The 72089-nt window shown below is 40.3% G+C and overlaps 6 protein-coding genes across 10 annotated transcripts in view; 2 read left to right on the forward strand and 4 right to left on the reverse strand.

Moving 5' to 3' along the window:
* Positions 1–1661: 1661 nt before the first annotated feature.
* On the reverse strand, positions 1662–6636 carry otop1 (otopetrin 1). Its single transcript, XM_060892832.1, has 6 exons — positions 6234–6636; positions 5100–5236; positions 3344–3402; positions 3018–3151; positions 1942–2855; positions 1662–1832 (listed from the first exon to the last, which is right to left on the reverse strand). The coding sequence occupies exons 1-6, from the start codon at positions 6634–6636 to the stop codon at positions 1662–1664; spliced, it is 1818 nt and encodes a 605-aa protein (XP_060748815.1).
* A 2440-nt stretch (positions 6637–9076) lies between these two features.
* On the reverse strand, positions 9077–12315 carry tmem128 (transmembrane protein 128). The gene is made up of 4 exons (XM_060892486.1): positions 12184–12315; positions 10420–10552; positions 9776–9937; positions 9077–9482 (listed from the first exon to the last, which is right to left on the reverse strand). Exons 1-4 carry the CDS (start codon positions 12284–12286, stop codon positions 9383–9385), a joined length of 498 nt encoding a protein of 165 aa, XP_060748469.1. The 5' UTR covers positions 12287–12315; the 3' UTR covers positions 9077–9382.
* Positions 12316–16318: 4003 nt separating this feature from the next.
* Positions 16319–20276, reverse strand: lyar (Ly1 antibody reactive homolog (mouse)). Of its 2 annotated transcripts, none has more exons than XM_060892291.1 (8): positions 19836–20276; positions 19569–19683; positions 19260–19367; positions 19079–19162; positions 18717–18993; positions 18520–18591; positions 16779–16864; positions 16319–16576 (listed from the first exon to the last, which is right to left on the reverse strand). In XM_060892291.1, exons 1-8 carry the CDS (start codon positions 19955–19957, stop codon positions 16442–16444), a joined length of 999 nt encoding a protein of 332 aa, XP_060748274.1. In that variant the 5' UTR covers positions 19958–20276; the 3' UTR covers positions 16319–16441. The 2 variants fall into 2 exon arrangements, with proteins under 2 accessions (XP_060748274.1, XP_060748273.1); XM_060892290.1 differs by having other exon boundaries at positions 18717–18996; positions 19836–20275.
* Positions 20277–20570: 294 nt separating this feature from the next.
* On the forward strand, positions 20571–31171 carry zbtb49 (zinc finger and BTB domain containing 49). 2 transcript variants are annotated; one of them, XM_060892774.1, is made up of 9 exons: positions 20571–20718; positions 21872–22047; positions 22290–22452; positions 22771–23728; positions 23865–23911; positions 24015–24088; positions 24189–24271; positions 29997–30158; positions 30551–31171. In XM_060892774.1, exons 2-9 carry the CDS (start codon positions 21896–21898, stop codon positions 31081–31083), a joined length of 2172 nt encoding a protein of 723 aa, XP_060748757.1. In that variant the 5' UTR covers positions 20571–20718; positions 21872–21895; the 3' UTR covers positions 31084–31171. The 2 variants fall into 2 exon arrangements, with proteins under 2 accessions (XP_060748757.1, XP_060748758.1); XM_060892775.1 differs by lacking the exon at positions 20571–20718 and having other exon boundaries at positions 21907–22047; positions 22348–22452.
* Positions 31172–35019: 3848 nt separating this feature from the next.
* On the forward strand, positions 35020–36531 carry drd5a (dopamine receptor D5a). Its single transcript, XM_060892543.1, has one exon. It carries the CDS (start codon positions 35020–35022, stop codon positions 36379–36381), a length of 1362 nt encoding a protein of 453 aa, XP_060748526.1. The 3' UTR covers positions 36382–36531.
* A 31633-nt stretch (positions 36532–68164) lies between these two features.
* The window catches only part of slc2a9l2 (solute carrier family 2 member 9, like 2), a 91172-nt gene continuing 87247 nt past the window's right edge, over positions 68165–72089 (reverse strand). For 2 of the 3 annotated variants that reach the window (XM_060893044.1, XM_060893043.1), the window contains exon 13: positions 68165–69084. In XM_060893044.1, the coding sequence (XP_060749027.1) occupies positions 68791–69084 (294 nt within the window). In that variant the 3' untranslated portion in view covers positions 68165–68790. The remainder of the gene's footprint in view (positions 69085–72089) is intronic. The other variant, XM_060893045.1, reaches the window with a different exon arrangement.

Below are 72089 nucleotides of genomic sequence, written 5' to 3' on the forward strand. Positions count from 1 at the left end.
TGTGTGAAACATCAGCTCACGGAGAGTGTGAACGCTCCTGTATCCAGCTCGCTGTCGGAAGAAATCAGAATCCTTCTGTTCACAACGTGGAGTAAAAAACCCACACGTTCTACATTCTGTCTAAACACATTGGAATTAAAGCAGGAAGCCTTTCTGTCCATTCGGTCTCTTTGGGAAAGCGATAAAAAAAAAGAAGGAAAAAAAAAAAGGTTCCTCTTCCATCTGATTACATTAAGGAGAAGGTCAAAGGCTTGTCTTCTGTCCAAGAGAAGGAGAGAAAAGGTCACCTTTCAGTTCAATCCCAATAGGGAGATGATGGAACAAATAGCTTCAATGGCCAATCACAATGCAGTAAAGAGACGTCACAGTAAAAAAAAAAAACCAAAACCTTCTATTGGTGTAATGACTTCGACAGAGAGAAAGCAAAGATCTGATTACAGTAATGTGAAAGCTACGACAATCCACTCGTGGATTGAATATGAAACAATTTCATCCAATCAGAGGAGCGACAGAAACCATGAGCTGTGCTTCAAATCCCAGTAGAGAGTCGGGGTTGCATAGTTAGTTGACTAATACAAGTCTTATTAATTGGACGTTTTCACTTTCAAATCAATGTTAAGGTTAAACGAAGAGCAGTGTGTTTGTTCAGGGATTGTTTTTTAAATCCCGCCCACTCCTGATGGAATTCCGTACCACTTCCTCCCCATCCTACATTTTTTATCATTATTTTTGAGTGCGCATGTAATCATTTCGAATGGAGTTAATATTTCCAACAATTCTAACGTTAAAGGTCGATTTCAAGAAAACATGCTGAACGATGCTACCCACTTCTGCAGTTATACTATTATCAAACGTTGAAACAACGTTATAAAAACCTTGACATAAACGTTGCAAGATTTTATTCCATCCATCCATTTTCTGTAGTGCTTATCCTGCACAGGGTCGCAGGGAACCTGGAGTCTATGGCAAGTGGGCACCCTGGACAGTGTGCCAACTCATCGCAGGGCACAATCATACACACATACACACACACGCACACACACTATGGACAATTTCAGAGATGCCAATTAGCCTACAAAGCACATTTCACGAGTACCAAACCGTGACCAAACACCTTACTCAGCGTGCCTTTTCTTTATATAGCTAACTTTTTATCTGCTCTATGTTCTAGATTTAAGGATCTAATGATTGTAAAATATCATAATTTGATAGACAGATTTATTATTTGGCACATTTATTGCACTGATTTGCGTAGCCTAAGTAAACACCGAGGCTATGAGTGTCATTTTCAGGCTGTTAAATGAAGTGCACTTTGATGCGTCCTTTACTATTTTCTTAGTTCACTAATAAAGAAGCAAGGTTCTGAATCAGTTGTTGCATTAACTACAGAAAACTAGTTAAAAATGAAGACGTGCGACCCCTAGAGAGAAAGCTCTTGCTTTTATTCCTGCACTTATTCCTGTATAAGCTCTAAGCTCCAATTGCTCTTTCTTCTGTGCAATCAAAATTGTGGAGAAAAGGGTTTTCATTATTTCTCTTCCTTTTTTTTTTGAGAAGAATTGAATGTTAAAAAAATGAGAAGGTAACCCCGGTTTCCGAGAACTCAATAAAGGGAATCATCATTACTGTGCGCAAATGAAACACCACACGGGTACAGGGGCCTAAATTTTCCGGAAAACCTCAAAGAGAACGGCAACAGAGTGCATGCGGTAGAAGAGGCTCATAGGAAGGGCGAAATTCAGCACCGTGCTCCAGATGGGGAATCCAAACGATGCTTCCTCTAAACCGTTATCGAACTGTGGCCGGCACCCAAATGCAGGTAGGATCCAAAGCTATATACCAAACACACACACACATAGAGAGAAATCCAGCACAGAAAATTAAGCTCTTATTTCAAATTCTAATGCAATTTTGAACACAGGCATTAATGAAGATCCTTACTGAGATGTTGCACATAAACAGGAAGATGGCGATGTTCTTCAGGACCTGCCTCTGTCTGTTAGGAGTCTCTGGCATCCCGGGTCTGTGAGAATGTGTCATGTTCTCTTTGTTCCTGCCGTAGGTATGTTTTTCGTTCTCACAGTTTTTATCTGGTGACTCGTATGCATGGTTAATGATGCCGTCATACACAGCAAAGATTTTCTCATTTCCTTGGCTGGGGCTGAGGATGGAGTTATGTGTGGCACGAAGGCCAGGCCCATGTCCTTCAGGCTCACGCCGTCTCCTGTACAGCGACTCGATGACAAACAGATTTTGCACGCACTTCTCCAGCACTAAGAGTATGGCGTATCCTAAATTGGCCCATCGGTAGATGGGGGAATTTGTTGCCCCGCCAACGGCGATGACACTGCACCAGCAGACAAGCCAGGAGCCTATGGAAGAACCAAGTAGCAGCTTTGAATCGAGTGTCCTGGCCGGATTTGGCGCCGTGTCCATGGGCCAATCCTCGAGGCGATAGATGACCAACCCAACAGCACCAGCAATGCTCATGCATGCCAAAATTATGATTCCGAACCAGTAGAACATTGAGATGGCTGCATGGCGTGCCTCCAATGACTCTTCCACATGGATAATGTAGATGACGAGCACCGTGATGGCACTGGCAAGCGCCAAGAGCCCGAAGGCCGGGCCGAGCAGCAGGAAAGGTCTGTCCCCTGAACCTGTGAGCAACGGCAGCGATGACGCAGGTTTTTGATTGGAGCGTTGGTCAAGGGTGCGGCCAACGTTTTTCCACATGACGAAGAGCAGCACCGAGACGAAGATGTGGTACTCAATGTTGAAAGGACAGAGATAATACAGACTGCTGCTGAACATCGAACACGCACTGGTTGTACAGTTACAGGAAGGCTGATCCTCTGGGGAGAGAGATTGAAAGAAAGTCAGACAGAGGCTTAAAATAAAGACAGGAGGAAAAGATAGATCTACATGTAGGTATGTGTAAGTATTGTAGATACTGTAACAACATGATTAGAAAAAAAAAGAAAGGTTAGCATTCTCTAAGTGTGTCTTAAATTTACCCCAGAAAGTAAAGTTGAAGTTTCCGATTGCTGATAATCGTCTCTTATGGTCATTGAGAGCGTGTTCGGCTTCAGTCATCACTCCGTTACTCCAAATCAGCAGGTTAGTGAACACAGCATGAATCACACCAAACCTAACACACATTTACATTTACCTCCAGGAGTTAGGATACATCTGAGCAGATGACGGTAAAGAGTCTCAACAGTGGTCGCTTGGCCATGCTGAGATCTGAACTGACAATTATTGTACTTGAAAATGTACTAGTGAATATACCAGGGATCGCATCGATTACGCTGCGAAATGATAAGTGGGCGCAGAAATTTACCTCTCAAACGTCTCGTAACGCTTGACGACATCTTTAACGTGAAACCAGAGAAAATGAACCTGCAAAATAAGAAAGAAAAACATCAACAATTTTCAGAAAACACACACACACATTCACACAAAGCCATCTACTGTATTCATCATCATTTGGAGAAACCATAAAACATATAAAACATAACATTGTTGGTTGCTTGGGTGTTAATGAACATTTTATATATATATATATATATATATATATATATATATATATATATATATATATATATATATCACTCACTCACTCTCACTCATTTTCCACCGCTTATCCGAACTACCTCGGGTCACGGGGAGCCTGTGCCTATCTCAGGCGTCATCAGGCATCAAGGCAGGATACACCCTGGACGGAGTGCCAACCCATCACAGGGCACACACACACACACTCTCATTCACTCACACAATCACACACTACGGACAATTTTCCAGAGATGCCAATCAACCTACCATGCATGTCTTTGGACCGGGGGAGGAAACCGGAGTACCCGGAGGAAACCCCCGAGGCACGGGGAGAACATGCAAACTCCACACACACAAGACGGAGGCAGGAATCGAACCCCCAACCCTGGAGGTGTGAGGCGAACGTGCTAACCACTAAGCCACCGTGCCCCCCTTATATATGCTCAGTATATGTGAAATAAATTGAGATGAGAGTGCTGAGAGAAGACTGGACTATATAAAAGTCACTCTGGATCAGGGTGTCTGCTAAATGCTGTAAATGTAAATGTAAAAAACAATGTCTATATGAGTAGAATAACTTAATCTATCTTACTATCTCTATTAAAATAACATTAGATAGTGGCATTTCATTACACTACACATGAAAACACTTATTCGCTACCAAAGCCTTATTTTGTTGGAGGTTGGAAGAAACTAGAGAACCAGGAGAACCCACACAAACTCGGGTCTGAACCCAGCGACTCTAGCACTGTTAGGTGGCAGTGCCACGCCAGACAAAAAGTCCATTCTTATCATTTTATCTTCTTATCACTTATCAACCTACATGCATTACTTGACAACTCAAAATTTTTTTTTTTTTTTTTTTTTTTTTGAAACACAAATTTCAACCTCAAATTCAAGTTCAAATTAAAAGCTCCATCATGGTTCGATTCTCCCAACCGGTGGCTTTGCAAGAACCAATTTTGTTCGAATGAGTCATAATGAAGTTTAACAGGATCAGCAGTGACAGAGAGCCTTTTCTTTAAGCACAAAGCACTCATTTATTCCCCGCAGACCCCTCACGATATAAGACCCTCTGATTCAGAGCTCAATTACAGCACTGAGCACCGAGTGAATTACAACTCCATATTTCAGTTCAAACTTTCGACATGTGATCCTGCAGAAAGCTTTCAGGCTAAATGAACACAGAGATGAGAAAAGATACACGCTCACTGTCAAATCGATTTACACAGCCTACATGTAGCTTACAATCATGAATGCACTGTATTCAGAGTCTTAAGTTCACCTGACTCACTAGGTTTGTTTATTTTAAGACCTGTCTTTTGTCTGTGATGCAGATATTTTCAATATTTGTACCATTAACTCATCACACCAACATCTGCAGAGTGATAAAACTTGAAAGAAAGAAAGAAAGAAAGCTAATAACTTTATACATTAAAGCTGATTGCTTCAAACGTACCTCAGGTTTTCCCTTAATATCACTACAACTTTCTTTACTAGTCACATATGAACACACTATGAGGCCCGGCCCTCTGTTCCCTCACCTGTGACACCGTGTGAAGTGCATGTACGACCGGATAGACACCAAGCACAGGAGACACACACTCCTGGTAACCGACAAAGTTCCCAACACGAAAAGCATCTGTGATGAGTGATAGAAGAGCGAGCAGAGTCAGACCACCTGTAGTAAAGAAACAAACAAAACCCATAAATATCATAAATAGTGATGAATTAACACTAACATTGAATTAGCTAATTCATTTTTACATTCTTATTTCCTCAAATATTGTAGATTCCGTAAATGTCCTCAGATTGCAATTGTGTCCTAAAGCCACACTTTAATGCCATCATTTTCTTTTTCATCAAACTCTGAAGATGGGGGCGAAGTCATCCTAGAAAAAAAACGCTCGTATTCGGAAAGAAATGTTTCCTCGCAGGATAAAGCTGATCTTTAGTAAAATTTTAAATTGATTTGCTTTGGACATTCCCTTGAACGCTTTTCTCATCAAGTGCTTGATCGGGCAAATTACCTAAAATCCTCCATGTTGTCACTAATTCCTGCCAAGCCAAGCAAACCATGACTAAAGTACATGGACTGACAACCTTAGTGTTAATAATGTTTCAGAATTGTTTTCATTTAACCACAGTGAGAGTAGAGTTGTGCAGAATGTATGTTCTCTCTCTCTCTCTCTCTCTCTCTCTCTCTCTCTCTCTCTACACACATATATATATATATATATATATATATATATATATATATATATATATATATATATATAATATTGTTACTATTAATGGTATGAAATGAATATAAAGAATGTAATATTTTTCACGTGGAACTACAAATTTACAGCCTTATAAAATATAAAGATTTAAGGTATGTAATTGGCTTTTAAGGACCAGTAATAAACCCTAATATTTAGCAGGTACAACGCATGCACATGTACAAACAGCAGGTAGACCTACAAAATATGTACCCTTGAGACTAACCACCATGGAGATCAGTTAAATACTGAGTTTGCTATGTTTCTTTTTAATAGCGCACAGTCCTGGTTATGGGTTTGACGTCAGATATCTGTCTGACTTTTTGGTCTGTCTGTCTCTCTTTGGCTTTATTTATGTATTTTTGGTATTCATTATCTTTCCTTTAGGAATGCGCGTAATGCGCAGCTGGGTACCTCGAATCCAGCTGGTGGCCGCGTCCGCGTCTCTCTCAGGAGGCACATTGCGCTTGCGCTCCAGGCGCGCCACGTAGCAGATCATCCACAGCAGCTGCATGAGCATGAGCGTGGAGAGGAAAGCCAGCACCGTCTCCTCGGTCACGGTGGGTCCTTGGTACGCGAGCGCAAGCATGAGCGCGAGTCCCACGAGCAGCAGGTTGATGCCGTATTGCGCGCTCAGCACCTCGCCGTTCTTTTGCGGGTATTTCCGGCTGAGGCTGCCGCGCAGTGTGGCCAAAATCTTCATCTCACGCGCCGAGGAAGCGGAGGATGAGGAGGAAGACGAGGCTGAAGAAGAAGAGGACGAGCTGGGACAGTACTTGTTAACAAACTTCACATCGGTTCCGCTGTGCTCCACCATTTTGCTCAGCAATCCAACAGGACAACGGTTTTAAATGATATGGGATGTCTGCTCAGGTGTTAGTGAGAGCGCGGTTCCAGCATCCGGTTCGTGTTCGCTGTAATCTACCTATATACCCCTCTGTAAATCTGCAGATTAGGAGCTGGAGGTCGAGTTTCAGTCCTCTTTAGCGGCTCTGGGGTACCGGTGATGCCAGATATTCATCCAACACCATCCCTTCATCCCTCCATCCTTCTTTGGCTTGGAAAAGTTGAGAAGGGACAAGCTGCTTAAAATGCACTGGAATCCGATTTAAAGCGCGTTATGCAGAAGATGGACCGCGTGCCAAAATAAAAACAGATCATACAACGAAGATTATCGGCCGTGCGTAAAATGCGCGTATTTTAACTATCCACCTGGCGCAGAGCGTGAGATTCTCTTGCAAAATGTAAGAATATAGGTGCTTTTTTACCAGTGCTCGCTTGCACTCTTCACCTCTGTGTGCAGCTCTGTGTGGGTCCAGTGGAAATGAACTGAGGCTTATTTAGCTTTTCTTTCTTCCAAGGGTTTGATGGGAAAGAAAGGGGGAAGCTGGGTTTCGCGTTTCACTGGTCAATGGTCAGTCCGACAATGGCCCTTTATGGAATCGCCTTTGTGTGACACGCAACGCCGACATGGCTCAGGTAACCTTCCAAAAAAAACGCAAAAATAAAAAAAAAATCCTTTTCTTCATATCCGTTAGCTTGTTTATTTAATTAAACAAACACAGACAGGAACAAAAGTCGAGAAAGAAGAAGAACCAAATCCCCACACTACCATAAAACACCATAAACCCTGTTTGACTGTTATATCTGATGCCTAAGAAAAATTATATATAACTGTGTGAGACATTACAGGGCTAATTAATGTGAAACGGATACAGGAGAACACTTTAACAAAAGGCTCCATTATGACAACCATGATCGAGAACTTTCTGACCCTAGAGAGTCTCTTTCTTTCTTTTTTCTCTCACACATACGCACACAAACACAAAGGATGGATCAAACGTGGGCACGTAAATCCTACATAAATCAGCAGTGCACGGAACAGAGGTATAATCGCCATAGACACACCTATACTTTAATAAAGTCCCTGCTCAATCATGCAGTTATATCCGATCAACATGTCATGCGGGAGCAGAACAATATATACTGTAAAGGCATACAGACACAGATCAAGATAATTTTACAATGTAAAACATGTCGAACACATGTTTCAGGCAGATGGGCTACATGAGGAGAAGAGTGTGTGCGTCACGACAGATTGGAAACACATTGCCGCTTTAACATTAACACGTTTAGAGCATGTCCAAAAAGGTGTCCAGCACCCTATTAACATTTAATGCAATTGATTTGGAACCCGGGTATGAGAGGACATTCTCCTCTATAACAATAGGATGATCTGCCCATTTCTAACCACAAGGGCCACACAGGCGCTTGTACAGTCCCTCATCCTTTCATAACAACTGCCTACCCTTAGGCACATACAACCCCTGGAACTAATCTGGATATTATTAAACTAATATGGCCTCCTTTCTACCTTCTCCCACACCACCCCGATGCTAGCACAGCACCACCAGACTGGGAACTCAGACTCCAGACGTCATCATGGAGCTGCTTGCTTTTTGATCCTGGTTATGGCCATGTACTGTATAGCGATCTAGGTTCGTAGTAGAAAAAAATTGAAGTGAAACCAACCTGTCGGTTGCACAATTCCACTCGACTATCAACTGTTGTATAAAGGACTTATTTACATTGACATTATTTCCTGTCCAGTGTCACCACCATGATGATGAGGTTGCCTTCTGAGTCTGGTTCCTCTCTAGGTTTCCTCCTCATATCGTCTCAGGGAGTTTTTTTCTCACCAACGTCGCCTCAGGCTTGGTCATTACAGATAAATAGTCACATAATTTAATCTATATATGTTTCTGTAAAGCTGCTTTGAGACAATGTCTATTGCTATACAAATAAACTGAATTGAATCAAATTGTTAGCAAACATCCAGGATTAATCTGGTGGTGCTGGCTGAGATTATAGTCTGAGGAATTCTACGATATTTCCGCATTTCACATCCGGATCGTAATATTTTTTGCCCATTCTTCTTGGTACAATCTCTCATGCGCTGCCAGACCTGAGGGTTGTGATGTGAGATGTAATCTGTCACTTAATTAGGTGTTTCACAGCAAGCTGGTTGTAAACCATCAAATAATGATGAGACATCTAACATGCTAGTTTATTGTTTGGTTGCCAGGTATTTTCCTTTGATCTCTATATAAAAAAATACATATTTAATTGAATTTTATTCTGCCTAAAAAAAAATGGACATAATTAAAATAATTCAAAAACTTTTTTTGGACAATCTATTTGTAGCAACATGTCAATAAAGAGAATTAAAATGCAAATAATTTAACAGAACCCAAATATGACTGAAATGGATTTTTAATTCAGGAAATTCATTTGCGGAATTTTGTTACACTGAGATATTTATGAGAACATGTACGTATAAAATTAAGTTACATACTGAAACATAAAAAAGGGAGAAAAACATTGTACACTGTAGTAATATCAGCGTCACGATCTCTCTGAAAATGGAAAGCCCGTTTGTTTCATAGGACAACAGTGACAGTATCATCTGATATGCACACACACAAAGATGTCGTAACAGAAGCCAAATGGTCTGCAAAAACACAAGATTAGAAATGTGATCGTCTGTGTGCGTGTTCTCGCTTTTATCCAAGGAGTGAGATTATCATCACGACTCCCATAAACTGGGTGAAGAGGATCACAGGAGTGAAGAAAGACCACACGGGCCACAGTGCAATGTTAAAACTGTAAAACACACACACACACACACACACACACACACGAAAGGTTAGGTAAGTCTGGATTATTGTAGAATAAGTTCCAAGTATCTTTTTTTGTCTGTACTTTCTCAGAACTGCTGCTGTAATAATAAAGGCTCATGTGCTCATCCCAGCTCTCTAACACAGGTTTTACTTTAACGTACAGCTTGAAAGGACAAAGTATTTGTTACTATAGCAACATAGTCAAGCTTTATACTAAACATCACAAACGTAGAGTTTAAATGACAAAGTGAATGAAGTGTAAGTGCACACACTGACCTGAAGGAGGCAGCGATGAACGCGGCGGTGGTGATTGGTGGAACGGCAGGGTATTCCTGATCATAATGTTGAATGCCTTTGAACCACTCCAGATACACAATGCAGAATGAGGCAAGGCTCAGACACACACCCAGCAGCACCAGGCCTACGTTAAACCACCATCTGTAACACACACACACACACACACTTTATATTAGTTTTAGTAATAAAGGTATTAGTAAGCTACACAGGTGGACTATTAGTATTCATAATAGTAGCATTCATAGTAATAATCATTTTAAGGTTTAATACTCATTTTCCTTCTATTTTAAGATTTTAATTAAAAAAAAAAAAAAGGAAACACACACACACACACAAAATGGTGAAACTTAATCTCTGAAACTGTACTGCAGTGGGCAACACTGATCACACTGGGTAATAAAGATACTCAGTAGACTGAAACCATGTTGGATATCAGCCAGCTACAAAGCAGTAAGAAACACACACACACATACACACACACACACACACACACAGACACACACAATAAACTATAAATAGCAGAAAATACATTATTCTTAGCATATAAATGTGGTATAAAACAATAAAAGTCTTTGGTACTTTTATTATATTCCTTATTCACGTTAGTTGTCATGAAAAAATACCTTATAATATCTTCGCTTTCCAGGATGACTGTAAAAAATTCAAGGTAGTAGGTCAAACCGATGGAAGCCAAAATCCAGAAGACAGAGTGTCGATTAAAACGTGAGAGTTGTTTTGAGTCTGCTTTCTCTTTACCTGCATTACAGCCGAGAAACAAATGAGACAAAGATGAGAAACAAATGAAACACAGCCGAGAACTAAATGAGACACAGCAGAGAAAGAAATGAGACAGACGAGAAACAAATGAGACACCGCTGAGAAAGAAATGAGGCAGACAAGAAAGAAATGAGACACAGCAGAGAAAGAAATGAGACACAGCAGAGAAAGAAATGAGACAGACGAGAAGTAAATGAGACACAGCAGAGAACGAAATGAGACACAGCAGAAAACCAAGAGAAAGAAATGAAACACAGCAGAAAAACAAGAGAAAGAAATGAGAGACAGCAGAGAAACAAGAGAAAGAAATGAAACACAGCAGAGAAAGAAATGAGACACAGCAGAGAAAGAAATGAGACAGACGAGAAGTAAATGAGACACAGCAGAGAACGAAATGAGACACAGCAGAAAAACAAGAGAAAGAAATGAGACACAGCAGAAAAACAAGAGAAAGAAATGAGAGACAGCAGAGAAACAAGAGAAAGAAATGAAACACAGCAGAGAAAGAAATGAGACAGACGAGAAAGAAATGAGGCAGACAAGAAAGAAATGAGACACAGCAGAGAAAGAAATGAGACACAGCAGAGAAAGAAATGAGACACAGCAGAGAAAGAAATGAGACACAGCAGAGAAAGAAATGTGACAGACGAGAAGTAAATGAGACACAGCAGAAAAACAAGAGAAAGAAATGAGACACAGCAGAGAAACAAGAGAAAGAAATGAAACACAGCAGAGAAAGTAATGAGACAGACGAGAAGAAAATGAGACACAGCAGAGAACGAAATGAGACACAGCAGAAAAACAAGAGAAAGAAATGAGACACAGCAGAAAAACAAGAGAAAGAAATGAGAGACAGCAGAGAAACAAGAGAAAGAAATGAAACACAGCAGAGAAAGAAATGAGACAGACGAGAAAGAAATGAGGCAGACAAGAAAGAAATGAGACACAGCAGAGAAAGAAATGAGACACAGCAGAGAAAGAAATGAGACACAGCAGAGAAAGAAATGAGACACAGCAGAGAAAGAAATGTGACAGACGAGAAGTAAATGAGACACAGCAGAAAAACAAGAGAAAGAAATGAGACACAGCAGAGAAACAAGAGAAAGAAATGAAACACAGCAGAGAAAGTAATGAGACAGACGAGAAGAAAATGAGACACAGCAGAGAAATAAATGAGACACAACCGAGCCACCATCCTAAAGGTGTGATGCAGAATTAAACACACTTTTGTGTTATTACGGACACCTTTACATATCATTATGATATCGACATCCTGGGGAAAAGATGTCTATGTTTATTATGAGCTGAAATCTGAAATCTGTTAAAAGCATTTTGTTTTTTATTTGTATTTTTAGCCCTTACTAAAGTTAAGGATTTCTGCACCGTTTATCACTCAGGGTTTATTTATTATTATTCAGTAGTTTTTACTGTTGTGTGTGTTTTTAAATGAAAGCAAAATAAAACCGATTACTTCAGATTTGTTTAATAGAAAGTCTCAACTCCTTCATGGTCAAGTTCATGTTTAAAGAAAAAAATGTTGTTGTTTTTTTTTTACGTCATTTTAAGAATCAGGATCTTTTAAAGGCTTTTAGAGATTTCTAAACACTTACTCTTTTCTTCCTCGTCCGACGCTGGCTGTAAAAGAAGCTCTGCATCTCTTTTAAACCTATTACGAAGTTGAGCTAATTCACTCTCTGATAATCCGCCTGCCATTGTTTTTACTTGTTTTGTCGTCGGGGAAATATGACGTAACGTAAACGCGACGGATGATTGTGGGAAGTGTAGTGAATAGAAGATGATCGCTATTAGTTACAATAAGCACATTGTTTTATTTATTATCCCATTAGTTATGATCAAAAGAAAGATCAATAGTTATTGTACGGACAAATCAGAATCAGAATAATTAAAATTAAATAAATAATACATGTAATAAATTGTAATTATTACTGCAACAACTATAAGTACAAATGTTATTAATAATAAGCTAGTTGTCTGATGAGATTTGTGTGATTTTGTGAATACATGGTCTACAAAAGTAGAAAAAAGGCGCCCTTATAAAGCTTGTATAAATGAAAATGCTGTTTCTAAAGGACCACGCTGCAGTTGAGGTAGTAGGTGTTGCAAAAAGAAGTCCAGAAAAGTCCAAGCTCTACATGATGTCCTGGACGAGGGCCTGAATGACCGGTGGTAAGAAGCTCAGCCGAGTCATCGCTGTTACGGAGTGATGCATCCAGAGTCAAAGACAACAATGCAGCAATGACAAAAAGTACACTGACGACACAAAAAAGGAACTTAAATCTGTGGAATCATCATCAACACACCTTAATTTAGTTGCGCAGCATTTTACCTGGTAGCCTAGTGGGTAAGGTGTTAGGCTACCAATCAGAAGGTTGTAAGTTCGATTGATATGTCCACCAAGCTGCCACTGCTGAGCCCCTGAGCAAGGCCCTTAACCATCAGTTGCTCATAAAAATGAGATAAAATGTAAGTCACTCTGGATAAGGGCGTCTGCTAAATGCTGTAAATGTAACCGGAAGAAGTTGGGATACAAGCCGTAAAAGCATCAGAAAAAAACACTACAAGTGTTTGTAGATGTCAGTGGTTCTCTGGATTGATTGTTATTGCAACCAAAAATAGTAAATATCAGGGAATGAAAGCTAAATGTTTGATTTACTATCTTACATTTTAATATCAAACCTAAATGTTTACAGGTTGTAGCAAAAACAACAGATTTGGCCTTGTTCTTCCAGAACCTTGTGAGAGAAATGACATAGAAAATGTACAGTAAATACAGTGGGCATTAAGTACTCAGGAAAAACAATGTTTTAATGTGTAGACATGCAGTGATGGTTATATAGCAGAGTAACCTGACTGCTTTAGGGAAGAAGAGGTTGCAGAATCTGGTGGTACTGGTAGCATGGATGCTCCGGTACTTTCTGTGAGATGGCACAAAGAAAGAGGAGAGGTCATCTACAATGTTTCTGCCACTTGGTAGGGGGCACCAACGAAGGCAGAGAGAGACCGGTGTTCACACAATCCGCTCTAGGGTCATGAGCTTTCCTCTGAGACCAGGTTGCCAGAGTACAGTAGCAACAGACCAGCAGCCAGGCAGCAGAAACGAAACACTTCCTATCTCTGTTTGCCAGAGGAAACTGATGGGTTGTTGCCAGTGCACCTGTTACACCAACACACACAGCTGTCAGAGGAACAGACACACCTGCGTGGGTTCATAAGGTCAGGTGTTGGACCAGAAGCCAGGTGAGTGGTGGATTTCTGTAGCTCACCTGAACACAAGACGTATTAGTGTCGAATAGTCCAGGCTGCCAAGAGGGAGAACTCAATCTCCTCTGAGAGAGAGGATGGAGAGAGAGAGAGAGAGAGAGACAGAGAGAGAGAGAGAGAGAGAGACTGGGAACAAGCTAATGTTAGAAAGAATTTGTAATACATGAAAATGAATGTCTCTCTCTCTCTCTCTGTCTCTCTCTCTCCCCCCCTTTTCAAATACTCAGTTGAACCCAAGCCCAAAACTGAGCGGATCAGCATGTGTCGGGGGGAGTAAAATGACCTGTCTCTGACAAAGATCTCTCACAGGCGCAGTACTGTTGGAGATGTTGCCCGCCCAGCTCTTTCTTTCTCCAGGGAGAGAGAGAGTATGGTGTCAGGTTCGGCTGAGTATTGCATTCACTCAGCTTCTTCAGGGGCAACAATGGCTCGCTCGCTTGTTAACGTCACACTAAAGGCATTTTTTGTCGGTGTCACAAAAGGTATAAAAACAACATTGGACATCTTGTTTACTGTCACGGATGTAAACTCTGGAAGAATAAGCTTTGCTAAAGAAAACACACACATGCTCGGTAAATTTGGATCCCAAACGCCAAACGATAAGGTCATAAAGGATAGTTCCAGCAGCTGACGAAGCAGGCCTCTCTCAGTGAAAGTGCACAGTCATTGGACCAGGTATACCTTCCCGTAAATCCAGGCTACTTATAATTAGCTGCTGTGGGTCAGGCATGTCACGTTCATTTATACAGTATTCTTAATCCACATTTAACATTATAGTAAACAAGCTAACAAGTATTACAGTAAGTCGGTTAACAGAAGGAACTAGCGTTGTAGTAAACAGCCTACCTACAAATTAGCATTCTAATAAACATTGAATTAGTATCACTAAAACAGCTAACAACAAACTAGCATTATGCAAGCTAATAATGAACTAAAATTAAAACAAAAAGGCTAACAACAAACTAGCATTATACTGTAGATATTAATAAGCATTGTAACTAGCATTGTATTAGCCAGAATAACAATCTTCAGCTTTAAGCTAAACAGGCCTTTATGTTGTGAGGTGCCGCCTCCACGGATCAGATTTGTTTGTCATCCTACAGATGCTTGATCAGATTGAGATCTGGGAAATTTCTGAGGCAAGTCAACACTATGAAAATCTTTATGTTCCTCAAAACATTTTTGCAGTGTAAATGAGGCCATCCTGTAAAGCAGCCTTCTGGTGGTCCAGCGTCAGGATACTGTGCTCTCATTGCCATGAAGCCATAAAGGAGTGTGCATGGTCTGCAACAATGTTTACGTACTGTAGGTGATACGTTTCCAACTGACATCCACATGAATGCAAGGACCCAAGGACCCAGGATCACAGCAGAACATTGCCCAGAACATCACCATGCCGGACATTATGCTTCCACACACTCCGTGTAACATATGATGTAAAAGGAAATTCATCAGAGCAGGTCACCTTCATCCATTGCTTCCTGGTCTGTGTCTGATGCTCAGCATGAGCAATCTTACCTCAAAGCCCTCATCACTCCGTGCACTGCACCCTGCATCCTACGATCTACCAGCACTGCTCGACTGGTTCCACCATCTCTCAGGGTAAGAGGCAAGTATACTACAAGACTCTTCTCTGTTCTGGCACCAAGGTGGTGGAATGAACTTCTCCTAGAGGACCGGACAGCTGAGTCACTGGCTATTTTCAAACTGCGGTTGAAGACCTACTTATTCAGGAAACACTTCAACTAGCACTTCTGTCCTTATCTTTTGCATTTAAAAAACAAACAAACAAAAAACCACACAAACTTTGACACTTTTTCATTGGAACTTTGAACAATGTTTTAAACTCAGGGTATCTTAAGTATGTAACCTAGTGAGCCAGCATTAATGTATTCAATGTTAGAGATTTAAGCACTTATGTACGTCGCTCTGGATAAGGGTGTCTGCCAAATGCTGTAAATGTAAATGTAAATGTAACCTGTCTATACAGATACACAACCCTATAAAGAATTAGACAAGTAGGATTGGACCAGATAAGATTGCCTTTACTCCCCATGCACATGAATAAGCCTTGGGCACAATGACCCTGTTGCTGGTACACTGGTTATCATTCCCTGGACCTTTTTTGATAGGTACCAACTACTACATACCAGTAACAGGACACAAGACCTACTGGTTTGGAGTTTCTATGACCCACTCATCTAAGATTTAGATCCTAAGCCTTGCTGATTTTTTCTGCTTCTGATTGTAAACTGATTGTTTACATGCTACCTAATATGTTCTATCCCTTGACCAATGTAACGTGATAATGTTAATCACCTCTCAGTGGTTTTAAGATTATGGCTGATTGGTGTATAAAATAAAGCATCAGGTGAACGGATGTTAATGTGATTAAAGGGAACGACATGAGCTAATTTAGTCACTTGTTAAAATAAGTATCACATTCACTGCAGCCAGACAACATATCTGTTCAGGAAGAACGTTTATTTTAAGAAAAATAGACACGGATGAGACATAAAACTGGATGAGGAGATGTTTCTTCTGGTGACTGTCTGCGGCTTCATTTACAAACCGAAGCTGTTTGTGTTATTTAACAAGTCTGACTTTTTCTTTCAGGATCTTAAACTTGGGGTTTTTCAGCTTCTTGTTGAACAGAGAATACAGCTCCTCCTCCGATTTGTGATTGTCCTCTGCACTGAAGGAATAATACGCCGATAAAACCTGCAACACACACACACACACACACGAGATTATTCCAACTGCTTGCATGTAAAAAGTTTATCGAAAAACAACTTCAGCAACCAATAATTTCAATTTCATTCTGATTCTCAGTCCAACACAGGATGTGCGGGTGGATGTGTGTGTATTTGAATCCGGTGGAAGATGCTCTGTGCGGCAGTACAGGAGGCGCAGTGTGTGTCACCTTTTTTCGGAGTTTCTTGAGTGCGATGCCTTCTTCTGGAGCCTGACGAACAATCGCCTTTATCGTTCCTTTCCAGTTGAACTTCCCTACACACACACACACACACACACACACAGAGACACAAACACAACCTATTGATGCACCACAGTTAAAAATAAACTAGTAGTAAAACAGTATAATAAAACAGAAAATGAGACGGATGATCTACCGCTTCTGCACTACGGAGCCAGTGCCCACTTACAGTAGTTATCCCATAGTGCAATGGGACTGGAACGGAAAAAGTTGAATTGAAGTGCTATAGGTATTAAAACTTAGTACCTTGTGGTTAAACCGTACTTGTTTAACAGCCCCAGAGTACAGAGAAGGTCTACACTGTTGTTTCTTATTTAGCTCCCAAACTCTGGAATAGTCTTCCTGATAGTGTTCGGGGCTCAGACACACTTTCCCAGTTCAAAAGCAGATTAAAAACTCATCTCTTTAGTCAGGCGTACACATAATACACCCCATAATCTTGTGCACTATTACATCAGACTTGCACATTTTTATGAACAGCAGATATGTTAATCCCTCTCTACTGCTTCTCTCTTTCTACCCATCCCGAGGCATCCAGACATTGTAACCAGCTCCGATCGTCTTCCGCGCGATGAAGATCTTGGACCTCCGCTGAGATGAGGCCGACTCTGTGAGAATCCTGAGACATCTACAGACTCCAGTTAGACTCTGTGATACTAAGAGGAGATCTGAACTCCAGGGGTTCCCTACACCAATACAACATTTGTTTGACTGTATATTTGTAATCACACCCTCCAGTGTCACCCATATGAGGATGAGGTTCCCCTTTGAGTCTGGTTCCTCTCAAGGTTTCTTCCTTTACTGTCTAAGGGAGTTTTTCCTTGCCACTGCTGCCTGAGTCACCTCAGACTTGCTCATTGGGGATAAATACATACACATACATACATACAAACTGTGAACTATATACATCTTGAATTTTAATTATAATAATTCTTTATATTACTCCTTATGTTTACCTTCTGTTCTATGTTTATGTTCTGTAAAGCTGCTTTGAGACAATGTCCATTGTAAAAAGCGCTATACAAATAAACTTGAATTGAATTGAATTGTATGACATCACAGGTCACATGACAATGCCAGCAGTATCTCTGTGCGTGACAAGGGAGAGAGACGGTGTAATACCATCTCTCCGACCCTGAGGAACGCACGGCCGGGTTACCTCTCTCAGACTCTAATCCAAATCACAACGTAGTCACTAAACAGTGCACTAGTTTGTGGTCATTTCTGAAAGCAGATTGAATAAAACGAGGCGCGCAAAAGGACTAGAATACGAAGTACATGCAGTGAAAATGAGAAAGTAGCTGTGTGGTTTGGACCCCAACAATGTATGAACACGTTACTCACACTATAAATACTACAAAACTGTAGAATAGTGCACAAGTATGTTATTTGGGACGCATCTAGAGTGTTCCGTATATTAGTCTACAATGTAGCGCACATGCCGGGTTCTTTAATAGTCGAACAAAACAGAATGTTCCGATTATTACAAATGAACCTAAGAGCTCTGGAATTCTGGGAATCAGGACGTCTGCTCAACACATCGCCAACCAGGAACATTTACGACATTTAGAACCATCTTTATAAAGATATAATTCTATACAGTGCATGCAATTCACTACTGGAGAGAAGAGAGCTCTTTGAAGAGACACAGCCATCCTACAGTGTCTACCTTTAGTGTTAGACTTGTCTTGTGCTTCCTGCTCATCCTCTGCTTCCTCCAGTTCCTCCACATTTTGGCTCTCTGATGAGTGGAGAAAAAAAAAAAGTTAACAAATCGGTCACATTTGAAAGAGCAACACGTTCAACGAAGGCGAGTAAAATGAAAACTTTGGTCAGTTACAGACATCGTATCTAAATAATCCTCACCTTCACACTCGTCCGCTTTCCTTTTCTTCATTTTCTTTGAGCTTTTTCCCTCCACATTCTCTTCTTCCTCTGCATGCTTCCTCTTTTTCTTCTTCTGAGGCTCTTCTACACCGTTCTCTCCGTTCTGCTCGTCCTGCGTTCGCTTCTTTTTACTGTTCTTCTGACGCTCTTCTTTTCTCTCTCTCTTGTTCTTTTTCTTCTTCTCGGGTTTCACTTGTTCTTCCTGCGTGTCCTGCTCTGGCGGCGACGTGTGTACGGGATGTTCGGCTCCGTTACCCTGCTGAAGGACAGATATAATCAGCATCTCTGTCATGTATAAGTGTGTGTCATACTTACTATGATTGCGTGTGTGTGATACTTACTGGACTTTCAGAAGAGGAGAAGATCTCCCAAACTTGATCTTGCAGACTGGAGTCGTAAATCTTCAGACTGTTCTTTATCCAGTTCTGTAATAGCGTGTCTGTTCATCAACGTCTTTATTTACTAATACTTGTCCATTGACTTGATTTGCATATACAAATAGTAAGAGATGAAGATTCTTACCTGAAACTTGGCTTTCTTACGAGGGACGTTGTCGTAAGTGGCGACCTGCTGCAGCACGGAGCGCAGTCTTGCACTCACACCCGGCTTATCCAGCACCGCCTGGACTCTCTACACACACACACACAAAATACAGTTACACTCACACACAATTAGAGTAGTACATCATATCAACTGGGGCTCGATCCCAGATTCACTGTTTATCATCAGGACACTGAGGTTTGTCTTTTGTGCAGCACTCTGCTACAATCAACAGATATACAGGTATATACAGGTCTCTATGAGATGTAAATATGATTACGGCTGACGTACCTGAATCCACTGTTGCTGTTTTACGTCGCCTTTATTTGCTTTGGCCTCGTAGTTCTTCCCTCCATATTTCTGATCCTCACTGATACACTTAACATGGCTTTTATAGTCTTCTCCCCTGCAGGTAGAACATTAATGAGGACGATCCTAAGCATCTGTGGTGCACTGATTATGGTGTTTCTAATGAATAAGGTGTATTTGGGACACCAGCATGATGCTAGTTTGCATGTGACCTAGATAGTGAATAGGGTTTAGGGTGAATGAAGTTACCAGAAATCTTTTCCGCAGTCAATGCAGGACAGAACTTGGCATCCCCGGCACATAGAGGTGTGTTTTTGGATCTGGGCTTTTTTCAGCGACTCTCCACACGCGTTACAAGTGAAAAACACCATCGTGGATCAACAAACAAACACACAACAAACACACAACAAACACACAACAAACACACAACAAACACACTCTCTCACACTCTCCCTCTCCCTCTCACACACACACACACACACTTCCTATCGCTACTGTCTCATTGATTGTTGTCAAACTGGCCAGACTTAAACACAGATCACACAAATTCCTAACGCTTCGTTTAAAGTCTTAGTACTTAAGTACTAATACATTAAAACGGACTAATATTTAAATTAATCACTTAAAAATAACTTTCACTCATGAATTCAAACCCACGCCGACAGAGCAACGCATCACTATTTACCTTCCGTGAAGAAACACCAACCTACTTAAGGTTCCACAGGGCAAAATATTAATTCTATAATTCTTTGTAAAATAACAAGAGTTCAAATTTTTCAAAAGGACGCCGAACACATGTTTATTACATAAACCAAATTTATCGGACGCATTTGACAGCCGTGTGTTGGATTATTCCCAACAATACATACATTTGAAGAAAGTGCCGTCTGTGCAATGCATCTTCATTTACCTTCCGTGTAGAAACAAGCGCCTACTTATGTTTTCATGTGAGAAAATATTACACTCTGAAACAACAACCACGATCAGACACTTAACACACGTTTGTTTTATTTACAAGTACATATAAAAGCCGTGTATTAAGTTATTGCTAATAATACGTTAAAAAACGGCGCCATCAGAAGTAGGAAGTGACGTTTCACATCAACCCAGTGACTGTTCAGCCGAAGAAAAGGTAAAGAATCGAAACAAACCGAAAATAAATTATTCTGCGTTAATTATTTCATATCGCAGATTTGTTTGTTTATGGCTTATTAACATTTAAATGGCTTATATCCTATGTTTAACAGGAAGCTTTGGAGTCTGAATTAGCGTTTGTTGCTAAAGCCAAACATCCAACTTTGTCTTGGCTGGTCACTGCAATCCTGTTAAGTGTAGTGTTAGACTTGGGCTTAACATTTATTACATAATACTAAAATAAGAATAACATTTGTAAAAATAATATTTAAAATGTATTAACTTGCTTTAAACAATTATTTTGGAGGACTGGCACAAATCAGATTGACATAAATCTAGGCCATAATGGAGGAAATCAGAAGACTATTATTATTATTATTATTATTATTATTATTATTATTATTGCTATTATTATTAAGAATTTATTGTTAATATTAATATAATAACAATAATAATATTAGTAGTAGTAATAATAATCATTATTAGTATGATTATTAGGATTCTTAATTTTATTGTTATTATTGTTGTTGTTATTATTATTTTTATTATTGTTGTTATCATTGTTATTGTTATTATTGTTATCACTATTATTATTGTTATTATTATTAATATAAATATAATAATAATGATAGTAATAATTGTGTGTGTGGAGTTTGCATGTTCTCCCCGTGCCTCGGGGGTTTCCTCCGGGTACTCCGGTTTCCTCCCCCGGTCCAAAGACATGCATGGTAGGTTGATTGGCATCTCTGGAAAATTGTCCCTAGTGTGTGATTGCGTGAGTGAATGAGAGTGTGTGTGTGCCCTGCGATGGGTTGGCACTCCGTCCAGGGTGTATCCTGCCTTGATGCCCGATGACGCCTGAGATAGGCACAGGCTCCCCGTGACCCGAGGTAGTTCGGATAAGCGGTAGAAGATGAATGAATGAATGAATGATAGTAATAATAATAATGATAATAATAACAATAATAATAATTATTGTTATTATTATGATTCTTAATTTTATTATTATTTTTTATTATTATTATTATTATTATTATTATTATGAAGCACTGACTGTGCAGTTAGGAGTGAAGAATAATATAAAGATTATATTTGAGTAGAATGTAATGAATGGTCATTAATTGTGTATGTATGTGGTGTGTCTCCTGCAGGGTGTGTGTGTGTGTGTGAGAGAGATGGAAGGACTATACACACACAGTGTGTATCTGCTGCAGGAACTGCAGGAACAGAGGATTCAGGGGCTGCTGTGTGACTGCACCGTGGTGGTGAAGGGTGTGTGCTTCAAAGCACACAAGAACGTCCTGGCCGCCTTCAGCCCCTACTTCAGGTGTGTATGTGTGTGTGAATTCTATACGTTTGTTACTACATTTTTAGTCTTAATCACTGTAAGCCTATGGTTTAAATTAACCAGCCTTTAATAAAGCACTCATTAGAGAAAGAGGTTCACAATAGGATGTAACTGGATGTATCAATCAGAATTGACAATGTAACAATGCTGTAGGATAATAAAACGTGTGCATTAGAATGTGTACCTATGCGACACACACTGTTTAATGTGTGTGTTTTCAGAGCTCTGTTCCAGAACCCTCCAGCAGCGAAAAACGATGTGTTTCACCTGTCTATTCAGGACGTAGGGGGCATCGGACAGATTCTGGACTACATGTACACTTCCCACCTGGAGCTTAACCCAGACAACGTGCACACACTGCTGCACATTGCACAGAACCTACAGGTACAACAGGTCATTGTTGTTAAATGTGTCCCGAAATGTATGGATTTAAACACACTGTCTTTTAATAATATCAGACACAAAATTAAAGGATTAAACATTGGAAGCTACTCATGTGTACTTTGTAGCACAGTGTATGAAAGAAGTAATGTGCATTATTTAGCACTAAAATATTTATTGAACATTTACTATAAAATTAACACCAGTACTAGCATTACTGGTGCTATTTTGAAACACTTCTTTATAGCATGCAACCATTAAATGTATGTCGTCTTGTTGCATGCCGTTATTTACCTGAATCAAAGTTGTTGTTTTTTTCAGGTGTCTAACATCATTAACATGTGCACTGTGTACTTGAAGCCTGTGACTCCGCCCCTTTCACTGGCTGATTGTGTTCTGGGGAGCCCTTTACCTGCAGAGCCTGACTTCCAAAGCCCCGCCTCCAATGACATCACTAATCCCAATGATCAATACAGACGACCCCAACAGACAAGTGGGATGTCAGTTGCCCCGCCAACTGGTAACCTGGAAGCAGCCAGTAGTCTTCCGGCTCATGGTTACAAACTAAGGAACTTTTACAGCAGACAGTATTTTAAAAAAGTGGCAGAGGAGCAGAGTAATAATAACAATAATAATAATATTAGTAGTAATAATAATATTAAACAAGGTGCCAATCCGAGCCTTCCAAAACCACCCACGAATACAGACAACCAATCACTGCATTCAGCACCGTCTACAACAACCAGTCAGATACAAGCAGACACAGGAAATCCTGCTCTGTCCCAGTCCACCGTTCCTGTGGTGTCACAGACTTTAACATGCTATGCAAATGCTACCATTCCCCCTTCTTCCTTGTCATCATGTTCTAATACTCCTGTATTTCCTGTGAGTGAGGTAAAAACCACCACTGTGTCTCGCACTGTGTGCCCTAAAAAGGCTGTTTACCTGAAGAAGTTTAATTACCATGTTTTAGATGAGGGGGTGGGACCTGAGGGTTTAATTGACAGCTGCAGTTCAGAAAGAGACCAGCAGGTGGGAACAGAACACAGGCCAGAACATGTCAGTGTAGACACGCCCACTGAGGAACCAGTAGAAGAGCCAGAACCCAGGATGATACCTATTCCTGACACACCACAAGAGCCAGAGCAGACATGTCCTCAAAATCAGAGCACAGAAGGGTCAAAAGTTGCCGAAAGGAGTAACAAGTGCTGCTGTGAAGTGTGTGGGAAAACATTCAAACACCCCAGTAATCTAGAGCTACACAAACGCTCACACACTGGTGAGACACAAACACAGCTCTGATACACTCATGCTCTTTAATAAAACCAAGGAACCCACACCACCTGATATTTTGAAATATATGAGGTGTGATGATAGACTGTCATACTGCATGTGCGTGTGTGTGTGTGTTTCAGGTGAGAAGCCATTCCAGTGTAATATGTGTGGAAAGAAGTTTTCCCAGGTGTGTAGCGGTTTATACCTGCAGTTTCCATATCCCACAAGCTGTGACAAAAATGTATACTTAATCTGAGTGTGTGTGTGTGTGTGTGTGTGTGTGTGTGTAGGCGGGAAACCTGCAGACTCATCTCCGTCGCCATTCAGGAGAGAAACCCTATATCTGTGAGCTCTGTGGGAAAAGGTAACAGAGTGTGTTTGTGTGTGTAATGTATTCAAATTCAACCTCAATGCAGTGCCACTAATGTATGTATGTGTGTGTGTGTGTGTGTGTGTGTGTGTAGTTTTGCTGCATCAGGTGATGTTCAGAGGCACATCGTCATCCACTCAGGAGCACGACCTCACCAGTGTGAAATCTGTGGACGAGGTACCTACACACACGTATTTACCCACACGCACACACACACATACATACACACACACACACAATTGACGTCAAACACAATCATAGTATCAAGGCTTTATCAGTAAAATGACTGCTTTTAAAATCAGCTAAGAGTCCTAAGGTGTTTCGTTCACTTTTATCACAAAAATCTTGCAACAATTACAATTTTCATTTAACAAGGAATGACACACTACTAAATTCATGTTATCACGTTCATTATAGAATCTATACCTAATCCGTTTCTCTCCATTAAGTTAGAAAATAGTATCCATTTTTACAGCTTGGCAATTTAAGTGATTGGCGACGATCTTTAGTTGTAATCTGAAGACCGCCAGACACGCAATTGTTTGGACAGCCAGTTAGTTTTGTTTCACCTCTTGGTGCCAGAGACAGAGAAGAGTCTTTATTCATGTTATCTTTGTACCCTATAAGTAGTTCTTTGCGAGGTTCATCGTGAAGAATATCAAGCCCGTTCAACCCTGAAAGCCCATGTACATTTACATTTATAGCATTTGGCAGACGTCCTTATCCAGAGTGATGTACAAAAGTGCTTTCAAGTCTCTATCATTGAATAAATTAACTCTGGTTCACTGTGGGGGCACGGTGGCTTAGTGGTTAGCACGTTCGCCTCACACCTCCAGGGTTGGGGGTTCAATTCCCGCCTTGTGTGTGTGGAGTTTGCATGTTCTCCCTGTACCTCGGGGGTTTCCTCCGGGTACTCCGGTTTCCTCCCCCGGTCCAAAGACATGCATGGTAGGTTGATTGGCATCTCTGGAAAATTGTCCGTAGTGTGTGATTGCGTGAGTGAATGAGAGTGTGTGTGTGTGCCCTGTGATGGGTTGGCACTCCGTCCAGGGTGTATCCTGCCTTGATGCCCGATGACGCCTGAGATAGGCACAGGCTCCCCGTGACCTGAGGAAGTTCGGATAAGCGGTAGAAGATGAATGAATGAATGAATGAATGAATGGTTCACTGGGTTACAGACTTAAGACTTTTTTTTTTTAAATTTTTTTTAAATACACACAAACAACAAGAAGGGGATAAAGTGCTAGTTCAATTAATGCACAAATTTACTTTCAAAACAAATAAATAAATGGTTTATTATTATTATTATTATTATTATTATCATTATTATTAATATTATTATTATTATTAGTAGTAGTAGTATTAACAACAACAACAACAACAATAATAATAATAATAATAATAATAATAATAATAATAATAAATATTGTTATCAAAATAATTCTCCTCGATGAGCCAGGCATTTTAAAATGTCACATGTCTATATTGTCAATATTGTGGTAATTTAGTGATTCCACATATTCTGGGGGTTCATGTATGTGACCTCATTAAAGTACTCAAACGCAAATCTCCTCAGTCAGCTAAAGTTTTAGATGCCACATTTCTATGTTAGTGGAATGTGATTTCACTTATTTTGGGGTTAATAAAGTGCTGCTAGTAAGCGGCTATGTGGAACAACAAAGGATGTCTGGGACATTAAAAACTCACCTACTACAGCCTTGTTGTGTTTATACTCAATAAGTGTAATTCATTAAGAGCCTAACTTTTTTTACTTCTGTTTTACTTCCTGAGATTGTATTTAGGCTTCAAAATAAATATTGTGTTTATTTGTGAAGATTATTTTAATGAATAAATTGCATAAGAATCATTTGCTTTTTTTGGGTCATAAAGCATATTTTCTGCTATAATCCAAAAGCCAATAGAAAAATCCAACTGGCTTTTTTTGTCAAGGGAATCAAGGTCATGCTAACTTCTGGGTTGGCCTCCAAAAATACTGAAATACCTTTTCTGAAATACTGAAATACTCAAAATAAAGTTCTCCCCAGTCAGATAGGCTTTTTGGTATATGTCTGTGTACCAGTGGTTTTGTGGTATCATTTTGTGGGGAGGTGTATGTGATGCCTTGCAACCCTTAACATGGTAATACAGAATGTGGAGTGGCAAGAACACACACCTCCCAAGAATTCTGAGTAATTTGAGGTATGAGCTATGTCTTTGAGTCAAACAGTGCAAAACTAGTTAGAAGCCGACTATACCCTATGGAGAGAGTGAATATAAAAAAAATGCTTCTATTTGCTCCTTTAGACTCATTTTACATTAGTGTGTATTCTGAAACCAGACACAAAATTCCATCCACATATGGGATCAATTCCTGACTCTCTGGACTATGCTGACCACATGGACATGTCAATCATGTCTGTACTGTAAAAACCTTACCTAGAGAGCAGGTATAAAGAGATAACAGAACAGGACCCAGCATTGAGCCTTGCAGGACACCAGTTTAAAATAGGCATGGAGCAGATGATGGAGACACAATGTGACTGTATCTCCTGGTAAACCGCATTGCTATATTTTACCATGTTTTCGAAGACTTATGGGGACGTGTCAAGATAGTCTTGTGATTGGCTTTTTCAAAAGCCAATGATATTTTGGCTGATCTAGCGGGATGCAGTTTCTTATGGCTATGAGGGCAGTTTCTATGATTTCTGCTGCTTTGAAGCCAGACTGGTTAAGATCTTGGAGTTTATTTGGGGCAAGATAGAGGGTCCTCTTTATCTAACACTGACATGAGAACAAAGGAAAACCTTGACTGTACATCTCTAAAAATGACTATTTTCCGGATTTGTCATAATAAAGATAATTAAATGAACCTTCCGTGCCAGGTTTGTAAAATTAAGGTCAGCTTGTTCTACCTCTCCTACTTTACCTCAATAAGCTTTGACATTTCTAATAATGCCATTGTGTCATGATGTACCTCTTGAAAGTTATGAGGGTGGAAGACAGGCTTTCAAAACTGGTTTTTTGAATTAGTAATGGTGGTGTTTATTAAAGATATGGCCCTAAGGACCTGACGTTTAGGTCAGATTTTTGCTAATTGTGCATTCAATAATAAAAATGACAACAATATCAACCAGGAAGAAAAATGCACAAAGTATTGTTCGGCACACCTTTTTTTTGGAATAATATTTGTAATTAGCAGAAGAGATGATGTCAGACATCAGAAGAGGGACCTCCAGAGGGTGAATAGATCAAAAACCTACATTAAGGATGTCAGTTTTTCTCTGTGGGATAAAATGTGCCACAGGTCTGTTTGGGGATAAGTTTTGTTTTTCACTACAAAAATTATATCTTCCATCCATCCATTTTTTGTACCACTTATCTTACACAAGGTCATGGGGAGCCTGACACTTACCCCAGGGGACTTTGGGGATAGGGTTAGGGGGACACTGAACAGTGTTCCAACCATCACAGGGCACAGTCTCAGACACACACTCACACACCCATTCACATGCTACTGACAATTCAGACATGTCAATAAGCCTACAGATCATATAAAGTTCACTGCATTCAACCCTTTTTTTGTGTGTGCATATTTTGTAGTCTTCCCTGCTGGAATTGAACTGGACTTCATAAATATCGGCTAAAAAGAATTAAAAAAAAGCATCCATTTGTTGGATGCACAAGTATTTAGACCTCTGGGCCAATACTGCATAGATCTGTCTAACTATTATTGATTCTTTCTGGTAAAATTACTCAATTTAGATTGCCTGGAGACCATTTTCAAGTCTTAACTAAATCCATTGAGATTAGGGCTTTCTAAAAAAAATCCACATCGTTTATTTTGAACCACTAAAATATAGTGTTGGTAGTATACTTTGGTTTCTTTGTGAATGCCCCGAACTGTTTCAAGTCTCTTGCAGAATGAATCAGGTTTACTTCTAGCATTGTAATTTACTCTGGTCTATCCCTTAAACTCTCACGCTCAATGCTGACCAGTTTCCTTGTTGTTGCTGATCACAAAAATCTCCACAACATGATGCTACCACCACCATGTTTCACTCTATAGCGCATGGGGATCTTCTGGTAGTAAGCAGTGGTGAGATTTCACCAAACGCTAGTCCAGAAATATACATTTTGATCTCATCAGCCCTGAGGAACAAGTGTGTTTATATTGAGATCAGGTGACGCCAAGTTCACTCAGGTGGACCACATGGGAGATTCAACAGAGATTGGGCAAATACAAATGTTATCACTGCTGTATGTTAAATGGTTTAAACAGCACTGCAAACTCTTTGGATGCACTGGATGATTTAGACAGGTATAAAGTGTTGGAGTAGCTTATCTCAGCCATGATTACAAGTTTATTAGACAGGAGAGCTAATATTCATGCCATATTCATGCACTCGGTTCCAAGAAAAATAACGTTTTATTAATTTATAGGAAATAATCTAATGTGGGTGCAACAAACGAGTCCTTATTATATATTGATTTCTTCTTACTAGCCCATAAAAAAAAAGACGCCTCCGCATATTAAACAAATTTTATTTAGCTCCCAACACTGTTTCGTAACACTCTTTTCCAGCAGCAAATTCATACAATAAGCACCAGCTATTAATATTAATAATCATAATCAGCCTTTCTGTTCGTTTAATAATTAATTAGAGTCCATTTAATAATAATCTTCTCAATAAAAGGAGGAACCTTTAACACAGAATATTGAAATATCGAGTCTTTACCATTTGACTCATTTGGCTTGTAAAACGCTCAAAACAGACCAAGACTGTGATATTTGGTACAGAGGTCGTTCTTCTTTTGTCTAATTTTGCCTGAAATCATTTCCTGAAATCTTGCTGGGCCTTCCAAACAACCTAAAATATGGAAACGTTTGGTTCTGCAGCAAAGACTATAGAACAGAATTTTTAATTTGTCAAATATACATTACAGTGAATTATCCCAGCTTTAGAGGTTAGGGTTAGAGCGCAGGATCAGCCATAATACAGCACCACTGGAACAGTGAGGGTTAAGGGCATTGCTCATGGGCCCAACAGTGACAGCACTGGGGCTTGAACCCTGATCTTCCAATCAACAACACAGAGCCTTAACCACTTGAGGATCAGTTGTTCAAATCAAATCAAATTTTATTTGTCACATACACATACATACAAGGTACGAGATGCAGTGAAATGCTTCTTGCATCTGTCCGGTATTTAAGCATAAAAGGAATGCAATTAGGGATAAAAAAATAAAACCAAAACCAAAAATATAAACTATATAAAAACTATATAAAATATGTGAAAAAATAATGTATATACATAAATATACATAAGTGCGTATGGTTTTTAATGATTGTCCTTAAAGTGTCTATGTGCAGTATGGTGTGTATAGAGTGTATAAAGTCGCACTTTGCTGTGTAAGTCCAGAGTTAAAGTGACAGTCCAGAGTTAAAGTGTCATAGTGCAAAAAAAGTGTGCAGAAAAACAGTGAAGATGGAGGATTTAAATAAGGATTTAAAGCTCAGGAGGTTTTGGATTTTAAAATAAGAACATACTGGGTAAATTCAAGGCAATAGGAACAGAACCAGTAGATTTCATTGACTAAAATAGTATAATACATGTCGGATACAAAGAGCTTACACTAATCTATATAAAAGGAGAGAAGAGCCTCGCGTGCCTCTGGCCGAAACCACATAGAAGGTTCCAGGAAGATGATTCACTTTCCAAATCCTCTAATCCATCCTCTCTGGTGCATCTGATATAAGAGCTGCATCAGAACTCCACTTTTAATATTGATGCTCCATTACTTATTTGTGTTGTGTTTCCATCAGCCACTTTTTGGAATAGGGGGTGCTAACAGGAAAACTGAAATTGTGTGTGTGTGTGTGTGTGTGTGTGTGTGTGTGTAGGTTTTGGCAACCTCAGTAATCTGAAGGAGCATAAGAAGACTCACAGTTCAGAAAAAGAGTTTATCTGCGATCAGTGTGGCAAGTCATTCAACATGCAGAGAAAACTAATCAAACACACAATGAGACACACTGGAGAGAAACCGTATTGCTGCCAGACCTGCGGTAAGACACACACACATACACATACACACAGACACACACAGCTTTATATAAAAGTTGTTTGGCTTTAAAAATAAAAACAGCTTCACACTCTCGGGTATTCTCAAATTTGTGGGATCCATCCTTTTTTATCCAACAGAGTATAATTCAGTGCTTAAATACTAAAGTGTGATACAGAAAAACATCACAGGAATGTGTAAATAATAATTTGGTTGGTTTTTAAGCACCACACTGATCCTGCTTCTGGTCATTAACCCAAACCATCTGCATCACCATGCATTGTGCAATTAGCAATTATTTATTGTTTTTCATTTAATCCTGTATTGAAAGAGTGACAGTTTAGTTCTTTAATACACCACCACTGAGTGTTATAACATGCACCATAATGTTTTTAGGTAAGTGCTTTGCCGGGTCTGGTGACCTCCAGCGGCACGTGCGCTCACACACAGGTGAACGTCCGTACATGTGTGAAACCTGCGGGAAAGGTTTCACACGCACCGCAGTGCTTCGCCGGCACCGAAACTCTCACTGCAATGCACAAACACACACCACGTCCTCACCACACCACGCACGCACCTCGCCCACTCACACCGAGGCTGACCCTACACACACACGCGCTCAGCTACATGCCGTAAACACCACTCAGTCTCCACACACTCCTCATTCCAACAATCAGAGTGAACTCTGTGCTCTTCCTCATCCAACCTCTGCCCCGTCACCTCCGGAAAGTTCCAGACAAGCCCCGAGCTCCCATGACGCTACCTCCACTACGTTCTTTTCTTCTTCGTCTGCTACTCTTCCGGATCTGCGCTCAGGTGTTCTGCATCATTTTATATCCAAGCCTCTCCCTTTGCAATCGAAGGCCCCGCCCCATCCTCTAAAGCCCGCCCTCCACTCTGACTCTTCCTTCGGCTGGGACTCGCAATGAAAATGTCTCAGAAAATGCAAGAATTTGATCCACGATGTGTGTTTATTTATTAAATGTGTTACCATTTATTAAAGATGCATAAAATGTTCATCAGTTTTATTTTTTATTACAATCGTTTCTATTAAAGAGATAGAAGAGATGTAAAGAATTCTGCTTTCACCAAATGGTTTATGTCTAGGTTTTCTCTATAGTGTCTGCCTGATTGAAGCTATGACACTAAATTAAATGGAGAAAAAAAAAGCCAAGCTTTTGACATTGAAATTTCTTGCCCGGTTATTGTTTACGATTCATTTACCATGACCACTAGAGTGCGCTATATTCTAATATCCTGAGTGTCCATTACATGCTAATGCAGGGGTGGCCAACCAGTCACATTTTTTACCGTGTTACCGCAAAGAGCCACATCATACACATGGGCACACATGAACACCTTTTTTTCCTGACATTTTGAGAGCGAACTTGACACAAATTGTTTACTCAAATGATCTTGTTCCTGGGAAACTTTGAGGTATTTTCATCGCGCTCACATGCGAAAGACGAAAATACCGTATTGAACTCAAGGGAAGGGAACACGCACAATAAAAAGACACAAATACAAACTTCGGTATGAACGTAAGGGCCGCATGCGGCTCGGGAGCCGCGGGTTGGTCAGGCCTGTGCTAATGTATGACAAATGTTTTTTTTCTTCTTCCTAAATTACTCTTCTGTTCCACGTTGGTGTTAAACCTGTAACTGTTGAAATTAATTAATTTAATAATCTACATCTGGGCCTAGAAGCATAGCCGAGGATGACTTTATGCTGATGCGATGCTTGTTCTAGCATTTAACGGTTTATTTAAGCAATTATCTTTGTGCTGTAGAGATGCTAATTTCTCTCATTTCCATTCTCTCAGGGAGAATAATATAGCCTTTCATCTTGTTAATTTCGGTGTTGTTAAGGACCAGATACCCCAGCTTTTGTCTGCTTTCGTTCTGTTGTGTGACCTTGCCTGTTTGCTCAATGAACCTGCACATGATTGCGTGTGTGTGTATTGACTCACTGCAGTATGCTTTCTTTGCCACACTGATTAATATGAGTCTGAGATCTGATGTTGTCTTTATGCTTCACTGAACAGTGGAATGAAATGAACCTACTCAAGACCCTGTTGCTATGTGGCTTAGAAAGTTTTCCACAGGGTGGTGAATGGGTGGCAAAGAGTATCCTCAGAGTGGCATGTAAATCATAGAGGAAGGCAGAACGAGCTCCAGAATCATCTGTACCGTTTAGTAAAGAGAGTTACATAAACATGGTGATGAACCGAGGATCATGGTTGGATGATTTGGAGAAGATGAGCATTTGTATGGCATGTATCTGTATTTCCTCCTTCCTTGGGAAACCTGGGCTTCATATATCATGCTGTATATGAATGGATTAGTTTGCATCCCAGCAAGATAAAAATCAGTGTCTGTACATTTACATGTAAGAAGACTAATGCAGGAGAGTCGCTAGATCCTTTATCCCGGGACATGAGCCCTATCATTTAAATCATTTGAACGATGTAAACAAGAAAGCTGATTGTAATGCCATCAGAAGCAGAAATATCCTGCATCTCTCCAGTTATAAGCCCCGCCCCCTCGCTCTGCTCCTCCTCCTGAGGAGACGTGACTACCAGGTTAACACTCATCACTGTGTTAATGAGTATTGTGTTCAGTTGGATGAGAACATTATGTTTTCAAGATCTAATGTACTTAGCACAACATTAGCTTGTTTACCTTCAAAATCCATCAAATGCCCCTGAATCTAACTAATGGAAACGTCATCTGATTGGCTTCAAATCACACCATCTGTGTGAAACCCGGTCGCTTTATACTCATCACCTTAATTAAAGATGTATTCGATGTAAACAAATTAAAGAAAGATTGTCTTGTCAATCACTTAAGAAGAAATGCTGCTGTTAGAAATGGTGATAGGCTGTAAGTTGGTTATATTTGCCACAGCATCTTCTTTTCATGCTGTGCAACACTTTATTAGAGTGAATGAGTGACCTGAGTGAGATAGATACAGTTTTTCCTCCATTTTTATTTCAAACCATTTGCTTTTCTTAACGTACTTCTCATCTATTTCTCACATCTACTGTAAGTCTTCTATAAATGGCCTTTTCAGGTGCTGTTAAACATTATACGTTATATATATATTTTCTTGGCATAAATGTATTAGAAATAACATTCAATTTTTCTTAACAGAAAGGTTTTCTTTGGCGTTCAGCACTGTGAGCTTCTTTTATGGAGTTTTGCAAATTAGATGTGTTTTGCATGCTGGGTAACTTGCTGGTTGATTGGGATTCGCCAATGTACGTGTACATCCATCCATCCATCCATCCATCCATCCATCCATCCATCCATCCATCCATCCATCCATCCATCCATCCATCCATTAATTTTCCTTACTGCTTATGCTTATGCAGGGTTGTGGGAACCTCAACTGTTTAGGGTGCAGGGAGCCTTGTGTACATGGGGGATACGTCCTGGACAGGGTGTCAGTCCATGAAAAGGCGCAATCACACATCCATTCACAGAATACAGAGTTAGCAATAAGCCTGCAATGCATGTCTTTGGACTGGGGGAAGAAACCCATGAAGAATGTGCAAACTCACCAGACACAAGACAGGAATTAAAACCCAAACCCTCACTTAGAGAAACGCAAACACTTTGAAACTTTTTGTAAATCTGGTTGTTTATTTATTTATTTATTTATATTTATTTCAGTATGGCTTAGACAAAGATTTCCACATAACTTGGCTAACAGAGACCACTTAATTAAACACAGCAAATCAGTCCCTATTAACTTAATAACCGTATTTTAAATGCGTCACAATAAGCACACAAAAAGCTGTAGACATGGCCATCCCGTTCTAAACCCTGTCCAAAAGCCTGCGTTCTGATGTGAAGAGCAGAGATCGAGACCCTGCAGGGAACGAAGAGATTCTGCATGAAGTCGTGCTCGCAGATTCCTCGCTCTGTATTGTACAGTCTCATGTCTCATCAAGCATTTTACTGTGGGAGAAGAGGGAGCTTTCACAGAATACTAACAGCAGGGGGGCAAATATCTGTGACAGATGGTTTTTGCTAAAAATAGGTTTTAGATGATTTTTTGCAATAGTATAAATTCACTTTATTTATTTATTTTTTTTAGAATCTTGTTAGCACTGTTGCAAAGAATATGCTTGTCTTTTGTTTGTGTTATGTTCTATCCAGTCGCCATTTGTCCCAAACTACTTTCTATACATAAAAAAGGACCTTTATGTAATAAAAACTAGTTTTCAAACTCTGTAAGGTAAATGAATATCAAATCAGACATTTCTATCTGTCTTTCTTTACTTCTGTCTCTCTTGCTCTCTCACACTCCTTCCTTCTTTCTGTCTCCCCCTTTTCTCTATTTTATTGTCTTTTTTTCTGTCTCCCTCCCTGTCTTTTTTCTCACACTCTCTTCCCTACCTCGCTCTCTATTTTAAGCGTTTTTCTCTCTATTCTACCCCCGCCACCTCTCTCTCCATCTCTCTCTTTCTCCCTCCCCCCCCTCTCGCTCTCTTTTTCTCCATCTCTCTCTCCCTCTCTCTCTGTCTCTTTCTCCCTCTCTCTATCTCTCTTTCTCTATCTCTCCCTTTCCCTCTCTCTCTCTCCCTCCCTCCCCCCTCTCCCCCTCTCTCTGAAGCGGATCTGGTTCTCAGTTCGCGCGCTCAGTGCTCTGAGGTGTCACGGTAACTCTCTCTATCCCCTTTTTAGTGGAATTAAACTATGTTGTGACTTGAGTCATTTAAAGAACTTTTTTTTAACTCCACAATGACACGTTTAGCTGCCACGCAGCCCGCGTGCGAGCTCCTCTCCAGTAGCGGAACGGATGCCGTACCGTCACTGCTCGCGCTGCTCGCGCTCACCTGACACCGTCCGCCCGTGACTATGCGGAACCGGAGCGAGCCGGATGAGGAGGACGGAGACGACGGCAGCCGCGATCTGGCGCTGCGCGTGCTTACCGGATGCGCTCTCTCGGCTCTCGTGCTGTGCACGCTGTTCGGCAACGTGCTGGTGTGCGCGGCCGTGCTACGCTTCCGCCACCTGCGCTCCAAGGTCACCAACACGTTCATCGTGTCTCTCGCGGTGTCTGACCTTCTCGTGGCCCTGCTCGTGATGCCATGGAAAGCTGTGGCGGAAGTTGCGGGGTTTTGGCCGTTTGGCGCATTCTGTGACATCTGGGTCACGTTTGACATCATGTGCTCTACAGCATCCATCCTCAATCTGTGCGTGATCAGCGTGGACAGGTACTGGGCCATCTCCAGCCCCTTCCGATACGAGCGCAAGATGACCCAGCGCGCAGCATTTGTCATGATCGGCGTGACGTGGACTTTATCCGTGCTCATCTCGTTCATACCGATACAGCTAAACTGGCACAAGGCAAGCAGCGGAGCAGAGATCGTGCGAGGGTTTAACGGCACCGGGGCCACAGCGCGCGCTCTTACGGACTCGGAACAGAACAACTGCGACTCGAGTTTAAACCGGGAGTACGCTATCTCCTCGTCTCTTGTGAGCTTCTACATCCCCGTAGCGATCATGATCGTTACCTACACTCGGATCTACCGCATCGCACAGATGCAGATAGGCCGAATCGCGTCTCTGGAGCGCGCGGCGGAACACGCACAGAGCTGCAGGACCGGCAGCCGTGCGCTCGTGTGTCAGCACCAACAACAGCAACACAGTACTCTTAAAACTTCCATCAACCGTGAGACCAAAGTGCTCAAGACCCTGTCCGTGATCATGGGCGTGTTTGTGTGTTGCTGGCTTCCGTTCTTCATTCTCAACTGCATGGTCCCGTTCTGCGCGAGACGAAGAGAAAACAGTGGCGACAGGCGCGCGGGCCTTCCGTGCGTTAGCGAGACGACCTTCGACGTGTTCGTGTGGTTCGGCTGGACTAACTCATCGCTCAACCCGGTGATCTACGCGTTCAACGCCGAGTTCCGGAGAGCCTTCGCGAGCCTGTTGGGCTGCCGGCGCCTGTGCGCGAACACGCCGGTGGAGACTGTGAACATCAGCAACGAGTTCGTTTCCTACAACCACGACACGCTGGTGCACAAAGAGATCGCCGATGCGTATGTAAACATCATCCCCAACGTAGTGGAGTGCACGGACCATGAGGACACGTTCGACCGAATATCGCAGCTCTCGCGCCAGGAGGAAGAGGAGGAAGATGAGGATGTTGTGGTCACTGACTCGGCGGAAATCAACTTGGGGAGATTGACGCCTTTCAGCCGGAACGGAATCCGCTGAAGTCGCGCGCAACAAGTAGGAGCGAGTTAGAGGTGGTTTAAATACACAGCAAAATCCGCTATAGCGCAAAATTCACACCTTTCATGTAAATCCGCTTCCAGTGTGTTCGATTTTAAACCATTTGCAGCTTTATGTACTGAAAAATATAAAAATTAAACAACGATCCATACATATAATAATAATGAATAATAATCAATATTAATATAATTAATTATTCATTCATTCATTCATTCATCTTCTACCGCTTATCCGAACTACCACATGTCACTTGGAGCCTGTCATCAAGGCAGGATACACCCTGGACGGAGTGCATAATTAATTATTATAAATAATATATATAATTAATAATCAATTATTAATATAATAGCTTCTGAATTGTAGAATTAACACTTGTCGGGTTAAATTAAATTATACAGCGTTAACCTATAATGTGTCAAAAATTTAAGCTTATTATTATTATTATTATTATTATTATTATTAAAAAATAATAATAATTGCTTTTACTGACCGACTTAACACCTATGTTAATTTTCTAAATTAATTTATATGCTACAATAAAGATTTAAGGAATGATGGGTAATGCATGTTTATATATAAGCCTTGCTATTATTATTATTATTATTATTATTATTATTATTATTATTATTATTATTATGCTATTATTATTATAATAAATGAAGGCGGCAAGTGTAAACTCAGCATTAGGCTATAAGGGTGTAATGCTGTTCATTCAAAGCTGCATCCAAAGGGAAGGAGTTCATTCAGCACTTCATGTTAATTTAATACTTGAATCCAACACCTCGAAGGATGAGAACGAATAGTATTTATTTATTATTACAAGAAAGGGGTTAAAGGCTATAAATGTTAATGAGATTCTGTCTGAGGTAATTCAATACTGTTTGAGTTAATTTAATTTTAATTCCTCTTAAAGTGGAAATTCTACATGGTAAGAGTTCATTCAGCACCTTGAATCAACCCCCTGTATTTATATTCAGCACTGCAAATATTTTTAAAATGCTGCTGCAGTTAATTTAATAGACTATAATTAGAAAACTAAACAGGTTTAGAATGATAAGGATATATTATTTCCTTCATAAAATCATTTATTTATTTATTTATCTATCTATTTATTTACTTATTTATTTATTTATTAATTACTTTATCTATCTTTTATTTATTTATTTGTTTGTTTGTTTATTTCTTTATTTATTTATTTTAATTTGTTTGACAAAGTATGTGTTCATTGAACCATTATCCACGCGAGCATCAAAGCTACAGTGTGACAGTGACGATATTGTAAACGTTACTCACCAGTCAAGGTGTTTGTTCAGCACTTAATTAACTCAGTAAAGTATGTGTCAGTACTAAGAATGAACTCATCACTGTAGGTGTTAATTCAGTGGATTTTGCTGTGTAGGCAAATTTTCCTCTGATCCTAATTTAAGCTTTAAAAGATATCAGAATGAGAAACGAGGAAGCGTATCGTTACACTCGTCTCAAAGAACTATGTATCTACAGAGAACTACAGTAAAACGAGAAACTGCTGTGTGATACCACAGGGGATTTGTACAAACCAATATGACTCACCCCTCAAAAAAAAACAAAGGGATCAGTAGTTTCATCACTAATCTGTCTCACAGACTTTGTGAAATGGGACACAGCCTTACGTGACCTGTTCGCTCAGAAAGCCTTACATGCAAAAGACAACGTGTGCAATATTAGTATTACTCTCAGTGTTGAGTCTGGAACTTATTCCAATTGTCAAAGTGCCCACAGTCTCTTTGTTTGTCTCTTTCTTGTCTGTCTCTTTCTCTTGCCCTTGTATGATTCACACTGCTGACGTAGTGATTGTGTTCCTGTCTGTGCACAACTTAACTTTCTTAACTTTCTACAATGTTTCGAACGCGTCCCGGTCGACTCCCTCACTGCAACGCTTACAGCACACAACTGGCGAAAAGAACTCACAAGCATGGGGACAAGGTCAAAAGGTCAAAAGGAAGGTGCTTGTGATCAGAGTTAATAATAAATGTTTGTTCACTGCCATTAAAATCACGTAATTAATGTCACTGCCGACAAATCTTAGAAGTAACCGCAATTAAAACGTCGGCATAAAAGACAAAATTAATTTGACGAAAAAAATCAGACGATACCTTCTTTGCATTCTTAAAGCATATTCTTTGCTTGAAGGTCAGTCCTAAAATTCAGAATGTAACATTCTCACTGAAAAAAGTTCTGGCAGTGTCATAAAAATAGGAGAAGGGCGTAGGATGACACAAAACTGGGCGACAAATATGTTAGCAGCAATGGCGAAACATGCTAAAAGAAAAAAACAATTTCCTTATTACCTCAAACTCACTTGGAAGAATGTTTCTATTTATATGACACTGTTTTTTTTTTCCTTTCGTTTCAGTGCAAATTGCACTGACTACTGACCTAAAAGAAATGTAGTAAATTGCAGGTCTATTGTTATATGATCTTTATCATATAATCTGACATGGAGACTCGGTGTATGATAGAATTCAGCCGAGATTTTATTGGGATCCTGTCATACTGCGTGACAAGTAATAATCTTAAAAGATTGCTAAAAGCACACAGTGTAAAACATGGCCTAAGGCAGCACTTCATTCATCCATTCATCTTCAGTAAAGCGCATTATCCTGGTCAGGGTCATCGTGTTCAGCGGCTGCTCTCTGAGACGCTTAAAATTCATAGCGAAAGCCTCCTGTAAAGTGCCAAAATTCACGTCCAAGCACAGGCCATTGCCTTGTATCAATGTCAAGGATACAGCAGGGATAAGCTGCTTTTCTCGGACGTTATATAACTTCAGACTGTCCTATAAAGAAGGATTCTGCGATTCTGAGGACCCCAAGGACGCAACTGGTGTATCATGTCATCTTTCATGCTTTGTACGCAATATTAGAAGGAAGAAAACGCTTGCAAAAGGATGGAATAATTAACAACAGGATGACGTGAGGTGGAGTTACTATTACAATGCTGAAGTTAATTCTTTTCCTCTAACAGAAAGTGATTTATTCCATTTGCGACCTGCGATTACAATTTTTACTTGTTAACGAACAACAGTTTTTTTTTTTTTTTTTTGTGTAGCTAGTGGAACATCCAAAATACAAGTTAATTCCAATCGTTTTATGTTTAGGTCTTACCTTTATTCCTCTGGAAGTTAATAACACCAAAAAAAAAAAAAAAGAAAGAAAGAAACAGAAAGCACAACGTTCCTATTTTTTGGAAGACTTCCCCACGAATTAAAATTTACCGACCACGACAAAGCACTGACACTGGAGCTTCTTTCTCTAAATGTTAAATAAATGTCTTGTTACAATACAACTTCACCATATCAATGCTTTTTCTTTGTTAGCTCTCACATGATGAGCAGCTACTTTTCGGACCACTGTGACTTTGCTGTGACTATATACTGTATAGAAAATATGAACACATTCAGTATGGGTTTCAACTACGATTTGAACGAGTTGCCCCGCACGACTGTCCAAGCTGCTGTTATAAATAATGAATCGAAACCTTCTGACCAATCAGATTTGAGAATTCAACAGCGCAGTGGTATAAAAGTTTGGGTCTGTATATTGCTCTTCTGTAAAATATAATCCAAACATTATGTCCATGTTGATATCTAACAGTGGACTTTTCAGCTCTGGAAGATATTTGGCTACAATTTGTCCAATCTGTTTACCTCGACCTGTGTACAGTCATATTGTGCTAAGAACTAACCGGGTTCTAATTTGCTAGCAGAGTAAAGTTTTATCATGTGATGTACAGAGGAATAAAAACATCTGAAACACGGATCATCGGATGTTGGAATTGTTTTTATTCGTTCTAATTTCTAAAGCAAAACAGATTTCAGATTGAAGAAATGACTTCTGGGTAAATTCTACAGTGGTGCATTACATTTGAGCTGATATAAAGTCATGAAGCGGGTTATAGCTGTTCAAACTGGCAAATTAAACAGCAATAATCTAACCAATCCGGAGATACAGTGAAGCATGGTGGCGGTAGCATCACTTTGTGTGAATGCTTTTCATCAGCAGGGACTGGGAAACAGAGTTCAGGGCAAGATGGAGGATGACAAATACAGGACAATCCTAGAAGAAACACTCTTTTAGTGTTTTAATCTATCTTCAAACTGAGGTCTACCTTAAAGCAATTCTCACACACACCACACCGCATCATGATCCCTCTGGCTCTCTAGTAATACTTGTTTGAACCCACTATCTCTCAAAGCAGGCATGCATTATGGATCTTCTCTGATCTGCTGCCTAGGTGGTGGAACGAACTTCATCGCATGTCTGGTCTCCTGTGTGTTTTTCATACTACACCACATCTCCGGCAGGGTTTGTAGACGGATTCTGCCTGACCTGGCGAATCAGCATGAGGTACGAGGATGATAGAGACTTCAAAGCAACTGTACAAGAAGGTCTGTCTAATTGGCATAAATATTCATCTAAATGTAAATGCTCTTTTTTCCTTTAGCCAGCTACTTGTTCTGCTTAACTGACATCAATGTTACGTCTTTAGCAGTAGTTAATTAAGTTTAATTGGCTAGCAAACTACAGTTCAGCACCATTTTAGTCTATTGATCATAAAATACTGATTCTATTCTATTTCGTGAGGTGTAGGAAACATTTCAGCTTAATCCTCACTGCCTTCTCTTCTTTTTTATCTTGAATAAGCTACTGAGATTTTAAAAACACGCTTCTTCTAACCATGACCTGATCCCATAATCAAAGCCAGCAGAAGGAACAGAAGTGAAGTTGTTTTATCTCAGAGCTACAAAGTCACTTCATAATTCACCTACGTTGCCTGGAGTTTAGTCCGGATACGGATTGCTCCGAGCTATAAATGCAGTTACTGTGGGATAAAGGTGTTTAAAAAAAGTGACCTGTCAGCCTAGTAGGCTAAATAAGTTTGGTTTTAGTGTCTGAGTGCGTGAGGTGTGTGAATTACTAGTGACTCAATTACCGTGTGTTACCGCATAGATCCCAGATATATATATATATATATATATATATATATATATATATATATATATATATATATATGTGTGTGTGTGTGTGTGTGTGTGTGTGTGTGTGAGAGTGTATATATATATATATATATATATATATATATATATATATATAAAATATAATATAATCTCTATCTATCTATCTATCTATCTATCTATCTATCTATCTATCTATCTATCTATCTACTGTATCTATCTATCTATCTATCTACTCCATCTATCTACTCTATCTACTCCATCTATCTATCTATCTATCTTTATATATATATTAAAAAAAAAAAAGGAGAATACAAAAAAACACATTTATGATGTCTCAGAGAACAGGTGAGAAACCCAGCTGGGGACTCGAGTAAGTCATGGACTCTTCATATTGTAGATAACAACCTCCAGTTAGAAGTGAAGAATAAACCTCTTAAAAATGCAGGTGTGTCTTTCAGCATTATTGCCTCTGTGAGTGAGGAAATTGTTTGCATTGCAGGGAGATGCAAGAGCTGAGTGTTTAATTTCCTCATGCAAAGTGGAAGATAAGAGCCCTTAAAAAATCGTCAGCCTCTGCTGCACAAGCAGGTGACTCTGTGGTCTGTGGATAATGATGGTCTTGTCACGTGAGTCACACCTGCAGCTAAACTGAACTTTCATTAACTCAATTCAGGCTCTATGTCTGTTATTAAATGATAAAACCTGGTTGATGGACAGATTTCTATAGTATATTATTTGCTAGGCATAAATGTAATAGTAAACAGTCATGTACAGTATATTGGTGCAATAAATAAGGATATGATAGTATTGTAGTACAAATAGTATATATTTTTATATTTGGTAATTCTAGCCTTATGTATGTATGTGTGTGTGTAGCGAGTGAATGCACATACGGCATTAATATTTGAGTTTAAACATAAACCTGCCATTATTTACTGTACCAAATTCTTTTTTGTTTAACGTACATAGTTTTAGTAGAAATTTGTGTTCGTCTAAAAAAAAAAAAATATAAAAAGGATCTGAAGAAGTAGAACTAATAGTACACGGTAGTATAATAGTGTAATGGTGTATAGTAGTATTAGTGAATCGCAAGTAATATACAGTAAATAATTGAAATCTAAAATGCAAGTAGAAGTATATATTATACAAGTAACTTTAATTTAATGCCCCCTTGAGGAGAGATATTGTCAGACTGATGGGAGCTGAAAGTCTGAGATCTCTCAAGATCAGTCTTGTTCAGTTTCTGAATCCAGAGAGAATGCCGTTGTGCCACCTCCTGGCTTTGTGAATGAGATCCTTGTTGCATCTCCTGGCTTTACAGATGATGTCCTTGCCTCACCTCTTGGCTCCACTGATGACGTTGTGGGTCCACCTCCTGATGTCACAGATCTGCTCGTCTTCTCATTGCATCATGACTCCAGCAAGGACGTCATCACTCTGCCTGCTGTCTCCAGCGGTGATATTGTCTCTCTGCCTCATAGCTCTAGACATAGTGGATGTCTCTGCTCTGCTCCTGCTTCGTTGATATTGATGCTCCAGTGCCTATTTTTCCTCATTATGAAACTGACGTGAACTTTCGTGATTTTCATCTGCATGATTTCACACATTGTTCTACTGCCACATGATTGGTTGATTAGATGGAACAGCATGCATGTGCTTCCTTTACAGCGGCGTGCAAGGGTAAGCCTAATCAATTTAGTTTGCAATACCGGCTGTCAAAATGTCTGCGGTGCTCATGTGTGACAGTCGGAATTAATTAGCTGAATGAAATTTTCTCCCATTCCCAGACGTTTCATATAGAAGAAAGGTCAATGTATGTTACGACCAGACATTTCTAAAATAATTCCCCATCATTTAATTTCTGCTTGTCAGAATTCAACCACAGTGACATCTGATGTGCTTTCTTAGAACACCATACATACACATACGGGACATCATTCTACTTTCCACACCACTGAGCCACTGGTGCCTTTTTCAAAATAGGAAGCATCTCATAGAGCACTTAGACATCACACAAGTGAGATTACACCCTCTGCTATAAAAGAATGCAATCCTGCCACCTCAGCATTCAGCACCAACAAGCCACCAGAGACTCCAAAAACATCACACACCTAACTCACATTCACATACTGAGAACACTTACTGTTCCACCGGTGCTGACAAGAATAGATAATTCACACACCTTTTTATAGCATCAGAAACACTGGTGTAAGGGATTTAGTTTATTTGTACTTGGTCTTAAACCACAAACAGGCCCGGGTGCTGATGCTGAGCTTTAAAACATTTTCTTAATTATAATTTATCCAGAATATATTCCAAGCTCAGAGGTCAATGGAGATTAAATAAGGTTTTCATTGCTTTCACCATTGCTTTCAGCTTAAAAGCAAAAAGAAAACAAAAATGACACTTACATTGGGAACACGGATGTTACATTTGTGACAGCTAGAGAGCTCCAAAGAAATATTTAAATTATAAATGACTTTGAAAGGGCGACTGCAAATCATGTCAGAATCCCATGTATTATTGATAAAGCACAGGCTTAATTCTTAGCTAATATATATATATATATATATATACACACACACACACACACACACACACACACACACTCACTCACCGGCCACTTTATTAGGTACACCTGTCCAACTGCTCGTTAACGCAAATTTCTAATCAGCCAATCACATGGCAGCAACTCAATGCATTTAGGCATGTAGAAATGGTCAAGACGATCTGCTGCAGTTCAAACCGAGTGTCAGAATGGGGAAGAAAGGTGATTTAAGTGACTTTGAACGTGGCATGGTTGTTGGTGCCAGACGGGCTGGTCTGAGTATTTCAGAAACTGCTGATCTACTGGGATTTTCACGCACAACCATCTCTAGGGTTTACAGAGAATGGTCCGAAAAAGAGAAAATATCCAGTGAGCGGCAGTTCTGTGGGCGCAAATGCCTTGTTGATGACAGAGGTCAGAGGAGAATGGCCAGACTGGTTCGAGCTAATAGAAAGGCAACGGTAACTCAAATAACCACTCGTTTACAACCGAGGTATGCAGAAGAGCATCTCTGAACACACAACACGTCAAACCTTGAGGCGGATGGGCTACAGCAGCAGAAGACCACACCGGTACTAGTAAGGTGTACCTAATAAAGTGGCCGGTGAGTGTGTGTGTGTATATATATATATATATAAGCCGACTCATGAAGTTCTACAAACTTTGTAGAGAGAAATCCTCACAAAGAATAAGCCAAGGTCAGGTTCAGACTAGGGACTGTGAGGCAGAAATGCTACCCACTGTGCCGCCCTGTCACTAGGCTGTGGTTGATCATTTGTAATGTCAATTAATTGATCTGATTCATTTCATAGTGCATTTCAGTCATGTACCAGACTCTCTAGTGATAGAAGGAGGTCAGGCCTGAAGCTCCATTCAAGCTTGCAAATAGCAATTTGCAAAACTCTTGTCTCTTGTCTCTTGTCTTGACTCTTGAACCTGTATCAAATTGAATAAAATTCACATCTCTTGCTTATCCCCCTTGTTGTGAAACTTTAGATAGCTAAATGCAAATGAGTGATTACATAGCAATCTATGTAAAGTTATTTTGAATCTAAAAAAAATATGGAATTTGAGTACATTATAGAATTAAAAATTAAAATCTTGGTTGCTTCCCTGCATGAGTTGCAGCCATGGCTGTGCCTCTGGGACAGCAGATGACTATAAATCAGCCTGAACTGTAACTTTGTCAATCTTCTAGCCTTAGGCAATTTCTTCCCAATCCAGTGTGATTACAAGAGTCCTGGAGGGAAATCCATCCAATCTAGCGACTCTGCCCCGGACTTGACAGCTCCAGTGGTTCCATGACAGGGATGTGAAAAGATGATTTCCTCATTGCTTTCCGATTTGCTCTTTCCTTACATTAAAAAAAAATTACCCATGATTCTATGGGACAGTTGTTGCTAAGGATCAACATTTCTACTCATAGGCTAATTTTAAGGAGTTCAAGGAGTTAAATCTTATTGGAAAGCTGGGTGTGGGACCTTGCTTTCTATTTATCATCTAGCAACTGAAGACATTGTATGCACACTAGACATTTTATTAGGAATACCTGTTTACCTATGCATTCATGCAATTATCTAATCAGTCAATCAAGTGGCAGCAGTGCATTGCATAAAGTAATGCAGATACTACCAGCCAATAGCTTCAGGTAAAGTTTACATCAACTGCCTGTGGCATGATTGTTGGTGCCAGATGGGCTGGTTTGAGTATTTAGAAATCTGCTGATGTCCTGGGATTTTCACACAACAGTCTCTGGAGTTTACTCAGAATGGTGCAATAAAGGAAAAAAAACATCCTGAGCGGCAGTTCAGCTCTGCCCATGTCGGGTTCCATTTTTGTCAGCTAAGAACAGAAAGCTGAGGCTGCAACCAAAATTGAACAATTAAAGACTAGGAAAGGGGGCACGGTGGCTTAGTGGTTAGCACGTTCGCCTCACACCTCCAGGGTTGGGGGTTCGATTCCCGCCTCCGTCTTGTGTGTGTAGAGTTTGCATGTCCTCCCCGTGCCTCGGGGGTTTCCTCCGGGTACTCCGGTTTCCTCCCCCGGTCCAAAGACATGCATGGTAGGTTGATTGGCATCTCTGGAAAATTGTCCGTAGTATGTGATTGCGTGAGTGAATGAGAGTGTGTGTGTGCCCTGTGATGGGTTGGCACTCGTCCCGGGTGTATCCTGCCTTGATGCCCGATGACGCCTGAGATAGGCACAGGCTCCCCGTGACCCGAGGTAGTTCGGATAAGCGGTAGAAAATGAATGAATGAATGAATGAAAGACTAGGAAAAATGTCAGCTACTCTGATAGATCTCAATTTCTGCTGAGGTACGTAGGTAGAAAGGTGCCAACATCATGAATCCATGTACCCAACAGTCCAGGCTGCTGTAGGTAGTGTAATGGTGTGAGGAATGTTTTCTTGGCATTCTCTGGGTCCATTAATACCAATCAATCATCGCTTAAATGCCACAGAATCTCTGAGTATTGTTGCTGACAATGTACCACAATTGTAAGGCCACAATTTACCAATCTTCTAATGACCGCTTCTAAAATGATCTCAAACTAGTTCTATCTCAAACAACTTTGAGATGGGGTAGAGTGGGCGATTCACAGCATGAAAATCTGTTGGCATATTATTTATTACATAGTCTGTACACTTGAAAGACCAAAGGTGGCATATAGTTTATGCATATCTTCCTTTAAAGTCTGTTGAAAGACTCCGTTTCAAGTGAAACAGCATGTTCTTTCCATCCAAATTAAATGAAAGAACAGGCTGTGAACTTTATCTGAGAGTTTCAGGTTACAACACAGGTCAGCATTCTCTCAGAGAGAGAGAGATAGAGAGAGAGAGAGAGCGAGAGACTGAGAATGTCCCATGACCTAGAGAGAGTCATATGTCCTAGACCTTGTTTCACCTCCTCACTCATTCTTCTGCCTTTATTTGTAATCAATTTTATTTGCATAGCTCATCAGCTCTTGACATGGTCACAAAGCTTTTTTTTTTAAAAACAATCTGGGCTAGAAAAAACAATGGCTAGAAAAAACTTGCTGACCTAACAAGAAGGAGGACACCCTGAGAGGAAGGAGGAACTAGACTCAGGAAACCCAATCTGTAAGCAAATACCCCAGTGAAAGCTGTCATGTGCAGCGGTTTGAGTATCATAGCAAGAATTTCTCACACTGTTTCAGAACATACTGTAGTGTTATATTTTACATTTAAGCAATATTTTGAACTCACATCCTTCTGAACGATAACACAAAGCCTTAACCATTGAGCCACAGTGATTAAGGCAGCAGTTCTGAGATTTCAGTATCCAGGTTAGATTTTTCACTGAAACAAACAGATGTAGAATTAAGGTGAGATGAGTCACAGCAGTTAAAAGGTGTTAAATCTGGAACTGGCAACACATTATGTGGCAGAATACATTATATGTAGGTCGTGACAGCAAGACAGAGTAGGTATTCTGTTATCCTTAGAATATAATAATAGACCAAATGTTTGCTCAAGTACTGAAGTACTTCAAATAATTTGTAGTAGTCAGTAATCTCACCAAGGTCTTTGACTGCTGTACATGATGAAACTGAAAGGCCATCTCGATTTACTGCACTATCAGAAAGCTTACTTTTAACTGCCTTTGGCCCTAGCAAAAGTATTTCTGTCTTGTCAGAATTAATAACATCACTCATCATTCTTCTCCACATTTCGACTAAACTTAAGACGTTTGTATCTGTATGAAGCGTACAGGAACCAAGCTGTGGAAGTTAAGGTCATGTTTATGAATAAATCAACCCTGATGTTGAAAATATAGGGAACTTAGCAGTGTCTGTAGAACAGAGCGAACAGTGGATCAGCGAACAGTATTTGTGTATGTGTAGATAAAGCAATGTTACTCAAATAAATGGTCACTCGGATAAGACTAAAGCCATTGATTTTTGTGATCTATGTCATCAAAAGTTAAGATCAACATAAGCTAAGTGACACATGTCTGAATGGAGGCCACAAGTAAAGCATTTACGACTTTAACCTGTGTTGTCTTAAGCCCTATTCGGACGGGATTAGTTTTACGTGGGGACGTGGAGTAATGCAATTTTACCTCAGGAGGTCTGTAATATTAATTGGCCAATTCGCACGGGACAAGACATCTCAGTAAAACTAGCAGAAGTGGGAGGGGTAACTCGCTTTATGCACCACAGTAACCTCCTTGTCGTCATGTGCATATGACGTTGCTTCCCGTTGTCACGTGCGCAAACAGACAACATGGCGCCTCCATGCTTGCAAAACACGCCAAAAACTACTTTTAAACGGGAAATGACGGAATTTTTCCGTACATATTTACAGCGGGTCTATTCGGACAGGATTAGTATTACCTCAGGTAATTTTTCCGGACCTTTTTACAGAAGGTAAAAGTCGCCGTAATCTTTACTGACATTGTCCGCATTCGGACGGGACTAAAATCACTGAGAAGCTCTGGTAATAATTACTTTACCCCCACGTCCCCACGTCCCCACGTAAAACTAATCCCGTCCGAATAGGGCTTTAGTATTGTAACGAGACCCAATCCTCGACTGAAAGAGTCCATATCTATATGATCCTGATTCTTTGCAAGTATAATATAATCTGCTGATATACATTCATTTCTAAGATCTTGAAGATAAAATGAAGGTTTGATATTGGCCTACAGTTTTACATGTTACAAAGGATAAAGTTGGGTTTTTTGATCGATAATTTAATAACTGCTAGTTGAAAACACTGCTTTATGTTTTCAACTCCAAAGAATAGCTATCGACTGACAGCAACTAGCATCTTTTTTTGGTTAAGAAGAATGAAAACAACAATGCATATCTAATGCTAATTATACAATCATTTAAAATGATGTTAAACAGTTTGAATGGCACTTCTATAGAATTTGCATTATTCAGAAACCATTTAGACTTCATCTGTCATCACCTCTTACTGTCTAACTGCACTTTACTTGCAAACCTCTCGATGGCACAAGTTAAACCATCCAGATTAATGCGTTGAATGTGTTATGTGACACTATACACTGTGGTATACTGTAGTGTGTCTTTAACGTGGTGGTCAGTAGAGCACACATAGCTTAGTGAAATTAGTGATTTGAATGGAAGAATCAACTACAGCCATTTAATTAAGTATGGAAATTGCTGATCATCCTTAATAATGTTCTCTCTACATGTACCAAAAGCCCCACAGACAAACTGATTAGCTTAACGTTCCAGTTGGATCGTTTTTGAACTTGTCATTAACACTAAAACTAGAATGACAAAGAGCTCCTGCTTTAGTACCCACTTAATTTGTATTGAACATGTAATGGATTTTGAAATAATTATTAATATTTGATTGATAATTCTCTGGAATCAGGACTTACACCTGATTCCATCTGTTTAATCAGCTGATCATGATGTTCAGTAGACTGATGTGTGGCTTCTGCTTGGTTTGGATAAAAACCTGCAGCCACGCCAGCTCTTTCCCGATAAGACTGGACACCAGCTGCCCTACTATCATGTTCAATTGACCCTCCATTTGACCTTATGTCCTCATATATTAGACTGTATATGTCTGAGTGAAAGTTTTCTGACTGATATTTAACACCAGCCCTTTTCACCTTTTTGGAATTTTTACTGTTTTATTCTCAGTTCTCTTCTATTCTGTACTTCTACACTTCTTATTGTAATCCCACAATACAATGTGGTCCACAGGGGACCGGATTTTAGTCTTTGTTCTTCCTACCTTTTCTAAGAGAGTTTCTTCTATCACATTTATATCCTTTAAGATATTCACCTCTCTTCCTCCTTTGTGAAGAGCTTGCTTTAGGAAAAATGTGTCTATGATTATCTTCGTTTCTTACTAGTGCACTGCTTTATCCCCTTGAATATTACTGCAATAATCAGTATTATTTCAGACTACAAAATAGGGCGGCTTTGCTGTTTGCACTCTGATGAGGACACACTTACACGGTCTGGATTATAAACACACAACACACACTTATAGTGCCACAACAGGGGAGTGAAATGGAGAGGCAGAGTCACAGGAGAGAGAGAGAGAGAGAGAGAGAGAGAGAGAGAGAGAGAGAGAGAGAGAAGCTCTGACTACATGTCTGTACTTATAGAAATCAATACTGCATGGTGTAAAAGAAACTGCATAACAAACAAACAACACACACACACACACACAAAAGAAGACGTATACAAACTACACGTTCACGTTGTACATGTGTGTTGTACTCCTGCATGCCTGAATGAAATGGGGCATAAAAAAACGAAGGAAGAAAAACATAGATCAAGGGAGTACTCAGAAACCCTACAGCATAAAGCAAAAAGAGATGAAGAGCAAAGGAAGAAGTGCACACTCTGGTTATGTGCCTGAGGTGAAGCTGTAAATAATTGATCTGTAGCAGCATTAGCATTGTTAACCGCTTTTTACAAAAAGTACTTCTTAAGGCATATTTTTTTTAGCCATTTAAGTTCATATCCTCATCAGAAATTCAAGCATTTAAACTAGAAACTGTAAATTCACCCTGCATTGAAGGATGTGATGTTCAGGGGAAATGGTACCTCAGGTTCTGGGCTACTGAACAAAAGGTCATGAGTTTAAGCTCCAGCATTGTTGAGCACAACCTTTAACCCTCTTTGTGGCTAGGGCATTGTCTCATAACTGATTCTGTGTGCGATATGTAAAGAAAAGAGTTGTATATCTGATGATAAAAATACTTTCGTAGTTATTTAGCTTTTAGTCTTTAATAGCTAGCGGAATTCTTTTTGTTTGTGTCATATTTTTAACCACAGTTTAAAAATTTCTTACCTGTTTTATTGAAAAATAAGGATATGTATAATCTAATCTCGTTATATACCAAAATATATTAACTATCAAAGAAACAGAAAATGCTGAAAAAATGGGAACTGCAACAAGCACTAACAGAGGCCCATTGGGGCACAATTTATGCTACCCCATGCTTGAGGGAAGTGCACCAGCCAGATTAAAAGCTAGTTTACAATATTCTTTAGGTACATCTTGTCCATCACTGAAATGAGATCTTGTTACAGTGGCATGTGTCAAGGAGTGGGATATATTAGGCAACAAGTAACCAGTCAGTTTTAGAAAATGATGTGTTGGAAGCAGAAAAATTGGGCAAATATCTGAGTGACTTTGTATACCAAATTGTAATATCTTGACAACGGGGTTAACACATCTCCAAAACAGCAGGATGTATTAGGTGTTCCTGGTATGCAGTAGCTAATACCTAACAAAATGGGTCGAATGGAGAACAACTGGAGACAACTAGATTGAGATCTGGGGAATTTAGAGGCCAAGTAAAGCCCATAACCCTGTTATTCTTCTGTGAATCAATTTTCGTAGGACAAACAAGTCCAACCCATGGAGGCCCCACCTCACAATTTACAGGACTTTTAAAGGATCTGCTGCTAATATCTCTGTGCCAGAGACCACAGCACACCATCAGAGCTCTTGTGGTTTTTTTTGAGTGGAAAACAAGAAAACAAATCCATCTTCCTTTTCTAATAGCATATGTATCCAGAGTTGGTTCTATAGTTGGGCTATTTTAAACTAGGTTTAAAAGAGTGGACTTGTGTGGAAGTGTGGAAGTGTGGACTTAAATATATAAATAATATAAACCCTAAAATATATAAAAGTTTCTAAAACTCAAAAAAATCACAGTGCAAACCACTGAAATAATCTACAAAATGATGACAGTGAAAAATAACAGCCTCCTGTAAACACAGTAATTATGGCTGATCTATTCTGAATTATGGCTGATGAAATCTCTACAATTTTGAAACTTTAATCTTTCAGCTATGAGCGAAAGTATCATCAAGCTTGTGGAGGGTCCTGTGGTGGTAAGTGTCTTACTCTCAATAGGCTTTTATTTAACACTCATTTTCAAGTGATTGATATTCAACTCTTTTGTTGTATAGATGATAGACTATCAAAAGATAAGGAGACTCAGTGTTGCACCCACAGTATGGGGTCTAACTCCAGACTATATTTAATGGATTTGTGTTTCCAGTTCACCCTGACACTCATCATAAAGGGAAGAAGATAACATACGATCTTACGACGTGTCAAGATGCATGAAGACATTTAACATATGCGAAAAGCCCAACATGTTGCTTGATTACAAAAAAGTATGGACATAATAACACTGGTGTTGGGCTGGAATCTGAGCTGTTTTCTTGATCTTTGTCTTCCTTTGTTTTTATTTTTATTTGGCAAGAAGCCTTTTAACTCTTTAACTATTTTCCCAGATATTCAAATATTAAGCTACACTGAATAAATACAGTAGTATCTTGGCTATTTATTGAGTTTTTCCTTTGTGAACTCTCCACTGACGGAACACATTAGATCCATCCATCCATCTATCCATCTTCTACCGCTTATTCGGGGCCGGGTCGCGGGGGCAGCAGTCTGAGCAGGGACACCCAGACACTTGGACATGCCCGGAACACCTCCCCCACACATTAGATCCAAGCTGAGATTTGTTGGCCTACATGTCAGTTATGACAACATACAGCAAGGCCACTAGATTACTAAAATGTGTGTCCTTTGGGTAGTTGTTGGTTGACTTGGACCAAATCTAAAGACCTTCTGAAGAACGTGCTGTCTCACAGCTCCAGGATACCCAGATCAGCCCTGAGCTCAGGTTAATGTCTGTGTGGTTTCACCGTGATGTGTTCACCCTGTGTCCATAAAGGTTTTTTTCTGGCTTCTCTATTTTCCTCCCAACATCCACCCCCCAAAATATTGCAGCCACTGTAGCCTCAGATTCCTGTTCTTGGTGTATAAGCCTGGAACATGTTGATGCTTTCTGTTCACCACCTTTGTAATGAGAAGTTATTTCAGTTACACTGCCATAATGAGCTGATTGAAATCTTACAATTATATTGATTGCTGTAATTGTACGGCTAATACGAATACGAAAGCAAGTTCAGTGTGAAAGAGAAACAATACCACGGTACGACTTCACGTTGTTTCACAAGTCCACATAGACACCGTATCTCAAAGTGCCACTGAAACATGATTCATTTATTCATGAATTCAGGCAGATAATGATAATCTAATGAATTCCTTTTATTCCTCTTAATAAATACACTTTAGTTGTGTTAACAGAATTAGTGCTCTGGGTTATAAGAAAGAACTAAATGTAATAATTATGACTTTCTTTGGCATTAGCTGACTTTAGCGGGTTTTGTTATTCATTAACCTGCATTTTTTTGTTAAGGTGTTGGTAATTTACAATATAATTAAGACCTGAAAAGAAATTAAGTCACACACACACGCACACACACACACACACACACACACACACACACACACACACACACACATAGTTGCACATTAAGGATGATTGGTTCCTATCTTTTCCAATCCCAAGGACAAAGACACACACACACACACACACACACACACACACACACACAGAGAGAGAGAGAGAGAGAGAGAGAGAGAGAGAGAGAGAGAGAGAGAGAGAGAGAGAGAGAATCAATTTAAATGACTGGACACACTGTATGCTATTGCTGAAAAGAAGATGTAGATGACAGCTTTACAAATCCACCCATAAATGCTGTAGGGTTGTTAACAGGATAACACACAGTAAAATTAATTGTCTTGAGACTTGTCTGATTGCAGGTCCACCTCCTCAACTAAAATCAATGCCCTTTTGAAACGGTGAGACTGCTGATTGGCTGGATTAATTAAGTTATTGATCGGCTCTCTACAATCACTACAATACCTAATAATATATTAAAAAAACTACATGCTGTAGATACCAAACCTGTAGATCAGCATGTAAATATGTGTGGTGGTCAGATGGTAAGGTGTGTGTTTGCATCCATGAGCTGCATACTATGGCACTAAATAATATCTTATCTCAAAAGTAACACATCACTTTTGGTAGCTTTACTACTTTTGTCATTCTATTCTATCCCATTATAACCTATTGCTAATAGGATTGCTAATCTACCAGACCTTATCTCCTACCTTCAGCTCCTACTCTCAACATTAAGGATTCCTCTTCTCTTCTATTGGTACATTTTCCTAATATAGCAAAGCTACAATCCTACAACCTGCCCATTAGATCCAATCACTTCCAAAATGCCCCAGAACATCAGAACAAGGACTTTCCCACTTCAACACTGCTACCACCATTACAGCTGGTCACGTACCAACTACTGTACATTCAAGATAGCAAGGGTTATTCTCAAAAGGATCCCCTGCAGATCCCACACCGGATCCCTCAGACATCAGCAAAGAACAGCTGGTATCAATACTCTCTTTTCTCTTTACAATCTACAATAATTATATCTCTATATCTCAAGACCTTCTGTTAGATCCTCCAACACAAGTAGAACCTCTAAGATCATAACCAGTCTAGCTTCAAAGCAACACATTCCACAGAGCCTTTGCTTTTGGCTGTCACTGAGAAGCTACATGCTGCTAGATCTGCTGTTATCAGTCCTTATCCTCCTTAAACTGTTAGAGGCATTTGACACATTCAACCACTCACTCTTGTCAATCCTCAGTAGTCTTGCAATTTGTAGCACCACATGCTAATGACTTGCATCATACCTGGAAAGGTGACATGGAGGGAATCCACATTTGCTCCATTTAGACAGACTTTCCACTGGTGTCCCACAAGGATAAGTACACGGTCCTCTGCTGATCTTCCACTATCTTTTGGTGAAGTCATATCCTTAAATGGGGTTTCATGCCACTGCTATTTGGGTGACACTCAATTCATCTTCTCCCTCCGTCATGTAGACACTCCTGCTTCTGCTCAGATCTCAGGATGTCTGTCAGCAATATCATCATGGATGGCAGATCATGAGCTGAAACTTAGTTCCAGCAAAAACTGAACTGCTATTTTTTCTTTTGTCAGGATTTTGTGATCTCCTTGACAACTCGCTGATCTCATCTTAGATCACTGCTCAACCCTGGGGTAGCCATGGGCAATCTGTCGTTTTCCTCTAATGTTGCTAATCTGACATGCTTAGTTCTATCTCTGAACTCAGTTGACTTCCGCAAATGCCCAAACCCAGACCCATAATGCAGCTGCATGACTTGTTTTCATTCATTCATTCATTCATCTTCTACCGCTTATCCGAACTACCTCGGGTCACGGGGAGCCTGTGCCTATCTCAGGCGTCATCGGGCATCAAGGCAGGATACACCCTGGACGGAATGCCAACCCATCACAGGGCACACACTCTCATTCACTCACGCAATCACACACTAGGGACAATTTTCCAGAGATGCCAATCAACCTACCATGCATGTCTTTGGACCGGGGGAGGAAACCGGAGTACCCGGAGGAAACCCCCGAGGCACGGGGAGAACATGCAAACTCCACACACACAAGGTGGAGGCGGGAATCGAACCCCGACCCTGGAGGTGTGAGGCGAACGTGCTAACCACTAAGCCACCGTGCCCCCTGACTTGTTTTCAACCTTCCTAATTTCTCCCACACAACCCTGGCTTCCTGTAGCTGTAGCATCAGATTTAAACACTGATGCTTACCTGCAAAGCCTAAAACCAACCAGATGGATTATATTCTTTGTTCTATGACCCAATCAACTAGTTTCAGGATGTATTTAATGATAGACTTCTAAGCACTTCTTTAAGTTGTCATTGTATTAATATTTTGCATACTATTTGGATGTATTATAGAAGAATGCTGGTTTGGGCTGTAGATGTAGACTAAAGATTAAACATTTAATCTTGTTATTTTCAATCCAGATTTTTTTTTCCTTATGGGGACAAACATGATGTCTCCACAAGGTTAAAACTCTCAGATATTCCTGTTCACACACACACACACACACACACACACACACACACACACACACACACACACACACACACACCATTTCTTGATAATATTGTCTCAGCATCTGCATCGTTATGACAACAGCAGCTGTTACAATGTTATTTCTGGAATTTATGCTGTTGTGATTATTAGTAAATTCCCTTGTTATAAAGCTTGTTATTTTCCAGCCCTCATTAGTCATAATTACACAGCTATCAGTCAAACCGAGCAAAAGCCATTTCTCAATTTCATTTCAAGATCAATATTAAATTAATTTTTATTATAATGACATTTTACCAGGCATATCGCATTTTATTATACAGGCAAACAATAAGATAATTGTATAGCACCAAAGGTGTGTGTGTGTGTGTGTGTTCTTATCCCTTTTGTGATAATAAAATGTCAGAGTAATAATGCATGACAATATGGTGACTAAGTCCATATAGATGAACATCATAAAAAATTGTCCTTTATTAAATATTCTTATTAAAAAAAATAAAGAGGAACAAAGACCAATATTTTGGATAGTGAGGTTAAGGTTAGGGATACTGCCTTACCAAAACAGCCTGTGTGTGTGTGTATGTGTGTGTGTGTGTGTGTGTGTTAGACCAGCATGAGCTTTAATCTATCATCTCCTCTCAGTACTGTGCTGAAACAGGTGTGTTTGTGTGTGTTCTGAAAAGTAGAAGAAAATACTTAATAATTAAAGAAAACACTGACTAAAAAAGCAAACATGATCTCATTAAAACTACATCAGCCTCTGAATACCAATAAAAATAATTGCAACCACAAGAGTGATGTGGGTGGAGCACGAGGATGTTGAGACTGGTGTCGGTGGAGCAGAAGGATGTGGAGAGTGATATGGGTGGAGCACAACGAAGTGTGGAGTGGTGTGGGTGGAGCATGAGGATGTGGAGAGTGATGTGGGTGGAGCACGAGGATGTGGAGAGTGGTGTGGGTGGAGAATGAAGATGTGGAGAGTGATGTGGGTGGAGAATGAAGATGTGGAGAGTGATATGGGTGGAGCACGAGGATGTGGAGAGTAGTGTGGGTGGAGCATGAGGATGTGGAGAGTGGTGTGGGAGGAGCATGAGGATGTGGAGAGTGGTGTGTGTGAGAATGAAGATGTGGAGAGTGATGTGAGTGGAGAACGAAGATGTGGAGAGTAGTGTGGGTGGAGAATGAAGATGTGGAGAGTGATGTGGGTGGAGCACGAGGATGTGGAGAGTAGTGTGGGTGGAGAATGAAGATGTGGAGAGTAGTGTGGGTGGAGAATGAAGATGTGGAGAGTAGTGTGGGTGGAGAATGAAGATGTGGAGAGTGATGTGAGTGGAAAACGAAGATGTGGAGAGTAGTGTGGGTGGAGAATGAAGATGTGGAGAGTAGTGTGGGTGGAGCACGAGGATGTGGAGAGTAGTGTGGGTGGAGAATGAAGATGTGGAGAGTGATGTGGGTGGAGAATGAAGATGTGGAGAGTAGTGTGGGTGGAGAATGAAGATGTGGAGAGTGATATGGGTGGAGAATGAAGATGTGGAGAGTAGTGTGGGTGGAGAATGAAGATGTGGAGAGTGATATGGGTGGAGCTCTAGGATGTGGAGCGTGATTTGAGGGAAGACTGGAGGAAGCATGATGGTGGCGAGACTGTGATTTGTGGAGAGAAATAAGGGTGGAAACAATGTGGATGTTCAAGCAGTTTTTGCATAATTTAGTGAATGCTGTAAAAAGTCAAAACTTTATCTTCAAGCTTCATATAACACCTTTTGTCTCCAGCTTTGACCCTGATCACCACTTTCACCCTCCTGCTATCCTACACCTTCCACATCACTTATGATGTGCACGTCCTGGAGTCCAGGCTGGTGTTTGAACCAGTGACCTCTCACCCCACAGGTCAAGCTCATCCACAGGAACGTGTACTAGCACACAGTTTATAGACCTTTTCACCCTTGTGTAATTAACCCTGACCTACATCTAATGCAAAGACATACATGAGTGACCTGGGGACCTCACACACATCAGAGTCTGGGGCACTAACCTCTATACCTCGACAGGACTGGCAGTGTTGTTGCTTATTGGATTTTTTTTTTGTCTTAATAAATGCCTCAAAGAGGGCTGGTGAAGTGTTTAGGGGAAGAGGAGTCAAGGTTCAGAGCCCATCACTTCTGTGTAGATTGTCTGAGGTACAGGACACACTGACACACTGAATCCCCAATCTATATCTTCATTCATGATATGTTTTCTGAAGTTTCTGTTGGATTCATGTGCCTCATGACCTAAACCGTCTTTAAGTCCAAAACGTGCACAAACTTGCATCATAACTCTGCAACTATGATTCAAACAACAAACTGCCCTTATGACATGTCTTTTTGATGATAGTCTGTCTGTCTCTCCCTCCGTCCGTCCATCTGTCTGTCTGGGAGAATATCCTATCCCAGGGCTCTATCATATATTTAATATGCCACAGCGCCCAAAATGTATCAGTCCGCACCGCTGTCTCTATGGAACCGGGCAGGAATCAAGCGCGTCTCCCATGGAGTTCTTAGTAGAACCTGACACTTATCAGCCAATCAAAAAAAAGAGGCTACACAATAGCCAATCAGAAAATAGCACTATTGTATCTGGGTAAGATTTAACCAATGAACAACCAATGAAAAAAAAGCAAATCCTGGAATTGTTCATCATCATCCTCGTTCACCCACAGAGAAAACCACTGGAGCTGTGAGCATCACTTTGAGCACAGAGTAAGTCATGATCTCCTTTTGTAACGTTACAACAAATTCACAACTTGTTTGACACAAACAGTGACATTTTGACTGCTGTTAGAGATGTTTCACAGATAATCAGCATCAGTTTTCATGAGTGTCTGTAACTTAGCCAACAGTTTTACAGCCTGTTCACTGACAACACCTGCTCAGAACAAGTAGTCTAGGCCAGTGGTTCTCAAACTGGGGGCCCTGAGATGGTGCCAGGGGGCCCCGGTTCACTGACAACACCTGTTCAGAACATGTAGTCTAGGCCAGTGGTTCTCAAACTGGGGGCCCTGAGATGGTGCCAGGGGGCCCCAGTTCACTGACAACGCCTGCTCAGAACAAGTAGTATAGACCAGTGGTTCTCAAACTGGGGGCCCTAAGATGGCGTCTCGGCTTTATGACATTTTATAAAATAATGAATTTATCATAAATTAAATCTCAGAAAAATAAGTCTATTGACCACCAGCACTACAATGTATAATTTAATATGTTTTGTTTAATTCAAATATTAAGTTTTGGAATGTTTTATGTCATAACTTTTCTTGGGGAGTTGGGGGGGTTGTATGGTGGACATATTTATAATACGTCACTCTTGCCTGTCCTCAAAACTTGAGAGCCCTCTATACAATGTATATAAAAAAAGTATACACTATAAATATAGCAGTAACAGTAACTATAACCTTTCTTCAATTAAGCATGGAAGTATTTTCTGAACATATTTTAAAATAATCTGCATCACTGTTTGCTTTTTCGATTGCAAAGTAAATTCGCAGTTATACAGTATTTCCCTTGACTTATAAGGTATGACCCTGTCATATCCAAATAACAATAGCAGGTACCCCGTCTGTTGTTTCACTTCCTAGGCTTCACGTATAGAGCTTTCCAAAATTCAAACGCAATTCACCTGATGTCTGCATTTCCATTGTCTCGCACAGAAACCTGTCAGTCAGTGTTGGGCTGGGACACTATATTTGGTTGTGTTTATATTTGGTAGAGATGTCGGTCACAATCGACAAGCAAGAACAGGAGATTTGCATTTTCATTTGAATTAAAGTCACAGTCTATAGATCCACAAATAGAAAACACCACTTCAGATTCAATTTGTCATTCTTTTTTTAAAATACTTCCTCACAGAAATAAACTTTTTACATCAAGGAAGAGATGAAACGTGAGAGATGTATCTTCATTAATCCCCTGTAAGGGAAATTCAGGTGGACGCAGCAGTGCACGAAAGTGGAGCATCATCAAAGAAATCAAAACTACATCAAAACATAGTGCAATAAAAGGTTTAAAGATAAATAGAAATAAAAATAAAGGGGTGTGTATGTAAATAGTTATTTTACACACACAAACACACACTATACATATGCAATATCCAAAGAAGTGAATTTAGCATTTAGAGATTTCCTTCTGTGGAGCATCATGGGCATTTTAGCAGTTAATGTTTACAAACTAAACTGTTGATCAGTTAACTGTTAACTAATGTGCTCTTCGCTTTAGCCTTTTCTGCACATAACTTGATCAAAGCTTAACATTAGTACACTAACAGGATTTCAGACCTCTTGACCTCAGACCTGTTAAAACAACTCTGTAAGAGCATAGACAAGACAAGATGGCAGAAAAAAAAACGGCATTTTGCTGAAATATATTTCAGGAATTTGAATTAAATTGTTGTTTTCAATAATGCATTCATAGCAAAGCACAACATATATGTATGTACTATACGCTACAGCACCCTGACCCCTGTACTCTACAGCACCCGACCCCTGTACTCTACAGCACTTGTACCCCTGTACTCTACAGCACCCGACCCCTGTACTCTACAGCACCCGACCCCTGTACTCTACAGCACCCGACCCCTGTACTCTACAGCACTTGTACCCCTGTACTCTACAGCACCCCAACCCATTTACTCTGCAGCACCCGACCCCTGTACTCTACAGCACCCCGACCCCTGTACTCTGCAGCACCCCAACCCCTGTACTCTACAGCACCCCGACCCCTGTACTCTACAGCACTTGTACCCCTGTACTCTACAGCACCCCAACCCATTTACTCTGCAGCACCCGACCCCTGTACTCTACAGCACCCCGACCCCTGTACTCTGCAGCACCCCAACCCCTGTACTCTACAGCACCCGACCCCTGTACTCTACAGCACTTGTACCCCTGTACTCTACAGCACCCTGACCCATTTACTCTGCAGCACCCCGACCCATTTACTCTGCAGCACCCCGACCCCTGTACTCTGCAGCACCCCGACCCCTGTACTCTGCAGCACCCCACCCCTGTACTCTGCAGCACCTGACCCCTTTACTCTACAGCACCCCGACCCCTGTACTCTACAGCACCCGACCCCTGTACTCTACAGCACTTGTACCCCTGTACTCTGCAGCACCCCGACCCCTGTACTCTGCAGCACCCTGACCCCTGTACTCTACAGCACCCCGACCCCTGTACTCTACAGCACCCCGACCCCTGTACTCTACAGCACCCCGACCCCTGTACTCTACAGCACCCCGACCCCTGTACTCTACAGCACCCCGACCCCTGTACTCTACAGCACCCCGACCCCTGTACTCTACAGCACCCCGACCCCTGTACTCTACAGCACCCGACCCCTGTACTCTACAGCACCCCGACCCCTGTACTCTACAGCGCCCCGACCCCTGTACTGCTCAATATTGGGAGAACTCCTATACTCCACTGTATTTGGAGTACTAATATACTGTTTCTCAGTTTACAAGCTCCTTCTATTCCATCCACCACTGGAGACCACCGCTTACCAGATATTTCTTAACAGAGCTGCTGTGTCTGATAACACTATACACACCAGCATGTCAGTGTCACTGCTGTGCTGAGAATAATATCTGGTCAGCAGTGACCCCCTTATCACATTCCTCAGACCCTTAACACACACTCTGACACTCTTACTATTATTATTCTTATGGTTGTCCTATACTACAGCGCTGTAGAATTCTTCACACCGATTGGTCAGAAGGCGTAGATACATTTTGTGTGGCAGCAAAGTATCTGATGATAGCGGTGGCTAGTGATAGGTTCATATTTAATACATTCATTCTATCTTATCACTTCTATAGAAACAGCAGCTCATTCACCAGGGATAATTACTAGATAGATTGGAAATGTAGTCTAACCGATATGGATTTTCTGTAAGGAAAAACTTGTAAAGGAAAGCTGGTGAGCAAACGGTTGTTAATAGCCGCGTACCTGGCAATATCTTGTCTAGAGGACGTTCCACAACATTAACTGTAAATACATGCAGAAAAAAAATGATGTTGCCAAAATGTTGGAGGATGATTCAAATACTTTAGAAAGTGTTCTTGTACTGTATGGCTTAATAAACATAACCATAAAATATCCGATTCTTGTGGTATTTTATGCTATGTAATATTTCATACCAAAAGCTATCCTGAGAGGAGGAGAGAGAAAGAGAAGGAGGGAGAGAGAGAGAGGCAGAGAGACAGACAGAGAAAGGGCAAAGCTTTATCAGAGTGCTGCACATACTGTCCGCTCTGTCACTTCTACTTACACACACCAGCGTCTCTGCGAGGACACCTATAGTGCACCAGAAATCATTAGTGTCACACACACATGGAGGACATCTTGTCCCTGATAATGAAGCTGCACTGCTCGCTGATGGATGAAGACTAGGCAGCCTAACACACACTATTTACCTGCCTCATGCACAGCTGGACAAGTGGAAATGAGAAACCATAATGAGGAAGAATCCTGAACGCTATTTGCTCGTGTTAAACTAGCTAGTGCAGTAATCGGGGGCAGCACGAGCGCGTTCAGTAATGGATCTGTTTCATCAAACTGTCACAAACACCATCACAAAGTGTCACTTTAGATGTGTCCTAAACTACACACCCTGTATTTACAACAGAGTCTACACTAATAGCATCGCAAACATACCATTATCATCATCATCACACACTATATATTCAAATGCCATGGTGCATCATGGGCATTCTGAAGGGCGCTGGATATACCTGTGGCTTTCAGAAATGCAATTGCAAAATAATCGACAACCAAAACAGCGCACCACATAGCGGTTCGGTTCAGACATTTTGAGAGAGATCGATGAAAGGGTTCAACCCGAGCAACGCATGATGGGAAATGCCGAGGATAAAATGCATATCTTTTGAAAGAGGGACAGATAAGGGTGAGTGAACAAGATTTGGATGCCAAGTGAACCAGCTGTGAGCCAATGACAAGGTGAGCAGATTATAAAACATTCCAGATTGTTTGTGTGTGTGTGTGTGTGTGTGTGTGTGTGTGTGTATGTGTGTCTGTGTGTGTATGGTGACGCATACTGAATCGGTTGCGATGACAACGTCAGAATAACTTAGGAGAGCTCAGCGAGGGCGAAGGAGCAGGTGGCACAACAATACAGCCGAATAAATACAACAGCCACTGAAAAATATCAGAAAAGAAAATGTGGAAAGACAAGGAATAAAAAGATGCACTACAAAGAAGGCTGCATTCCAAATCACATTGTTTATATTCATGATTTCGTAAAAGATTTGTTAGCTCCTGACCGAAACCGCTTCCACTAAACCAGCACTTTATCCCCTTTAAAACACCCTGCTTGCCTTATATAGTCATAGCTTCCTGTCCTTAAATCACTCTGTTTGCTGATTGGTTCCTTCTCTATCATGCTTTGTTTGTGTGAGATGTTGATTGTGTAATAGCTGCGATTCTGAAACCTGGTCAAGAGTGGACACCGGTACAGCCCAGCATGCCTGTGATATCCATTTGTGTTGTAGACATTTAATCTGAATAATCTTCATGGTGGTATGATGCACCTCCATTTTAGAACTATTAAAACTTTAAGTAAAATTTATTTCACTTATTGCTTTTCGATTGCAGTGTCCATATTTGGGACTGAAGTTCTGGGAATGGGAATGTAACTGGAGAAGATTGATAGCCTCGCCTTACTTTGGTGGAGAACAAATAGTACCCTGACAAGTCGATAAAGTCGACTTATCGCTTACACCCTAATACACTTTCTCTAGAACTGCTGATTCTAAATACACTGGCAGAAAATTGATCAATTGTATGGGTGTGTGGCTAAAAATAGATGGAAACATGATTCCCCCCATCCCCCGCCCCCCTGTACAGTATATGATCTTGTAGGACATCCTATTCCAAAACTACAGCCATTCATATGGAGTTCCTCTCTTCTGGGAAGGTTTTCTACAATATTCTGGAGTGTGTCTGTGGATGTTTGTGCTTGTTCAATCAAAAGCCTGTTTGTGAGGTCAGGTGCTGATGTTGATGAGAGAGCCTGGCTCACAATCAACCTTTCAATTCATCCCAATGCTTCACAAGGTGCCTGAATGCTTGGTAGCTGCTTTTTTGTTGTTAACTGAACTGCAGAGGAAAGTGACTGGTGAAGGATGTTTATAGATGTTCTGTCCATCTATTTTTTTGTACCACTACAAAGGGTCACAGGGAGCCTGGAGTCTATGCCAGAGGTCTGGGGGCACCCTAGTCAGGAAGAACCCTGGACGGGGTGGCAACCCACCAAAGGACACAATTGCGCTCACACCAATTCACACACTCTAGTCAATTTAGTGATGCCAGACAGCTTACAACGTATGCTTACAAAATATATATTTGGACTGGGTAGGAAACCTTCAAAGCACAGGGAGACCCTGGATACATGGTTAAGGCAGGAATTGAACCCTCAACTTGTGAGGCGATGGGCAATTGTGCTAGACAGTAATTAATAAACTAAAACATTGGCAGGTCCTTGAGGTATAGAAGTCGTAAAACACTTTGGGACATGTTGGTAAAGGAAAATAATCCACTTCAGGGTTGTTATCGGATGTTACGACCCCGAGTTAAGTCTAGGGGGTTCTCAGGGTCAGCGACTGGTGAGTACCAAGCTGGCTGTGGAAAGGATGGAAAAGGCTAATCGGTTCCGTACAACAATTAACCATAATAACCAACAACAGTAATAACATTAGTGGACACCATATTTGTGTTGATTTGTGTTGAATGTGACATCAATTTTATTTAGAATAATATCTACAATAATATACAAAACTACTACAGCAGACGGGACTAGACAATGGTGGCGCCAGAGTAAAGAAAAACAGGAAACCAAAAAGCTGCTTAGCTAACACTGCTTTCGTTTAGTTACGCTCATCTACAAACAAAATTGAAACCAAAATCCTAACTACACTATACTTCCCTTGCTAACTAAAATACAGGTTGAGGCAAATGCCCCTTACCTACGGTATCTAGACAGAGAAGTATACTATAATATGAGTTCAGGTTCTCCTGGTTGATCTCATGTTGGAGCTGTTTTCCAGTCTCGTCCTGTATCCGTCTTGTCATGGATATAGATTTTGGCATGACCTCTAGTCATCGTATCTGCTTTTTTTTTCTCCAATAAACAGTAGCCATGATTGTTGACTTGATCTCTTGCTCATGGGTGTACATTTAGTTTGAACACTGGGGGGTTAAAGCGTGAAAGTCGGTGAGTCCTGATGTATTTTTTTTAATTAAATTTCAATAAAGATCTGCAGTTCTGGATTCCATAATTTACCTCTGCTTATCTACCTTGCTGTCTGTCCATCCATCCATCTATCCATGTATCTGTGTAATCTTTGATCAATTGGTTGTTTCATTAAAACAAATTTCTCTGGCCATAATGACACTAAAACTGATTACAACTTCTGCGCATCATTTATTGTGAGGATTTAACATGCCACTGCAGTGCAGGGATGAGATGATGTTTGCTTCCTTTGGTTAGGCTTTGAAAAGGTAGAGGACGTCTCAAGAAAGACGTAGAAGATATTTATTTTTCGTTACGTGGAACAATCGACAACACTAAGAGCGATATCGTTCCGATTAAGGCCTGAGCTATCGTACTGTCTAGAAAAGGCTAGAACTTTCGAGATGATATGGAGATAAAATCCATATAGTGTCCAACATTTACAAGTGTTTACAAATGTAAAAGTTCCTGATGCATAAGTATTCGCCCCCAAAAGGATCAGTTGCCAGCCAAATGCCATAAATGTAATTGTAATGTCAGTGTAAATTAGTTGAATGGAGTTCATTGCTGTGCAATTAAAGTCTTACATAATCTCAATAGATGTACCTCTGTTCACTCCCGAATAGAGTCGAGACATAAAATCCCAATTAGGTCCATTTCGGTTCCAGGTTGTAACCCTGCAGGAAGTTCAGTAATGCTTGTACAGGATGAGAGATACAGCTCTTACAGTCCATGTATTTAAATCCCAGTTTATATGATGTCATTTTAATGGTCACACAGCAGACAAGGGTTTTACTACACAGTTGAACTCCTTAGTTACAGTTTATAGCAGAAAAAGACACGTCTTCACTACAAACTGCATCCCCGCTCATCAGAATATGAAGGCAAACTGAACTCCAGAAAATCATTTGTGGAGGTGTAACTTAAATTCACAATTGTGCTCAGTCTCTTCGCGACATCATGGGAATGGGCGGGGCTTAAAAGTGCAGCCAGCCACTAGAGGGCCTCAGACACAGTTTAGCTTCACGTTTAGTGTCATGCAAATATGACTCAGTGTTTTGGGGACATGCAAACCGCTTATCCCTGAAGAGTTCTGTTAAAATGTTCATGGGATTCTGGTCTAGAGGTGAAACCTAAGGCATCAACGAAAAAAGAGCTACTTTATGTTAATTACATTCACTTATATACTTACTCACACACTCTTACCCTGACTCGCTCTCTAACTCACACTCCCACCCACACACCCACACACACACACACACACACACCCACACCCACACACCATCAACATCCAATTCCTCATCTCTCCATCTCTCTGTCTTTCCCTCCCTCTCTCCCATCTGCTGTGCACCTGATTAAACTGTCGTCTCCAGAGTGAAAACGTCCGAACTTGTCTCCGCTCTGGGAGACTGACCGGACTAAAACCGTCTGTATTTATATTTAGAGCAGCCCAATTAAAACCCACTGATTTAATAAAGTCAGAATAAATCTAATTTCTGTGTTCTGCATGTCCTGATTCGGTGAGTTCCTATGTCGAAAATCAATTACGTCTATGACACTAACATGCTAGCAAACCTGGCTAATGGCTTCAAGTTATCTAAGCTATAGTGGTGCAACAGCATCCTGTAATCTGACAGTGCAAAAAAAAAAAAAATATATATATATATATATACATATACATATATACGTATATATATATATATATATATATATATATATATATATATATATATATATATATAACTCTTACAGGACAAGCACAGGGTGGTTTTAAATCTGATTTAATATCCAACTGGATTTTAGGACATGAGACTATGTTTTGTGTGTGTTACATAAGTTTTTTTCCATGTCTATGAAATACTATGGAAAAAACTTATGTTTTATATATGTTTATTTATATATATATATATATATATATATATATATATATATATATATATATATATATATATATATATATACTCACACACAGCCTGGCTTTCCTTTATTAACAATGCTGCATACTATTGTACATAGAATACACAAAGTTCCAAGTTCATTTTTCCAGACTTCTGATCTACTCTCGTTCCATTGCTCAGGCTCAGGAAAGGCTCACAGCGTCATATCTGGATGAATAATCCTGATAATCCCGATGGATAAACACGCAATATAAAGGTGCTGTGCATTACCCATTTCTACTCTTTTCTCTCTTCGCTTATAAAAACTCTCCCCAAATAGCAGAATTTCAGTACAAATCTAAATTTATTCATAAATGGATTTATATGTATAGTAACCAAACGTCAGAGACCTGCACTTTCTCCTGTGAGTGGTCCGGTTCATCAAAGTTTGAAGTGATTGCAGAAAGTGCAGTGGAAACACTTCCAAAATCACAAACATGACACATGCCACCCAGTTCAGGAGCGTTAACAGCTCATATAACATAATCTGTGTTTTTCACAGCTAAACTACCCTTCTGATAACGTCGCTAGCTAGAACCACTATAAACTAGAAAAACTCCACTCAGGCTATTATTACAAATTGTGCAAAAACAGGGTAAGCCATACTGTAACGTCAAGAACTTTTTTCCTATTTGTTTGCCAGTAGTTCAGTTCAGTTCATTTTTAACAGTGGACGCAGTCAAAAAGCGGATTTATATAAATAATAACTAGATAAATTTAACGCTAATGAGCAAGCCATAGGCGACGGTGGCATTAAGGGAAAAACTGCCCGAGAGGATACGAGGACGAAACCTCGATACAAACCATCCTCATCTGAAATTCATTCTAATCATAACGTGATGTCTTGTTGAAGTTACAGTATATACTGTTCACTGATGGATTTGAGTGCAAAACGGATTTAACGGAGATGATGCGGATTGATGCACTGATTTAAAAAACCAAAACAAAAAAAAAACAACAATTTGATCATTAGTCATAATCGAATATAAAGTTCTTTTTCTTATTATTTTAAAAAAGACAGCATAAAAACGTAGATTTACATGGATTACAACCTCGTGTCTGCCATCGGAATATTTTGATAGACGAGTCCGTACATTCACTGGCATCGTTTTCATCGCTAGAAGAATCAGTTAGTCGTAGCTGGACATTTCTGCACATTACATTTTATTTCATTTAAAAATATCAGAGAGAACTCTATACTGCTGCTTGTCGACCGTTCCTCGGATCGTTCGGGTTGTGAATATTAGCATTATTATTACAGTACAATATACAGAAGTCTACTGTATACTGTGATACACTGTACATGTGCAACTTTGTATTACAACAATATTAGAACAACATTAGAACAATATTACAACAACAAATTTTCCCATTTCCCATACAAATGTATTCAAAACACTAAATGTTTCAACACTATGAAAATTGAACTTATTATAGCATGTTTATTATATTATAGCACTAATTATTGTAAACATCGGAAAATGTTTTAACAAAGCAGCAACAATGAGACAATATTTGCGATGGAGAGATGTTAAATAAAAAGGGGGAATAGTTCCTATTCATCATGTAAGTGCTACGTATATATGAATGTTAGCTGGCTTGATGGCGTTTCACCAACAACCACAGCATGACCTAAAATTAATTCATTAAAAGGTATGTAAATAAAATTAACTTCACACCCGTGTTAGCAAATTTGTAAATAAAATGAACAGCAGCGTACCGTTATGTAAAGAATTTATTTCTGCACTTTTATATAACTATAACCGTGTCATGCAGGTGAACGGTTACCTGTGGCGAGGGTACAGGTTTAGAAGCAGCTCTCTGATTGCACTTCGCCGTTAGCTACATGATTCCCGACAGAATGTTTACCGTTAACAGTTCCAGCGTTCAGGCTCAGTGTATTGTTTTTTTCTGGTTGGACATCCAGGACATCCTCCATCTCTGCTTCTACCAGCTGAGGGATGTTATTGATCTTGGCAAAACTCTGACTGATTTCCATGAAGGTTTTGTTCTTGGTCTCTGGTAGGACGACGACGATGTAGATGGCGGCAAAGACGCAGACGAAGACGAAGACCAAGAAAGCATAGTTCTGAAGAGACTCCTGCGACACAGAGACACAGGGCATGCCATATCAAGTCAATTAATCAATCAGTTAATCAAGTCAATAAAATACCTAGAATTAATTTCCAACATGTATTTTATTTAAAGAAATATATATTGTTGCCTAGCTTCATTCTATTTACTTCTTTAGAGCTACAGTATGGATTTAGCTGACACGTAATGGCACGGCTTTATGTCCTGGACTCGCTCGCTCGGTTTCATTTAGAAGCGAGTGGAGGACTCCTGTGGGCTTGTTTCCTTACAAAATATCAGTAGCAACGTTGTCACCTGGGTAGCCTGTAAGTGGTCCCTGCTTTCACACACTCGTCCTCTTTCCCATTCTCCTCTTGATGAGACTTTTTGCAATGCTTTGTTTCTTTTGTTTTAAAGCAGTGTACGTTGACAGTAGAGTCATTAGCAGCCTCGATAGCTGCTCGACTTCTTCACGCATATTTGTGCATTATGATGAAGAATATAAAAGAGCTGATGTGCTCTTTTCACTGATGTGAGTCCCTTCAATTAAACTATTCATTCAGTTGCGTAGTTTGCTCGATGTCCAGCCTCATGCAGCCCAACAAAGGCTGGATTACCTGCACTAAATGAGCCTGAATTCAATTTCCAGAACTTGGAGGAATTGAGGTATGATATGAAGGGCCACGTTATTTTAGAGACTTACACTGAAATACTCTACTGAAATACAGTACCTTCTTAATCATTTTAAGAGAAAATTGGCCTGTTCTGGATCTAGAAGGTCTTTCAGTATCTTTCTGTATCTGGCAATTGCGACTGCAGTACCTCCTAAACCTGGGAATGTTATGCTGTCCCCTTGTTGCCTGGATGCTCAGGGCTCGTCATCCATATCAGAAGAGCAGTGGAGTAGGAGCGACAAGGACGTGCATCCATGCCATCATGTTTAGGCATGGCTTCGATATATTCCTTCCTCTGAAGGAAGCGAATGAAGGTTACATATGTAGCTACTGTAAGGGGGAGGACGAGCGTGATGTGATGGGAACAATTCACGGTCGCAATGAGATTATTGCTGTTGGCGCACAGACGGGAATACTGCAAATTGGAATTCTGTGTCGCTTCCCAACTGAAGCCACCTTCCAACTGGGTAATTTTCACACTTGAATTTTTATCCCCCCCCAGATTCATGGCCATTTCAGCCCTGACTTCAGTAGGATTAGTGAAGTGTTAATGTTGTTGTTGTTTGAAAGCCCAGAATCGGTGCAGACTCAAGTATTTGGCCCCAAGTGTGAAAACACCATTACTCTCAGAACCGTGACTACCTACATAACCTTCTGCATTCAGTGACCAGAACAGCAAGTCAGACACCAACCACAATGTTCTTTGAGCTTTTAATCACCAGTCAGAAAACTAAGGACACATCAGACATTCCTATCCAAAAAAAAAATAAGATGCTCTCCTTGTGTTGCCATAGAAACAACTAATTTCTCAAATAAGAACTAAGACGTTACAAGAAAACTTGCTTCAGCCAGATTGGGCTTTGGAATGGAACGGAGAGAAAGACAAAAAAAAAGTCTTATGATGTCACAGGTATAAAATCAGAGTTTTAAACATCAAGTAAATCAATGAACCCTGTAGAAATTTTTGCAACAAATAATACATATATACGAATGAGTAAAAAGTTCAATGATATATTTCACAGAGCAAGTAGGAATCTGAGTGCTATCTGTTCCTGCTGTATTATAGCGTTCTGTCTCTCTTTTGTGTGAAACTATCAGCTTTCAGGTTATTGCTCTTATGACCTTACGCTCTCGTTCCTGACACCATTCAAAGTTCTGTGATGTGTCATTTCTTTTGTGGCTTTGTAGGCGTGCACGGAAACAAGACAGCCCGTTTTCATGCTCGTGTTTTCTACGAGTCAGGAATTCACAGTAAGGTCCAACAGCTGCGTTCAGCTACTTTTGATCCAAACGAGATGCCTGGATGACATGCGAGGGATCTGAAAAGCTCTATACGTTATCTCTCAAACGTAGCAGTGTCACTATTGTCTTCATTCAGTAATCGAGGGCTGTGATCTCTTACGTTATAACCCGTTCCTGCTGGTTGAGTAAATGGCACGGAATAAAAAAAAAAACTCATTATTCAGGTCCTAATAGAATGTCATTCTCTTTTAAGAATGGGATGTTATAAGAGGGCACAGTGATGCACTGAAAACCTGGACAGACGAACACGACAGGCATCTATCGCATTGCGTGGGCTTTTTACACACAATGTCAGGGAGATTAATGAGGATTTATCAGATTTATGACCCAAAAAAATCCTCCGGTTATTGGTCAAAGAGAATAATCCTATGAAAAAGAGCTTCTTTCACACACACACACACACACACACACACACACACACACACACACACACACACACACACACACACACACACACACGAGCCTGAGTATGTTCTGCTAGATTTAATAGAGAAAAAAAAAACCTTAACCTATCTGTATTTATGATTTACACATACACACAGTCTCCAGAACCATCACATCTCCTGTTTCCATGGTGATATGTACATTCTGCTGGCTATTCCAATCTGTTTCTTTTACACACACACACACACACACACACACACACACACACACACACACACACACACACACAAAGATGCACTTATCTAACCAAATGTCCACCTCAAGGTCAAACTGTCAGGTATTTCTGTCATTTTGGGATTCTTACTCGTGTTTTTACAAAGACCAAAACACCTGATCTCCAACACACACACACACACACACACACCAACACACACACACCAACACACAAACACACCAACACCAACACCAACACCAACACACACACACTCCAACACACACACACTCCAACACACACACACTCCAACACACACACACTCCAACACACACACACTCCAACACACACACACACCAACACACACACACACCAACACACACACACACCAACACCAACACACACACACTCCAACACACACACACTCCAACACACACACACTCCAACACACACACACACACA

This window comes from Tachysurus vachellii, chromosome 18 (genome assembly GCF_030014155.1).
Source record: "Tachysurus vachellii isolate PV-2020 chromosome 18, HZAU_Pvac_v1, whole genome shotgun sequence".
In the NCBI taxonomy this organism is placed as follows: domain Eukaryota; kingdom Metazoa; phylum Chordata; class Actinopteri; order Siluriformes; family Bagridae; genus Tachysurus; species Tachysurus vachellii.

What these genes read in the sequence shown, in the direction of transcription:
- otop1 (XM_060892832.1), bottom strand. Translation starts at nt 6,636, where the DNA reads ATGGTGGAGCACAGCGGAACCGATGTGAAGTTTGTTAACAAGTACTGT. An exon ending in CACTTCACACGGTGTCACAG is followed by an intron (nt 3,403 to 5,099) that starts GTGAGGGAACAG and finishes CTTATTTTGCAG; the next exon opens with GTTCATTTTCTCTGGTTTCA. An exon ending in CTTCAACTTTACTTTCTGGG is followed by an intron (nt 2,856 to 3,017) that starts GTAAATTTAAGA and finishes CTCTCTCCCCAG; the next exon opens with AGGATCAGCCTTCCTGTAAC.
- tmem128 (XM_060892486.1), bottom strand. Translation starts at nt 12,286, where the DNA reads ATGGCAGGCGGATTATCAGAGAGTGAATTAGCTCAACTTCGTAATAGG. An exon ending in GAAAGCGAAGATATTATAAG is followed by an intron (nt 9,938 to 10,419) that starts GTATTTTTTCAT and finishes TGTGTGTTACAG; the next exon opens with ATGGTGGTTTAACGTAGGCC. An exon ending in TTCATCGCTGCCTCCTTCAG is followed by an intron (nt 9,483 to 9,775) that starts GTCAGTGTGTGC and finishes TGTGTTTTACAG; the next exon opens with TTTTAACATTGCACTGTGGC.
- lyar (XM_060892290.1), bottom strand. Translation starts at nt 19,957, where the DNA reads ATGGTGTTTTTCACTTGTAACGCGTGTGGAGAGTCGCTGAAAAAAGCC. An exon ending in GAAAGCGGACGAGTGTGAAG is followed by an intron (nt 18,592 to 18,716) that starts GTGAGGATTATT and finishes TCCACTCATCAG; the next exon opens with AGAGCCAAAATGTGGAGGAA. An exon ending in TCAAGAAACTCCGAAAAAAG is followed by an intron (nt 16,577 to 16,778) that starts GTGACACACACT and finishes TGTGTGTTGCAG; the next exon opens with GTTTTATCGGCGTATTATTC.
- zbtb49 (XM_060892774.1), top strand. Translation starts at nt 21,896, where the DNA reads ATGGAAGGACTATACACACACAGTGTGTATCTGCTGCAGGAACTGCAG. An exon ending in ACATTGCACAGAACCTACAG is followed by an intron (nt 22,453 to 22,770) that starts GTACAACAGGTC and finishes TGTTTTTTTCAG; the next exon opens with GTGTCTAACATCATTAACAT. An exon ending in GTGGAAAGAAGTTTTCCCAG is followed by an intron (nt 23,912 to 24,014) that starts GTGTGTAGCGGT and finishes GTGTGTGTGTAG; the next exon opens with GCGGGAAACCTGCAGACTCA.
- drd5a (XM_060892543.1), top strand. Translation starts at nt 35,020, where the DNA reads ATGCGGAACCGGAGCGAGCCGGATGAGGAGGACGGAGACGACGGCAGC.